The 68,985-nt window shown below is 58.2% G+C and overlaps 2 protein-coding genes across 2 annotated transcripts; one reads left to right on the forward strand and one right to left on the reverse strand.

Annotated features, from left to right (window-relative positions):
- The first annotated feature begins 19,201 nt into the window (after positions 1 to 19,201).
- Positions 19,202 to 34,465, forward strand: TNS4 (tensin 4). Its single transcript, XM_062175035.1, has 12 exons — positions 19,202 to 19,634; positions 24,860 to 25,283; positions 26,336 to 26,733; positions 29,175 to 29,261; positions 29,530 to 29,655; positions 30,658 to 30,750; positions 30,844 to 30,921; positions 32,090 to 32,161; positions 32,940 to 33,108; positions 33,633 to 33,701; positions 33,904 to 33,930; positions 34,324 to 34,465. Exons 1-12 carry the CDS (start codon positions 19,202 to 19,204, stop codon positions 34,463 to 34,465), a joined length of 2,118 nt encoding a protein of 705 aa, XP_062031019.1.
- Positions 34,466 to 48,878: 14,413 nt separating this feature from the next.
- IGFBP4 (insulin like growth factor binding protein 4) lies at positions 48,879 to 59,975 on the reverse strand. The gene is made up of 4 exons (XM_062175601.1): positions 59,353 to 59,975; positions 52,721 to 52,878; positions 52,040 to 52,174; positions 48,879 to 50,087 (listed from the first exon to the last, which is right to left on the reverse strand). The coding sequence occupies exons 1-4, from the start codon at positions 59,699 to 59,701 to the stop codon at positions 49,953 to 49,955; spliced, it is 777 nt and encodes a 258-aa protein (XP_062031585.1). The 5' UTR covers positions 59,702 to 59,975; the 3' UTR covers positions 48,879 to 49,952.
- Between the last annotated feature and the right edge of the window lie 9,010 nt (positions 59,976 to 68,985).

The raw sequence follows: 68,985 nt of genomic DNA on the forward strand, positions 1-68,985 counted from the left end.
GACAGCCCAGAGCCCAGAACTCCGCAGGGCCCCAGCAGCTCCATAAGCCCTGGCCCCATCCCCCACCACGGGGGGAGGGCCCTGGGGCTTTGTGGGTGCAGTGGGCAGGGTGGGCTCTGATGGGGACACAGCCTCAGGGGCTGCGTGTGCTCCCCCTGGCCAGGGCACACAGTCCCCTGGAGCCACGGGCCGTGCTTCACATCAGGAAGACACTGGGGAGCAGAGGCTGGAGCCCCACACACCCACCACCACCCAACACCACTCCCTGGCCACCAGGGGGCTCCCTCAGAACCTTGGGGAGGTTGCGAGGGGGTAGGAGGGCTGCTGGTGGCAAGGCTAGTGGCAGCGAAACAGTGCTCAGGTGGGAGCCCTGGTCCCCAAGCAAAGACAGCCCTGTGCTCAGGGAGCTCCCTGTGGGTGGCAGAGGGGGGGCTTCTGCACAACTCCCTCCCCCACTCCCGGGAAGGGCGAGGCAGGCATGAGTCAGCGGCTTACAGAGAAACACACTTCCAATAAAGGTGACTCACAGGTAGGAGGAGAGCAAGGGTCTAGGGGGCTCTGCCGCCCCAGGCACTAAAGGAACCCCTCGCCCGCCCCCACCCTCAGCCCCACTACTTCAGGAAGCAGGGCCTTTGCCAGGGACACAGGCCCCCTGTGGGGTGCCAAGGAAACCCTTGGAGCCAAGAGGCCATGAAGTACTCAGGAGGGGACCTTAATGAACTCTCCCAGGGCACCCCCTGCTCGTCTGCCTGGAGTGCCCCCCACCCCGTGGCAGGGGCTTCACCCCCAAAGGCAGATGTTGTGGGACCTGAGCCCCCTGAACCTCCTAGAGGGCAATGCACCCATCTGCCTCCAGATCGACTTCCCAGGGAGACTGACAAAACAGATTTGTGACAAGTGTTTAAAAGTGTTGATGAGGGGGCCAGCGCTGTAGAGCAGCAGGTAAAGCCGCCGCCTGCAGTGCCCGCATTCCATATGGGCACCAGTTCAAGTTCCGGCTGCTCCACTACTGATCCAGCTCTCTGCAATGGCCTGGGAAGGCAGTAGAAGATGGCCCAAGTCCTTGGGCCCCTGCACCCGCATGGGAGACCCAGAAGAAACTCCTGGCTCCTGGCTTCAGATCGGCCCAGCTCCAGCCATTGCGGCCATTTGGGGAGTGAACCAGCAGATGGAAGACCTCTCTCTCTCTCTCTCTCTCTCTCTCTCTCTCTCTGTTTGCCTCTACCTCTGCTCTGTGACTCTGCCTTTCAAGTAAATAAATAAATTTTCATTTAAAAAAAAAAGTATTGATGGGGCAGGCATTGGGTACCGATAGCTAAGATGCCGCTCGGGACCACCGCAGTGTGTACCGGAGAGCCTGGGTTCAAGCCCCAGCTGCCTTTGCAGTTCCAGCTTCCTACGCATGCACACTCTGGGAGGCAGCAGGTGATGGCTCAAGTAGTTGGATCTCTGTTACTCCCGCGGGAAAACTGGATTGAGTTCTGGGCTCCTGGCTTCATCCTGGCCAAGGCCCAGCTGTTGCGTGCATTTAGGGAGTGAACCAGTGGATAAGATCTCTGTCTGTCTCTGTCTCTGCCTTGCTCTGTGTCTCTGCCATTCAAATAAAAATAATACTATTAGAAATAATTTTGAAAATATTTTAGTTCAAAAATAAAAGTGTTGAAGGAACAAATCGCCCAAGTCCAGTGCGTGCCTGCATCTCCACTGCCGCCACCCCAGAGCTGCCCCCTCCCAGGGGCCACAGGACCTTTCAAAACACAATGCCATGGCCTTTCTCCAAATGCCCTGTTGCTGCCCACTGCTCTTGGCATAAATCTCCAACCTGGTACACAAACGCCGGCCCCTATACGCTACCCACCAGCTGCACTGAGTTCCTTCAGCTCCTGAAGTGGACCCCCGCTGGTCCTACCTCAGGACCTTTGCACCTGCTTTTTCTTCCACCTGCAAGGTCTTTCTCCTGCTCCCTTTCTGCCTGGGCAGCTCCGTGGGCCTCCGGTGTCGGGTTTGTTGGGCAGCCCTCGCTGATCCAGCAGAGGCTGGTTCCCCGTTACACATTCTCAAGGCAACCTCGGTTTTCTCTTCATAGCAACAGCACCCCTCACAGCCTGGATTAGCCCTTTGCATGGTTCTGTCTCCAGTGTGTGCCCTCCAGCCCCATCCTCCCTGCCACCCCAAAGACCACCAGCAGGACGTGGACACCGGCAGCCCCAGGGCCAGCCCATCCCCTCCAGGAGGCTGGATTCCAATCTGGAAAAACCCTGCTCCCCCACCCAGGTCTGGGGAGTACTTGACCCAGGAGATCAGCCCCAGTCTTCCCCAAAGATGTGAGAGGAGGCGGTGGGGCCAGAGTCCCCTGGAAAGAGAAAGGTGAGGAATGTTTGGACAGAGAGCGATAAGAGGCCGGGGCAGGAAATGGCTCTGGCGGAGGCAAGGCAGTTTCACATTAAGGCAGCACATCAAAGCCACAGGAAGTGGGCTGGTTTTTCTCAGTAACGGAAGAATCTGATCAAAGCCACACTTTCCTGTCTGGGTGGGGCAGACCATTCATTCACGTATTTATCCTTGTTTGTAGGCAACATTCAGTCATTCAACAAATATGGACTGTGCCAAGCCCCATGCTGTGCCCTGAGGACAGGGCAGGCAACAAAGGGCTCCTCACCAGCGGCCAGGGCCAGGGAGTCACAGGCAGAAACACAGAATAGAACGGAACAGCACCGGTGCATCCTGTAGGGATGAGCGTTTGGGGACCTGGGCCCCTCAGACAAAGTCTTGTCTTGCTACGGGTCACTGCCAAAAATGTGTGAAAAACACCAGTCCCGGTATTATTTAAGTAATCCCGTAAGCCTAGAACTGAAGTCTCGCTAGGAGGCCTGAAGGGGGACCCAGAGTGCAATGGGAGGAGGGAGCAGCAGGACCCCGTCTGGGCTGGCCGGAGAGGGAGGCCAGGGCCATCGTTCCTGGGGAGGGGACGCTTGAGCAAAGAACGGGAGGGTGAGGTGGGGTTCACCGGGCCATCGGCCATCGAGGGAGCAACCCCACCCCCACCCCGTGCCATCAGAAAGGAAGCAGCCCTGGGTGTGGGTCAGGAGGAGAGGGAGAGGCTGGATCTGCAGCTGGAGAGGGAGGGGGAGCTCGCGGGGCTTGTTGGAGAACTCGGTCTTGATCCTGTTTTATTTTTTAATTTATTTGAAAGAGAGAGACGGGAGATTTTTCATCCCCTGATTCACTCCCCAACTGCCCCCAACAACTAAGCCTAGGTCCAGTCAAAGCCAGAAGCCCCAAATTCAATGCAGGTCTCCCACGTGGGTGGCAGGGAGCCAAGGACTTGAGCCTCCCAGGGTGTGCATTAACAGGAAGCTGGAGCCAGGAGCCAAATCAGGACGTGAACCCAGGCACTCCAATTCGGGATACGGGCGTCCCAGACATTGTGCTAACGCCCGCACCAAATGCCCACCAGGTCTTGATGTTAAATGCAATGAGCAACTGTGGACAGTTTCACTCATTCCCACGTCCAGCAACAGTCTGCCGAGCGACCCTCCCCCACCCGGCATCCTGGTGCTGCGGACACTGCTGCCTGCAGGCAGCTGGGAGCAACCAAGAGCCCTGTGCAAGGTGGAGGAGCAGTCAAGACAGGAAGCGGCAGGTGCAGACCCCCAGCCCACGGAGCCAGCCAGCGTCGTCGCCTGCAGTTCCCTTAGACCAGGACGAGTCACTGACTTGGGAGAGGGTCCCGGGAAGCACTGGGAAGACGGAAAAGGGACATGGAGCAGGGAGGAAGCCAAGGGAGGCACTGCTGGGCAAGAGCGCACCTTCCGGGGGAGGAGGGAGGCATGCTTTTTGTCCACGGGTTCTCATCCGTCCCCGACTGGAGGCTGCTTAAGGGGAGGTCACGTGTGCAGCCCTCCTGACCTGACCTGGGCCCTGGCTCCTGCGGCAGAGAATGACCCCCACCAGAGTGGAGGGGATGGGGAACGCCAAGAGGGTACGCACAGGGCAGAGCTGCCCAGAGCACCCTGTAGCCCCTTAACGCGCCCACGTCTCATTTAAAGCAGTGGCTCTCAGAGCTCGAAATCCAGCCTCCAGTCTCCCTTGGTCTCCACGTCATGTCAGTGTCACCCAGACCTCTCCCTCTGGGTGTCCCCTGAGCACCTCGAATCCTCAAGTCCCCAGACTAAGTGCACAGGAGTCCACTTCACGCCGCTGGGCAAATGGCACCCCAGTTACCCAGCCCCCCAAGTCTGAAGTCGACTTCCTCCCCTCACTGTACCCTCCACACCAGCTCATCACAGCCCCTCAATGTGCCACTTCCCTGACCTCTCTGTCACTGTCCAGCAGAGGGGTGCCTCCCACATCACTCAATCACTCCATCAGCTCCCTGGCCAGGCTCCCCACCCCCACCCCCAACCCCGTCAGGCTGTCCCACCTGCAGCCCAGGAACCCTCCCAGAGCACGGATGGGTTCTGTGGTTCCCTGGCTGAAGGCCCCGCTTCTGGGCATGCAGTCCGAACACCTGTGCGTGATATAGAGACTTTCACATCTGACGTCACCCTAAGCCACCCCAAACTCCCTGCCACTTGCTAAAGCTGCTTTCCAAACTCAATGACCTCTGCTTTTTTCATTTTTGGTTTAAGATTTATTTGTTATTGAAAGGCAGAGTGACAGAAAAAGAGGGGGAGGAAGAGACAGAGGTCTTCCATCCGCTGGTCCACTCCCCAGATGGCCATGGTGGCCAGGGCTGGGCCAGGCCAGAGTCGGGAGCTGGGTCTCCCACAAGGGTGGCAGGGCCCAAGCCATCTTCTGCTGCCTTCTCAGGTGTGTTACGTAGGCGGAGCAGCCAGGACTCAAATCAGTTGCATTCTGGTACCAGCATACCATTCCCAGATGCCAGCATCGTAAGTAGTGGCTTAACCCATTGCACCACAACACCAGCCCCTCAATGAGTTCCGCTTTTGTGCCTCCTCTGGAAAGCCCTCCCTGATTGCCCCATGCTCTCATGGACTGCCCTTCCCTCCTGTAGAGCAAGGATGTCATCGAGTGGTTGTTGTGTCCCTGCAGACCTGCCTCCCTCACCAAGGCACGAGCTCCGTCAGGACAGCGACATTTTCCCGTCTTGGTTTTCCCAGCACCTAAGCACATAGGCTGCTCCCAGGAAACCTTCCTCTGTGAAGCGACCAGGCTAAGGAGACAAGGCCCAGCGGCTGAGCCAAGATGGGGCTCTTTCCCGCCCTCTCTCCCTCTGCTGAATGGAGATGCCCAAGACACATGGCTGTTCAGACGGGAGCCAGAACACAGCACCCCATCACCCACCAGCGTGGTGCCCCTGAGCCCTGCCGAAGGACCTGGTGGTGGGACCCAGCCCGCCACGGAGCCCCAGGAGCAGACCCAGGGACAGGCTCTGAACCCAGGCACAGTGAGGAGATCCCGTCCCCGTGGGCACTGTTAAAACAGCTGTGACTTCAGGACCCCTGGGCTCTGCCCATGTGGGCTGCTGGCCAGGTGGCCCCAGGGGGCAGATTGCCGTCTGCCAGGGTGACTCAGGATGAGCTGCCCCTCTCCGAGACTCAGTTTCTCCAGGCATGAAGTGACAACTTGCATCAAGTCCATCCCAGCTCAAAAAACGAGCGTGGTTGCAACTATAAACCCGCCAAGAAGCTAGTCTGCGGGATGCGGAGGCCCAGGTAGAAAGCACCCAGTGAGAGGGCCGGTGCCCCCTGCCCAGCCTCTGCCCGCAAACCCTGTTACTCCACGTGAGTCCCACCACCTCCCTCGGTCCCCCACCATGGCCCGCTCCCCTCCTCCCTTCCCCTCCTCCCCGCCATCCCATCTGCTGCGCCCTTCCCTGCCCAGCTCAGCTCCTGGCCTGAATCTGGCCCAGAACCCAAGTGGCCAGGTGAGCGTGGTTAGCCACAGATGTGGCACCCAAGATCCCGCAACCAGCGCGGCGGAGCCAGGGTCCACGCCAGGCCTCGGGGCTCTGAGTCCAGCACTCTTAGGACAACACAGCCCCCTCCTCGGGCCCCCAGCCCACTCCCCCGGCCCCAGGTGGCCCCCTTGCATTCCTGTGGTGGCAGTGACTGAAGGCTTGGCACCGTCCCAGCAGCCAGAGGGGAGGGGGCTCCAGGCTCCAAATTCCTCTTCGGAGGAGGTGACCGAGGCTGGCTCCGCTCCGGCGTCTGCGGAGCGCAGAACAAACACGGCGGGACCATGTCTCTCTGGGAAACGGCTCTGGAGGCTGAGATCCAAACATCTCTCTGGGTGGGGAGCCCACTGTCCCCCACCCTCCCCCACGGCCTCCCAGTGCCTTCGAGGCTCAGCGGCGGAGCAATCTCAGCTTCCAAGGCCATGGCTTCCTTCTCCCCCACGCGAGCCTCCGCACCCTGTGTGGCCTCAGTCCCACCCCCAGAGAAGGGCTCAGGCTTTCCCTGAACTCGGCTGGGGCACCCTGACCAGAGACAGCTGGAGACCACCAAGGCAGGAGCACCCTCACGGGCAGGTCCATGCCAGCCAGCCAATGTCTGATGTTGCCACCACTGCTGGCTGGGCTTCAGGATCAGGTTGCAAAGACTGGAGGACGTGGTGAGACTGGCTGTCGCCCCGAGTCCCAAGCAGCAGGCTGTTGAGTGACAAACCTCCAGAGGCACAGAGGAGAAAAGGAAAAAGAAACAGAGCCCCACCCAAGCCCATGTCAGGTCCTGGGGGGAACGGAGTTACTGAGCCGTAACAAGGAAGGGAACACGGATCCATCCCACGACATGGGGAACCGAGAATCAGAAAGCCAGACACGAAAGACCACAAACGGTAGGATTCCATTTCTGTGAAATAGCCAGAATAGGGCAGGCTGTGAAAACACAACACAGAGCAGCTGGCGCTGTGGTGTAGTGGGCAAAACCGCCACCTGCGGCGCTGGCCTCCCGTATGGGCGCCGGTTCACGGCTGCTCCACTTCCGATCCAGCTCTCTGCTATGGCCTGGGAAAGCAGTGGAGGATGGCCCAAGTCCTTGGGCCCCTGTACCCTGCTCCTAGCTTCTTGCTTCAGATTGGCTCAGCTCTGGCCGTTGAAGCCATATGGGGAGTAAACTAGTGGACAGAAGACTTTCTCTCCACCCCCCCTCTAACTCTGCCTTTCAAATAAATAAATAAATCTTAAAAAAAAAAAAAAAACACGAAAGAAAACACAACACAGATCCCTAGATGTGAGGGGCCTGGGGCCAGGGCCAGGGAGAGGTGGACAGGGAGTGACGGCCTAGGTGGTACAGTTTCTTTCTTTTTTTAAAACTTTTTTTAAAAACTTTTATTTAATGAATATAAATTTCCAAAGTACAGTTTATGGATTACAATGGCTTCCCCCACCCCCCATAACTTCCCTCCCACCCGAGGTGGTACAGTTTCCTTTCCAGGTGGTAAAAACATCAGTGTATGAAACCCACTAAACGTCACTAATAGTAAGTGTTATGACATATGGATTTTTTTAAAGATTCATTTATTTATTTGAAAGTCAGAGTTACACAGAGAGAAGAGGAGAGGCAGAGAGAGAGGTCTTCCATCTGCTGGTTCACTCCCCAATTGGCTGCAATGGCCAGAGCTGCGCAAAATCCAAAGCCAGGAGCCAGGAGCTTCTTCTGGGTCTCCCACACAGATGCAGGGGTCCAAGAACTTGGGCCATCTTCCACTGCTTTCCCAAGCCACAGCAGAGAGCTGGATTGGAAGAAGAGCAGCCGGGACGCGAACCAGCGTCCATATGGGATGCCGGTGCCGCAGGTGGAGGATTAACCTACTGCGCCACAGCGCTGGCCCCGGGCAGGGGGTAGTCTAAAATCCTACCTCCTTCTGGAGGTTTTCTCCAGATCTTGGAAATCTCGGGGACACCTGCTCCAGGCAGCACAGCTGGCTCCCTCTACCGTCCCAGGACTTTACCTGACCCAGAGCAACCATCGCCTCCTCTACGGTCCCAATGCTACCCTTTCTCCTTCCAGCTTCTCTGGAATGCCACCTCCTCCAGGAAGCCTTCTGTCTGAGTCCCAGTCAGCATTCATCTCCCCCGGACAGTTCTTCACTGACCCCTCCTCACGCCCCAGCTTGCTGGGAGTCCTGTGTCTCTCCCTAGGATGGGCCAGGAGCAGCCTGGGGCAGGAGCCCCCCGGGATTCTGAGAGACAAGCCCAATGTGGTCCCAGCCTTCCCCTGCTCAGTCCAGCAGGAGCAGTGAGTCCAATAGGCAGGACCGTTTATTGACTGCTCAGCGTGTGTCAATCATCCCTCTTGGCTTCCAAACACCCGAGATGCACACACACACACCCAGGTGAGGGGACTGAGGCTCGGAGACACCAGTAGGCGGTCTTGGAGTCACGCCCTCAGCTCTGCGGGAAACTGGGAGTCCACACCCCGGGCTCGATGCTGTGTTAGCCAGGCCGTCATCGCTGCACCCGCTCCGACGACTCCACGGCTTCACGTAGAGATGTGGACTCCGCATCTCGCAGCCCTGCAGGGACCCCGGCCCCTCTCTCCCCAGCACAACACAAGCCTTGACAGCCTCTTCCAGGCCCTGCACACCCAGTCCTGGGACAAGAAAGTCAGCCAAGAACCAGACCAAGCGCCATGGCATCCCTTTGGCCACATCCCACGAGCACAAGGCACGACTCCATCTAACTGCAGAGGAGGCTGGGAAACGTCATCTCACCACGCAGTCGGCAGGAAAAGGAATGTTCCTTTTGATGGCGGCTCTGGGACCACGCCTTTTGGCCACAAGTGGCTCTGGGGACGCTCTGTGCAAAGCACTGCCGGGTGCGCTCGGCAGCAGGGCTGAAGGGAAGAGAAGATCACATCTTACTCCCCACCAGCGGGGGCCTTGCTCATCCGATGAGCTCACCAGGAGCCCAGGGCTATGCAGGATGGCACACGCGCTGGCCAGGGACTCTCTCCTCCTGGCAGCCCTGGGGCAGACAGGCCAGCAGCTTGGGTCACTGCCGATTCCGGTCAGGGGTAGGGCACAGACATCATGAGTGTCCCTACACCCCGCCCCGGCTTCCCCAGGGAGGGAGAGAGGTGCTAGCAGGGCCGGCCCCAGGGTGGCAGTGTCAAGCCCCCCGCTGGTCTGACTGTAGACACAAGTGGCTGATTTTCTGTGCAGTTCAGATGCTGTGGTGTAAGAATCAGCAGCGCAGGGCCCAAAGCCAAGCACAGATTCTTTGGACTAGAGAGGGTGGTGGTGATCTGGACCCGGACGCCTGACTGTGTCTGTAGAGAGCGGGCAGGGAGGGACATGGGCTTTGGGGTCCATCCCTGCTGCCCCCCGGGGAGCACAGAGCAGAGATAAGCAGAACACAGGTATTCCTGGGACCACGGGACCCTGCACAGCACGGATGGGTGAGGGGCACAAAGGGAACCCCCGCTCTGACCCCCCTGCACCACCTCCACACCCACCCCTGGAGGGCAAGGACTTCCTGCTGACCCTGTCACAGGCTGGCAATGGGTCCTTAAGCAGCTCCTGCCCTAAGCTTAGCTGACCCAGGAGTCGATTCAGCCGCCAAGTGAGGTCACACAGAACTTAGGAAGAAAATGTTAGAATTTAATACACACGTATTCTATCTGGAAGTAAGAAGGAGTGGCGGCTGCTTGGTCTAGCGATTAAGACGTGGTTTGAGACGCGTGCGTCCGGTACCAGAGTGTCTGGGTTCGAGTCTCAGCTCTGCCCCTGATTCCTGCTATGCACAGCCGGGGGCAGGGGGCAGCAGGTATAGTTGGGTCCCTCCCCATCATGTGGGAGACCTGGATTGAGCTCCCAGCTCTCAACAGCTTCAGGTATTTGGAAAGTGAATCGGTGGATAGGAGCACTCATTTTCTCTCTCTCTCTCTCTCTCTCTCTCTCTCTCTCTCACCTTCCTCCCCAAATAAATACAATAAATGGGTGATAATAATTCTTTTTTTTTTTTTGACAGGCAGAGTGGGCAGTGAGAGAGAGAGAGACAGAGAGAAAGGTCTTCCTTTTGCCGTTGGTTCACCCTCCATTGGCCGCTGTGGCCGGCGCATCATGCTGATCCGAAGCCAGGAGCCAGGTGCTTCTCCTGGTCTCCCATGCGGGTGCAGGGCCCAAGGACTTGGGCCATCCTCCACTGCCTTCCCGGGCCATAGCAGAGAGCTGGCCTGGAAGAGGGGCAACCGGGACAGAATCCGGCGCCCCAACCAGGACTAGAACCTGGTGTGCCAGCGCCGTAAGGTGGAGGATTAGCCTGTTAAGCCACGGCGCCGGCCGATAATAATTCTTTAAAAAAATTAAAGGGACCAGTGTTGTGTCGTAGCAGGTAAAGGTGCCACCTATAGTGCTGGTTTATGTCCCAGCTGCCCCACTTCCAATTCAGCTCCCTGCTAAAAGCCTGGGAAAATCAGCAGAAGATGGCCCAAGTCCTTGGGCCCCTGCCTCCCACATGGGAGACCCAGATGAAGCTCCTGGCTCCTGGCTTCTTCCTGGCCCTGTCCTGACCATTTCAGCCATCTGGGCAATGAACCAGTGGATGGAAGATCGATCTCTCTCTCTCTCTCTCTCTCTTTCTCTCTTCCCCTTTTCTCTCTGTAACTCTGACTTTCAAAATAAATAAAATTTTTAAAAGTCTACATTTAAAAAAATTAAAAATTCAATTACTAATTTTTAAAATTATTTATTTATTTGAAAGTCAGAGTTACACAGAGAGAGAAGAGGCAGAGAGAGCAAACGAAAGAGAGGTCTTCCATCTGCTGGTTCACTCTTCAACTGGCCCAACAGCCGGAGCTGAGCCGATCCGAAGCCAGGAGCCAGGAGCTTCCTCCGGGTCTCTCACACGGATGCAAGGGCCCAAGGACGTGGGCCATCTTCTACTGCCTTCCCAGGCCACAGCAAAGAGCTGGATCAGAAGTGGAGCAGCCAGGACTCGAACCAGCACCTATATGGGCACCCTCCCACAGTCCACCTGTTGGTGAATTGTGACCCTGGGGAGCAAGGGCCTGCAGGGGCAGGAGACTCCACCCAACAGAGAGCCTGAGGGTTGCTTCCTCACTCTGGGGCTCAACGTATGGTGACAGGTGGATGCCTACAGAGCCTCAGCTGTGTCAAACTTAGCGCTGATAATGTCGATTGGAGCTAAATGAACCCTCCTTGACAAAGAGGACGCGCAGCCTGAAAAACCCTACACAGAAACAAGACAATAGAGGTGCTCCTCCCGATGTGAAGACTGAGTTTCATCCACCATGGTGCAGAGGGAGAACGAGCGTCGCTGGTGGGCGCTGCTGCAGAGGTTGCCAAAAGTGAATCCTTGGGGCCGGCACTGTAGCATAGCTGGTAAAGCCACCAGCTGCAGTGCCAGCATCCCATATGGGCTCCGGTTCAAGTCCTGGCTGCTCCACTTCCAATCCAGCTCTCTGCTATGGCCTGGGAAAGCAGTGGAAGATGGCCCAAGTACTTGAGCCTCCACACCCACGTGGGAAACCTGGAAGAAGCTCCTAGCTCCTGGCTTCGGATTGGCTCAGCTCCGGCCATTTCGGCCATCTGGGGAGTGAATCAGCAGATGGAAGACCTCTCTCTCTCTCTCTCTCTCTCTCTGTGTGTGTGTGTGTGTGTGTAACTCTGACGTTCAAATCAATAAATAAATCTTTTTTTTTTTTAAATGAACTCTTTCTGCATTGGGGTCAAGGTGAAGTGTGGTCACCAGGGATGGAACTTTGGGGTGGGAACTTGATACCATAGAGCATTGGGAAACAGGTTCCATTGTCATACAAGTTCCTTGTTGGAAACCTCCGGTATTCCAGGATCTTTCAGAGCTACACTTCAGACAATGAACCAAAAAAGACCATTTTAACTTGTTTGAAAATCTCCTAAATGAAGAGTTTGAGTGGGTTTTAACTCCATTTGCTGAAAGTATTAAAATACAACATGTTCCAATTTCTCTGTAAGAACAGCTGATTGACATGAGAGAAGATGGAAATTCGCAAGCCAATTTTGAACAAACTCTTTGCATAATTGGTGGATGGAATTGAAAATTAATGTCACGATTTAACGAGCTGGGCCCACAATGCACCTCGGCCATTTGGATGTAGGTATCTTTGTGAATCTTTGTGAAGGCTCCTTCTTGGCTGTGACAGCCGTTCCAAATTGAAAATTGAAGTCAACCAGATTTAGCATAAGCCACTCAAATCTCTGTCCCACCAAGTGTTAAGACCAGGATTTTCAAAAATAAACAAGCATATTCAATCACATCGCTCTCACCGTGAGAGCAGAAAGGGGCTTTTATTAAATGAAATGCCACAAAAATTACGTCTGCATAGCATTCATTTTATACCTACTCTTTCGTTTCCATGGATGGTTTTATAATCCACATAATATATGGATTTATACATATAGGGATAAGGTGCATAGTCTGTTTCGTAATGAACATATATTTTTACATTGTAAGCACGAATGTATATTCACATATGTAGCTCCTGCGTGTAATTTATCTATGGAAGTGATTGATGGATAAACGGGCGTCAGGGTGCCCAGTCGATGTTTTCTGCCAATGATATGTGCGGACAACGAAGTCTGCGTCCGAGGCCGCGGTGGGGCGTGGTAGGCTCCCGGGGCCCCATCTCTGCTGGGTGTGGGCATTCATAGAAACACTACATTGGGCCTCACTGGCCCTGTGGGCGCAAGGGGTCAGCTAGCATTTTGGGCACGTGCATTTCATAGCTAGAGGGTCAGAAGTCAAAAGAAGGCGAACTAGGCCGGGAGAGCATTCCCATAATCTCGAGCCCTGGAATGATAAGGGGCCTCCTTCCGTGCCCCCTTGCTACTCCCTGCCAGCAGGAGCAAGCAGAGGGCTTCCCCTCGGCTCAGAGGGACCTCAGAGGGCGTCGGGAGGGTAGCTGTCTCCTGGCACGTACCTGCAGATGAGCAGGCGAGCTGGGAGTGTAAACTGGGACGTTCACAGCACCCACTCCGCCTTCCACCTGCTCTGCTCCCTCGACGCACAGCCTGGGTTTTGGTGACCAGAATTCCCTATTAGGAAGTCCTTCCTGCTATCCCCCACAGGTGTACATGCCGCAAATAAAGTCTAGAATGTTCCAGAAGCTGAACATCCAGCTCAGTGGCAAGAACGTCTCTCCCCAGAAGAGTCCCAGAGAGAGGTAGGGCTGCCCTCTGCTACCCTCTCAGGCACTGAGCATCCCTCCGATGTCACAGACGTGCTCTTGGCACTCCTTCCTACGGGCTTTCCCGTTATCTCCAGTGCCCAGGGCAGACACTCCAGGCTGCGTAGACCCAAACTCCATTTGGCCTTCGCCCAGCGGCCCAGCCCCTCCGCATCAGTCGCCTGTGGGCAGCTGAAGCTACTGGAGCAAACCTGGGCAGGAAGCAGTCTCACGCGGTGATTCCTCAGAAGGGCTCGAGAAGCCAGCTGCCCTGCAGAAATGGCTTCCAGGAAAATCGAGGCTCAAATGACCCACCACGGGGGCCCTGCCCCAAAGAGCTGCTGCAGCGACTGCCTTCGCTGCCAGCCCCAGAGGAGGAGGCCAGGGCCACTGCCGGAGCTGCTACAAGCCTGGCTTGACCTCACCTCTCTATGACCTGCACCTTGCCCCCCCCCCCCCGAGAACCTCAGCAGCCACCCCCAGCACCCACCGCCAGTCTCAGCTGCAGCCTAGGAGGAAACCGCCAGGTGTAGCCCCGCCCAGCTGCCAGCAGCGTCCACCTCAAAGGGGAGAGTCCGTTCTCTCTAGCCATCTGGACCCCCAGAGACGCCTCTCAAGGCCACCAGCAAGAAGGGACACCTGGCAGAATTCTGCAGATTCTGCGCACCCTCCCGCACAGCACTGCTTCTCATTCCCCGGGAAACCACAAGGCATCAAAACCCGAAGTCCGGGGTGGGCTTTGGTGCAGCAGCGAAGATGCCACTTGAAACAGCCGCGTCCTGTATCACAGTGCCTGGGTTCCAGTCCCGGCTCCACTTTCTACTGACATGCATCCTGGGAGACAGCAGGTGATGGCCCAGGTACCTGCGTCCCGGCCCACCCCCATGGGACACTCAGATGGCACTCCGGGCTCCTGGCTTGCGCCTTGCCTGGCCCCAGCTATTGAGGGCATTTGGGGAGTGAACCAGCAAATAGAGATGTCCTCTCTCTCCTTTTCAAATAAATAAAAATAAACAAATAAATGAAGCCCTAAGGCAACCCCCCACTGAGATGCACCTGCTGGGACTGGAGACTGTCAGCTGCCTCACTTCAGAAGAAGCTGCCCCGATGGGGCCCTGCCTCTGGTGCCATCCCCCCGCCTGGTCGTGGCTGGACATCTGGAAGCCCTCGTTCAGAAGAGGGAGGGAGTTGGAGCCTCCCCTCTCACACACCCAGCCTCCACGCTGGGACATAGAGGGGTGGTGGAGAGGGGCAGCCAGTGAGGGATCGAGGGAGGGAGGCGGGGCTGCAGCCCCTTCTCGAAGTCTCCTCCCTCCCAGCCAGGTGCCAAGGTGGAGATGTTTCTATACAGGAAGAAAAAAGCCAGCCTGGCTTCCCAGGGGCCCTACCCGTGCCTGCACAGTGTGACCTGGTCCACACACACAGGAGGGGTGGCGGGAGGGTCTCCTGTCCACTGGCTGCCTGCTTTGCCAACGCCAAGGTCCTCCCCTCTGTGCCAGCCCTGCCAAACCACAGCGAGACGCAGGCCCGAAGCACACCTTGGTCCAGCAATGCCCTGTCCAAGCCAGGGCCCCTGACCACGGGGTGCACTGGGAAGACCCAGCAGGGAGCGTGGGAGCCCCTATCGCATATCCGGCCCCAGCACCACCCAAAGCTGTCCCTGCCAGCCCCACCTGAGCGAGCCTGCACACAGCAGGGGCGGGGCCAGCCGCTGTCAAGGCCACGTGTTGGCCCTGAGGGGCGGGGGAGGGCGGGCTGCTCTTAAGGCAGGTCCGGGAGGTGAGCAGGCGCCTCCCCTTGCTTCTCACCTGGATCCCAGGAGCTGCCGGCTCACCGACCCGAGCACAGCAGGTAGGTGACCTTGCTCTTGAAGGGGAGCCCCTTTGCAACCCTGACTCGTGTAGCCTTCAGCGTCTCCACCTCGCCTCCTGGCTCAGGGACAAGGCACGGAGAAGCAGGAGGAAGCTGTGGAGGGGACAGGGAGTGGCTCAGGGGACAGGGTCACGGACACCGGAGCTCAACACTTTCAGGGAGCTAAATCTGCATCCCACGGTGTAGAAATGAAAGAACTCAGATCCAGGCAGGGGAAGAAGCTCGGCCAAGGTCATATGGACCTGGGAAGGGGCTGGACACAGAACCCAGGTCTCCCGGCCCTGCAGGTCCTGCCTCCCTGGGCTCAGGGCCCATCGGGAGCCAGGTGCCGGAGGCCACAGCAGAGGAAGGATTGGGCTGCCCAGACAGAGCGCTGTGGGGGAGACAGGGGCTGCCCCCTCCCTCCACTGGCCTGGCTTACAGCAGGGTAAAGAGTGGTGGAGCAGAGAGGGGGATCTGCCCCCGGAGTCCTGGAGATCAAAGACACAAACCTGAGTCTGAATTTAAATGGGGATGGGTGGGAGGACTCACAGACAGGGCTGAGCTGGCTGGAGCCCTCCTGAGACCCTCTCCATGCCCAGGGCACACTCTGAGGGCCACCTGCCCTTTGCTCCACTCCGGGGCCTTAAATCTGCCACAAGGCAGGGTGAGGTTAAAGTGTGGGGCCATGAGACCAAGACCACAGGGCTCGAACCCCAGTCCAAACCCACTTGCCGATCCACGAGTGGCCTGGGACGAATCCCCAAACCACTCAGCCGCAAGGTAATAACACTTGTTAATAGTTCCCTGCCACAGAACTGTTGAGAAAATGAGTTCACTCTTAGGTGTCTGTTATTATCAGATGCCCATTACACAGATGGGACAATGGAGGCCTGCCTGGAGAGGAAAGGACACTTGCCCAGAGTGACACAGGAGTGGTATCCGAGTCAGTAACTGGGCGTACGGGGTCCTGGGATTGGGTGGGGGAGGGCTCTCTCCCCCAGGTGCACTCTGCAGAGTTAGTAACCCCACTAACTCCTCTGTGAGCCCAGCCAGGAAACCCTGCGGGGTGAGCCCCGATCCTGTCCCAACAAACCCAGGACACTTGGAGCCCCGTATGGAAAAAGCCACGGCCCCAGCTTGTGTCCTCGCCTGCCCCCAGGAAGGAGCTCAGAGGCCAGCTCCTTCCACTGCCATTTATAGACACGCGTGCTGAGCCCGGGATGCACCGCCCCCTCCAGGACCCGGCCAGGGAGCAGCCTGGCTGCCGGCCCTACGGGAGCCCAGGGAGGGAAAGCAGGAAAGAGAGAGGGGACCTGGGTTTTCTCATGAACAGACTCTGCCATCTTGGACAGTCAGAAGCCCTTGTAGCAACAGGAGTTAAGATGCCAGGGTCCCCGGGCCAGGGTTTGAACCCCAGCTCCACCACGTCTCTGGATGTGCAGCCTATGCAGGCTTCTCCACCTTTCTCAGCCTCAGTATCTCCCTCTGTAAAATGGACTGATCCCAGGTTTCCGAATGTAGCTCGGATATCCACAGAGCGGCTCAAGGCCTGGCTTGTGCTCCCGCAGCGTTCAGGATTGTCCGACTGCTTCCCCACGCGGCACCCCAGCGGATCCACACTGTCCAGGACGGGACAGGCCAGGGTCTTGCTGCTGTCTCACAGATGAAGAACACAAGGGTCAGGGTCACCCAGTAAGGAGCTGTTCCCGCTGAGATTCAAACCTGAATCTTGGGCTTGCAGAGGCCACTGTCACTCCTCACGCCCCAGGCTGGTGTCCTACCCTAGGGTCTGACCCTGAAGCAGGCTGCAGGAGGACAAGGCTTGGAAGCAGGCAGAAGCAGAGAGCGAGCGGGGGAGGGACTGGTGGGAGCAGGTGGGCAGCAAGGCTCCGGGCCATGGGGCGGGGCCACCGGCAGGACCCAGCCATCCCAGCCCCAGGCGGGATGGGTCCCACAACCTCTCACCTCCGATCCAGCCCCACGTGTAAGAAACGAGCTGGTGGCGGCGCTAAGGTTAGACAACAGGAGGAACTTTCCATACTGAGGGAGATGAGGAAGTTGGGACACTGATTCCTGTGTAAGCCTCCAGGGAGTGAATACCATGTGCTGATGTCACCAACACTAAACCTCTCTGTGGCTCCCCACTGCCCTCAGGGGTGAGTGGCTTTGTGGGGTCTGCCCTCCCCTGCACTCCCTCCATCTGCCCAGGCACTCTGATGCCTCCTCTCTCCTCCTAACGTCCCGTCAGCCAGGCCTTCCCTTGCACACACGTGCCTTCTGCTTTAAACATGACCCTGTCTCCTCACCTCTCCCTGCCTTGCCCAGCAGGCTCCCGTGTTACCTTCTTATCTCCGTCTGCCTGTCCCTTCCTCCAGGAAGTCCTCCCTGACCTCCTCACCGGTGCCTATAGAGTCCCCACTACTTCTCCTCCCTGGTGACCCTGTTTATAGTTGCTTATTTGTCTGCCTCTCTGTAACTGGCTCAGATCATCAGGCACCCCGGGGTCCACTCTGCTCTGACACTTGCTGGCACCACGCCCCCGGCAGGTTACTGCCTTCTCTGTGTCTCAGTTCTCTCACTGTAAAAGGGAATCCTCACACCTGCTCCAGGCAGCTGTTTAGAGGTTAAAACGCCTTGAAGATGCTCACCTCCCACATCAGAGTACCTGGGTTCATACTTAGCCCTCACTCCGCCTCCCTGCTGGTGCCCGAGGTAGCCTTGAGGGCTCAAGTCGTTGGGCTCCTGCCAGCCATGGGGAGACCTGGATTGAGTTCCTGGCCCCCAGTTTGGGCCCCAGACTTTATGGGGATTTGGGGAGTGAACTAATAGACGATGTCTGTCTCTGTCTCTCTCATTTTCTCTGTCTCCCAAATAAGTGATTCTTTTACGTCTGAGGTTCACTTTGAAAAAAACAAACAATTAGAGGCAGGCATTTGGCTTAGTGGTTAAGCTGCTTGGAACACCCTTATCCCATATCAGAGTGCCTGGGTTCAAGTCCCGGCTGCGCCCTCCGTTCCAGCTTCCTACTAACGAGCACTTTGGGAGGGAGAAGTTCCAGCAATTGGCTGGAATTGGAGCAATTGGCTCCAGCAATTGGATCCCTGCCGCTCCCATGGGAGACTCCGAATGAGTTCCCAGCTCAGCATGAGCCTGGTGCTGCCCTGGTTACTGCGATCGTTTAAGGAATGAGTCAGTGGGTGGGAGATCGCGTTCTGTCTCTCTCTATACCCATCTATTTGCCTTTCAGATAAATAACATAATACATTAAATTTTAAAATAATACCTACCTCCTAGGGCTGCTTTGAGGACTTAGAAGATTTTATGAGGGGGTAGGCTTTGTGGTGCATCCCTTGGGATGCCCGCCTCCCTTATCAGAGCACCAGTTTGAATCCCAGCTGCTCTGCTTCTGATCCAGCTCCCTGCTAATGCGCCTGGGAGGGCCACAGAAGATGGCCCCAGTGCTTGGGCCCCTGCACCCGTGTGGGAGACACAGATGGAGTTCCAAGCTCTTGGTTTGGACCTGTCCCATCACCAGCTGTTGTGGGCATCTGGAGAGTGATCTAGGAGATGAAAGGTCTACCTCTCTTTGTCTTCCTCTTTCTCTCTCTCTCTGTCATTAAATAAATCAATCTTGTTTTAAAGCCTTTCTGTGTAAACCCCAGTGCCTATGTGCATAGTACTCACTCAATAAACATTCCCTAGTATTCATTTCATAAATACGGCTAGAACATAGCAGATTTCAATAAGTATCTATGGAAATTATGCAGTGCTTCTTAGGTACCCAGTACTGTGTATTATAAACATTAACTCATTTTATAGATCAGGAAACCGAAGCACAGAGAATTTAATTAACTTGCCCAAGGTTAAAGAGCTAGTAAGCGGTAGAGATGGGATGCAAACCCAGGCAGCCTGGTCCAGCAGCCACGCTTTTAAATGAATGGACAGAAGCGCCCATGTTTAGGGGGAGTGGGGTTTGGAACTTCATCTATGCCTCCCAGGTGGGTGTGGGAGCCCAAGTACTTGGGTCATCTTTGGCTGCCTTCCCAGGTGCATTAGCAGGGAGCTGGATCAGACTTTACCTACAGAAACCTCACGCCCCACTCCTGGCCTCTTTCAGGTCCTGGGGGCTGCTGGTGGCGCGTGACGACGACGCACCTAGGGATGTGAGCACGGTTCCTCGGAAACCAGAGCTGAACTTCGGGGATCCCGCCTGCACCATGTCCCAGATGCTGTCCAGCCCCCTGCTGGTGGGGGGCCGTGCAGTTGGCTTGGCCTCCTGTGAAGAACCCAGGAGGGCTGTAGCACCCAGCTCCAGCCTGCCACCCCAGTGTCCTTACTACACCACAGAAGGCTGGGGCGTCCCAGCCCTGATGGCCGCCAGGACAAGCAAGGGGGACTCCAGCAGGCTCCAGCAGACCCCGGAGGCTGAGGCCAACGCCCACTGCCGCCAGCAGTGCCCTGGCGAGCAGGCCTCCGAGCCTCCCGACGACCTTGACTCCTACATTGACTTCTCCCTGGAGAGCCTCAACCAGATGATCCTGGAACTGGACCCCAACTTCCAGCTGCTTCCCCCAGGACTTGGTGGCTCCCAGGCTGAGCCTGCACAGAACCCCGCCCCGAGGAGAAAGAAGGAGGAGCCTGAAGCCTTGGGTAAGGACTGGGGCCCGGTGCCAGGAGGGGGGCTTGGGACCAGTCTCATGAGAAACATGACTCCATTTCCGGTAGAACCAGAACTGTTTCCTGTCAGGAGGTGCTGCGCAGCCCTAGGGTGTATATAAGTTCCCCCTCATCATCCATTTCTATCTGGTTCCCGAGTTTGGAAAGTTTTACATGATTTTTTATGAGAATTTAAAAAAGCAAATAGGAGGTTGTTTCAAAAAGTTCATGGAAAATGGAAGTCAAAGTTAAGTTTATTTTGTTGCAAAAAAATCATTTGGAAACCTCATGTGCATTTCTTGGAAAATACACATTATCATAATGCAGATTTTGGTGCAAAAATGTTTTGAAATCCATGCATACTTTTTTGGAGTATCTATTTCCATAGCAGGCTTTTCCATGAACTTTCTGAAGACGTCCATGGAAGTTGTGTGTGCAGGACCACGGACACCAGTGAGAGTTCAGAACTGTGGCGTCTCCTCAGGCCCCATCCTGAGCCCCCACTGAGCTGGGTGTAGGATTGCCGCCTGGTGTCCCTGTGCCCCACGAAGGCAGGACCTCTCCTGGGAGGCCCCAGCTGGAACCGGTGGGGTTAACACACACAGGATTCAGTCCGTCTAGGGTGGGAGCCTGTTGTGTTCCCATATTGCTGTGTGGGTAAATATTTAACCACAGGCTCCCTTGCTGGAGGGAGGTGGGGACAGAGGGAACCCTGATTTGAAGCACCTGCCCGTTTCCATGACTTCTGCCACCCTGGCCGGTTTCCAGCCGCCCACGGGCTGTCACTGAGCACAGAGTCGGGAAGAGACGCACAGTGACAAGCTGTGGCCCGGTGCTCCCGCGACTGCAATAAAGACATGTAAAGCGCACGGATAGTAGAAAAACCGCTGGGAGGTGATGCCTTCGGAGTAGGCCTGGCCTTTGTTTTTAATCTAAGTTTCCTCACTCGAAGTTTATATGATGCAATTTTTAATAACAGCAGGGTTTAGCAACCCGCTGGATAAAATCCTAAACGCTGTGCAATCAGTTGCAGCCACCTCCAGTACAACACCACAGCCAAGGGAATATGTAAATCCCTCCACCCAGCCTCAGTTTCCTGAAGTACACTCTGGGGGAGACAAGCTAGGAGCAGCAGCCCCATTAGACAGGCAGCAAGACTGAGGCCTCCCGGGGTTTAAACAGCAGGGGGTGGAGGGGTGGTTAGGATTAGAGGTAGGACCCATGAGAATGGCACCCGCATGTTGAGCACTTAGCGTATACTAGGAACCTCCCACCCTCTCAGCCCACCCCCAAGAGGCGAGTATTTTGCCCTCTTTTACAGATGGAAACATGGAGGGGTTGAGTTGGGAGCCAGCCTGGAGTTGGGCCTTACACAAGCTGTTGACTTCACGTCTGCGTGTCTCAGGGCGCTTCCTCGCCTGTAAAACGCACACAGTCAGAGCCTTGCCTCCAAGGATGCTGGCACGCTCTAAGTCGTTCCGAACGGAGGCTGCTTTTATGGAGCGTTTGAGTTGCACGTAGGGCCAGCCCCAGGGTAGGTTTGGGCTCTGGGTGGAGGCCAGCTCAGTGCCCTGGGCTCCCGCTGTCCAACCGGCTCCCCTTCTGCCAGACCTGTTAGAGGTGCCGCCTGTGTCCTGTAGGAGCCTCCCTCCTCCTTCAAGCCGGTCAGGGGCGTGTCTCTGCACAGATGGCGGTGGGAGCCTAATTGTTGTTGGCAGGTGTGAGCCAGGGTTTTCCTGTCCGTGCCTCCAGGCACGGGCTCCACATGTTCAATGCCAGATGGGGCAGGAGCAGCCTCTGTGGAGCCTCCACATGGATAGGGCAGGGGGGTTGGTGCCCGCCAGGCCCTTGCTCCCAGGATGCCCTGCGCACAGCCTGCCACTGTGAGCAGTGCCCACCACGCTCTGGGAACAGGGAGCACCGCAGGAGCCAGTGGTGGCCAAGGGGTCCCAATGAAGCCAAGGGATGGCCAAGGGGTTCCAATGGAGACAAGAAGGTCCTCTACGCCATTCTTGGCCATGTCTCAGAGCCCACAGCCTCCCACGTCAGCCCTGCTGGAGCAGCTCCGCCTTGGGAGGGTCCCCCTGTCCTGTGGCTACTGGGAACGGGCCCTCAGGGGCCCCTGGCAATGTAAGAAGTTGCTGGCATGGCCATGAGCTCTCAGGGCTGGGTCTTCACCGCGGAGGACCACCACCCCACCCCGCCACCTTGCAGTCGACCCTCCCAGCTTGAGGGCGTTTGTCTCACCAGCTGCAGTGCCAGCAGGTGCTCACTGCTCCTCTGGTCCTAACTAGCCACACCTAGTGCAGGTCAGGCCTCCAACCCAGTGTTCTGGGCTCCCCAGTCCCGCGTCCTGCTCGCTGTCCCTGGGCCCCACCCCCTTCTCTATCCTCCCTTTGACCTCCACCCCACCTTGGAACAGGCGCCATTCCTGCCAGCCTAAGCTGTTTGCCAGTCCCCAGGGAAGGGGTTTAACACGGTCTCCGCCCCCCACCCACGCACCACTGTCCGCCCGCGTGGCCCGCTGCTGGCGCCAGCACCCAGCCCTGCTCTGACTTGCCCCACAGGCCTGCAAAAGGACTGCATCTGCCATGGGGCGGGGGCCGCCACCTCCCAGGGCCACATCCACCTCAGGACAGGGCCGGAGGTGACTCATATCATCTCCCCACACCTCCCCCACCCCCCAACACACACACCTCCTCCCTCCCTTCCTGCTGCTCCCTGAGCAAGATCTTTGGTGTGTGTTGGGATGACCCAGTGAGTAGGGAGCCCAGAGCTTGACTAGGCCAAGAGACCTTTCCCAAGGCAACCTGGCAGCTGCTCCCAGGGCCAGGCCTTGGAATGGGGTCCCAGGAAGCCCCTCCTCATCCTGGGAAAGGCCCCTAAAGAGAGTTCGGGAGGAGGAGTTGGGTTCCTCCACTCCCAGGCTGTGTGGCACTGGAGAATCCATCAGCCTCTCTGGGCCCGGGTTCCTCTTCTGTTGAATGGGAATTAGCAATGCTTCTTACTTGGTAGTGCTGCCAAATGAGCTGCTATGGTTAACATGGCTGGAGTGGAGCTGGTACAGGTACCCGGTAAATACCAGTCCTTTTTTTTTTTTTTTTTTTGTCTTCTTTTTAAGGTTGATTTATTTATTTTGAAAGTCAGAGTTACAGAGAGAGAGATCTTCCATCTGCTGGTTCACTCCCCAGATGGGCAACACTGGGCCAGGCAAAAACCGGGAGCCAGGAGCTTCATCTGGGTCTCCCACATAGGTGACAGGGACCCAGGCCATTAGCAGGGAGCTGGATAGGACGTAGAGTGTCCAAGACATGAAACAGCACCCCTACAGGATGCCAGCGTCACAGGTGGCGGCTTTACCCGCTATGCCACATCACCGGCCCCAGTACCAGTCTTTTCTTGAAGACTGGTGGGCAGTAAACGTTAGCTCCACCCCCACCCCCTTAGCCTCAGTCTCCTGTCTTGTAAAAACAATGCCTGCCCTGCCTCAGGGCTGTTACGAGGTTCAAAGGAGCGTCTGGGTGTGATGATGTCTATAAACTCTTACAAAAATAGAATTGTGCTCACCATCCTTCCAGAAGGATCCACCCCATTCCAAGACCTCTGCCGTCTCAGCCCTAAGTCCGTCTCCACTTGCCCACATCCTCCTGTCTAAGCAGGGGGACGCCCACCTTGGCTGGAGGGTGTGCACCGCGTGCCCAGTACCAGCCCCAGAAGCACGCGGGAAGGGAATGCTCTGTCTCGAGGCTCCCTGTGGGCCAGGCACCAGGCTCCAGGCTCCGTTCATCATGTGTTCCATCCTCGCCAAGACCTTGGGAGGTTGCGATTTGAGCCCCACTTCACAGTTAAGGGAACTGGGGCTCAGAGAGGTGTGCAAAGTCCCCCGGTACCCCTGGGCGAAGAGGGGCAAAGCCCAGCCTCGCACCCTGGTTTGTCCCACTGCAGACCCAGGCTGCTCCCCCATCCCCCAGGAGCTACGAACCTGGGTCAGCCCACCAGTCCTGCTCCTCTGACGTCATCCCCCAGCCTCAGCCCTGCCCGGGCAGGCTCAGACAGAAGCAGTAGCCACGAGCAAGACCAGAAGGTAGCCCTACCCAGGAGCAGGCCGGGGCAGGCTGGGGCTCCAAGTCAGGACAGAGATGGGGGTGCCTGTGCCAGAGCTCTCAGGGTGGGGGAAGCCATGGACAGGAGCTGAGGGTGCATGTTGTCACTGACGGCCCCAGCTTCTACCCTGGGAAGCCGGAAGCAGGACGCGCAGCCCCCATCTCCGCAGAGGGAGCCACCAGTTAGCACCCAGCTTCCCCCACCCAGGTGGAGAAGAGGCGTGTCCCTCCTCACCATGGGGAGGGTCACAGCACCCCCTCTCTCCAGGGAGGGTCTCAGGATTCCCTGGGGAATCCGGGAGCACTGGCTCGAATCGGCAGCCTGGGGCCGTCGGACACCCTGAGGGTGGCCCAGGCTGGCCCCGGCCTCGGGGAGCTCTCCCTCTAAAGCAGGTTGCTCAGCCTGCCCTGGGCTCCTGGATCCCTGCAGACTCAGATTCTGTAGGCCTGGGGCGGAACCTGAGAGTCACCAGCTCCCAGGTGACGTGGGCCGTAAATCATCCCGGTGAGGCTCGGCCCAACGTCAGATTCACCCAGGAAACCAAAAACATAAGCAGACAAACAGACCTGAGGCCTGGGGCCCCTCGGAGAGTCTGATTTAATTAGCATGGGTGCAGCCAGGCACTGGGACTGTTCAAAGCCCGGGGCTAGAGGTTTCCTGCCTTCATCATGTTACGCGTGGCTACTCACACACATCCTGAGTGACAGGCGTCCGTCACTGTGTGCCAGTTCGCCTCATCTCACCCTTACCATAGCACTGGTAGCTGGGAAGAGCTGCCCACTTCACAGACATGAAAACTCAAGCTGTGTGTGGGCAAGTCTGTTGGTTAAGCTCTCAGACAGAAACAGGTCTCAACCCCAAGTGTGTCTGATCCCCAGGACGCCACAGCCTCTCCCACCCGAGGGAAGACGTCACAGGCAGGGCGACTCTGGAACTGAGCCCTGAAGGTGGATTGGGTGCGAATCCTGACCACTAGGAGCTTCTCCTCTCCTGGCCTGTTTCCTCACCCGTGCAAAATAAAGAGGGGAGCAGGTGGTCCCCGAGGACCTGCACAGGTTCTGTCGTGGGAGTCCAGGCTCCTGGGTCTCACCAGCTCTCTGCCTCTCTCTCCAAAGATATAAAGTACATCGAGGTGACTTCCACCAGATCAAGGTGCCACAACGTTCCCCAGCGCTGCTCCAGCCCGTCCACCACCACGCCCTCTGGCTCCCCCCGCGCCGGCGGCCTCCTCCTCTCCAGAGAGCTCCCCCGGGAGACCCGCAGCAGCAGCGAGAGCCTCATCTTCTCTGGGAACCAGGGCAGGGGCCACACACACCCCCCTCCTCCCTCTGGGGGTCCCTCCGCTCATGTCCCAGCCTCCCCCAGCATCTCCATCCCTTGCACTGGGAGCAAGGCCTCAGGACCCCCTGGCTCTGGCTCCCCACTTACAGCTTCCCCAGGCCTGGAGAAGGGGCTGTGGGCCCCAGCCGTGCAGCGGGGCAGCAGGATCTCCGTGCTGTCGACCAGCCCAGCACCTGATGTCAGCTGTATATTTGGAAGGTAAGGTTCTAGAGCCTCCACCTGGCCTCCACACACACGCACACACACACATGCACACGCACACACACACGCATGCACACATCCTAAAACCAAAGAAGGGGGCCCTGGTGTGCCTGAGCAGAAGCTGGAAGCGCATCAGATAGAGAGGGAATGCCCTTTGACGCGGACACAGCCGTTGGCTCTCACGCTGTCCTCACGCATCTAGAGAACACTCCACACTCCCGGAGTCTCCACTGCACCTGCCTCTTGGAAGAGAGCCGCTGCCTCTGAGGCCGTCCTCCGTGCTCTCCAGCCCGGCCCGATCCCTCTCGTGGAAGGGTTTTCTGAAACCCAAAGCACAAGGATGCAGATAGAACAGGGTGGTGGGGGGGGGGGGGGTGTGCCCGAGACGAATCCTCTAGGAACGAAAAGCCTCCTTCCTCTTTGTCACTCGCAAAACCTAGCGGGAGGGAGGCCGGCCGGCCTGGGTGTTGTTCATGGCAACCCCAGCTCAGCGGGCGCAGGACTCTCCATGCTGCCCGGGAGGACCAAACCACCACTCCGACACCAAAGCCACGGGCCGAGGCAAGCCCTGGCACAGCTACCAAGGATTCCTCAGCCATGCCCACTGGCATGGGGCTCTGGGCTCGGGGGAAGGCTGGCTTGATGCAGAGCTGGCCGCCACCTCCTCCTCCAGCTGGGGGTTCCTGCAGCTTTAGCCGGGTCTTCAGGGCTCTTGGGGGTGATGGGCACTGGGGGTCCTGGTGGGACAGTCGTGTCAGCCCTGCCTGGCTGGAAAGGCAGAGGGAATTGGGCCAGGCCAAGCCCACGTGGCTGCAGGGGTCGGCCCATTGACTAGAGGCCCTGCAGTCCAGGGAGTCTGTCTCCCTCAGTAGCTCAGGGATCAAGTGAGCATGCCTGCCCTTTGTTCTGGCCTGGGACAGAGCTGATGCAGTGCTCCATTTGGCTAAAGCCATGGGCACCTAGGCCACTGTATTCCAGAACCTGACCCTGGCCCCTGCGTCTCCACCCCACTGCGCTAACACCCTGTCCGGGGCTCTCTTCCCCTGCAGCAGCCAGTCCCTCCTCCGCTCCAGCCTCTCCAGCCCTCAGTCACCCTCTAGATCTTGGGAGAGCCCAGCCAGCTCCTCCTCCAGCCTCCACAGCCTTGGCCCTGGGTCAAGTGACTCGCAGGGCACCGGCAACCCCTCCCTGAACATGGGCCAGCCCAGAGTAGCCCGCTCCCCACTTCTGGCCGAAGAGCACACCAGCAGCTGCCCCCCATCCACCACCAACTCCATGATGGACATACCCATCGTGCTCATCAACGGCTGCCCAGAACCAGGCTCTCCCCCACCTCAGCGGACACCAGGACACCAGCCCGGAGCTGCCCCTCCCAGCCACCCCTGCCAGGCCAGCAAGAGCCACAGCCAGACCCCGCCGGATGTCCCCGCCACCACGTCCCCAGAGGGTATGTTGTAGACCGATGCCTCCAGCTTTGCAAGGTTGGACCAGGGGGCAAATAGACAAAGCACCAGGCAGCACATGGACTGAGTCCCTGCAGTGGGCCTGGCCCAAGCCCTGTAGCAGACTGCATGGATACATCGATGGGTGTAGAAAGAGAGACAAAGCCAAGAATCCCACGGAGCAGGGAAGGACATGGGTCAAGCGGTGTCACAGGGCCACCGAGGAAGAGTGAGTCTTTGAGTCTGGAGAACAGAGGCAGTGACATTCAAGCTGGATCTGGAAAGCCGATGGGAAATGTGTGGGCAGAGAAGGGGAGCAAGGGCCTTGTCAGCAGAGGAGAGAGGGCGTTCCCAGGGGAAATGTGTGGAAGCCCATGGCACGCTTAGGAAAACCTGGGCTGCTGGGTGCAGGGTTGGGTCGCAGACCGTAATCAGGAGCCAGCCCGTGGAAGGCCTCGAATGCCGAGCTAAAAAGTGTTTGCCTTTTAGGCAACAGGGGCCATCGGTGAGTCTCAAACAGGGGCGAGGTGGGGTCAGAGGCGCTGCGGCAGATGGGTGTCAGGGGCATGCCCCAGGGCGCGGCAGTGGAGGTGGAGAGAGAGGACGGCACCAGGTGCCCCAGGGGTGTCAAAGCAGTGGGTCTCATGACTAACCCAAGCAGAGCCAGGGAGCGCGTCAGTCCTCACGCTGCCATCTGGGGCTGAGGAGAGCACAGAGGGGCAGACAGGGAAGAGAGACAATGCATTCCAACCCCCAGGGCTGAAAACCACAAAGCAGCCAACACCCTCCTCCCCAGCCTGTGACTACAGGCGTCCAGAAAGAACACCGTGCACCGGAACCACAGCAGTACACACTGGAGCCAAGCCTCCGCCCTCCCTGGGCGCACACCTCCCGGAGCGGAGCCCCACCCCCACCCCGGGATGTGGACCTGGCCCCTCGCTCTCTCGCTCTCTCGCTCTCTCAGCCTCTGTCTCATAACCAGGCTTTCCCAGGTGACTACTGGGATGTGGAATGCTCACTCTAGCCCATGCTCACCCCCACTCCCACATCAATGCAAGCGGAAGCATCTTTGAGCCTGCTCTGGTTGCCTTCCTAGGAGGACCAATCCTTGGCAGATTTCTTTTTTTTTTTTTTTTAAGATTTATTATTTATTTGAAAGGCAGAGGCAGAGAGAGAGAGAGAGAGAGAGAGAGTCTTCCATCTGCTGGTTCACTCCCCAAATGGTTGCAACAGCCTGAGCCCAGCTGATCCGAAGCTAGAAGCCAGGCGTTTCTTCCGGGTCTCCCAGTCGGGTGCAGGAGTCCAAGCATTTGGGCCATCTTTTACTACTTTCCCAGGCCATAAGCAGGGAGTCGGATTGGAAGTGGAGCAGCCGGGATATGAACCGGTGCCCATATAGGATGCTGGCGTTGCAGGCGCGGCTTAACCCAGAACGCCACAGTATTGGACCTCGCAGATAACAGTGCGATTCTTACAGTGAGTTACCCTGAACTGCTAAGATGCTGACACGAGGCCCGCCACACTTTATCCCAAGGACCCAGGAAAAGGAGCATTTTGTGGCAACATTCCCTTCGTGCTTTGGTGAGGCCCCAGTCGTCACTGTCATACCTGGCATCTTATCGTTCCTGCAGAGTATTTTCGAAGCAAGGTGTATTTTGATCTCATGGCCAGGCCACGGGGTCCCCTCAGGACTTCAGGAGCTAACACCTGTCCCAAAGTAGGTCCAGACCCTGAACAAGGCTTCCTTTCCTTCCCCTTTTCTTCTTTTCCCTTCCTTCCTTCCTTCCTTCCTTCTTTCCTTCCTTCCTCCCTTGCTCCCTTCCTTTCGTAGAGTTACAGACAGTGAGAGGGAGAGACAAATCTTCATCCGCTGGTTTACTCTCCAAGTAGCCACAACAGCTGGAGCTGCGTTGATCCGAAGCCAGAAGCCAGGAGCTTCTTCCTGGTCTCCCACGTGGGTGCAGGGGCCCAAGCACCTGGGCCATCTTCCACTGCTTTCCCAGGTCACAGCAGAGAGCTGGATGGGAAGAGGAGCAGCTGGGACTAGAACCGGCGCCCATAAAGGATGCCGGCACTGCAGACAGAGGATTAACCTCTTTTCCTTTTCTAAACCCAGTATGCCCCTGAGGGCCTCTCAGGATTCTGAAGGGGCAAGCAAATGTGAGGTCAAGCCCTGTGTCTGGAGAATCCCTTATTTATTCCTACTTCAGTCCCCACCGCTTCTCACTAAAAGGGGGTTTTATTTGTTTGCTTTTGGTTCATTTCTAAGGATACGAGGGGACTCCCAAGTCCCATATGCCCCAAGCCCTGGAATCCTTTTGTTTGGTTTTGCCTGTCTGCAGAGAGACGGGCTGGGGTGGGGAGGGCAGGTTGAATAGAACCTCAGGGCCGAGGAGCCGGAAGCCCTCTCTGATAGTCATCTCTGAGCAGCCCTGTCCGCCTCCAGGCCCCTCCAGGGACACACAGCCCACCATGAAATTCGTGATGGACACATCTAAATACTGGTTCAAGCCAAGCATCACCCGGGAGCAAGGTAAGGCCTGGGCTGTGCACTGTGCATCAGGCGGGCAGGGCCCTGGGTCACGAGAGAGGAGGCCCAGGAAGCGGGGTGTCCTGCTGACCTCATGGCACTTGAGACGGCAGGAACCATGGCAAGAACGGCGTGGCAGGGGTTAGGCCAAAGAAGGGACCTCCTGAGGGCAAAGGCTGACCTGAACACCTGCTCTCTGAAGACCCTGTGGGGCTGGGGACAGAGCGGTCCAGGTGGGCTGCACCTGCTTCTAACACCGGGTCTATTCCAGCCATCGAGCTGCTGAGGAGGGCGGAGCCAGGAGCTTTCGTCATAAGGGACAGCTCTTCATACCGCGGCTCCTTCGGCCTTGCCCTGAGGGTGCACGAGGTGCCCGCATCTGCCCAGAACCCATCAGGTACGCCGCCGGATCTGTGCTCAGCCTCAGATGGGGCGCCTTTGAGGCCTGGCTCTGATGCCATCTTTCAAGGTGACCTTGGACCAGCCCTGCTAAGACTTCTGGGAGGAGGGTCCACCTCCACGCTCTCCCAGCTGCCCTCCGGCACCAAGGCCACAGCAACCCTTAGCCACTGCTGCCTTCCAGGGTCCCCCAAACCCCTGCTCCACCCTCACGGTGGGAGGAGGAGGAGGATGGTCCCGGCCCCTCTCTGGGCTGCTCTCTCTGAGCACCCACTGCTGCCCAGACCAGATCTATCCCCAGGGATCTCAGTGTGGTAATAACTTATCAGCTGTGAGCAACAGCTTATCATATGTGTGATAGCGTGTCTGTGTGTGTGAGAGAGAGAGAGAAAGATCGAGAGAGTGTGATGGCTGATCACATGGTTTCCTGGGAGAGCACATGCTCATTCAGTAACTGCACGTGACTTGGGGCATCCCCGAGCACCTACCACACAGAGGAACCAGACACAGCTGCCCCTTGTCGGAGAGAGAGACAAAAACAGACAATTACAGTACAAGGTCCCTGGGTCCTGGCCCTGCACCTAAGCCCCAGGATTGCACCCTCACTGGGCAGAGCTGAGGCTCTGAGAGTTAATGATCCCAGAGCAATTAAGTGATAGAGCAAAGACAAGAAACCCCAAACTTGTGTCCTTTTAAAAAAAAAAAGTATTTGAAAGGCAGCAAGAGAGACAGAGCTTCCCTCCCCATAGGACTGCAACAGCTAGGGCTGGGCCAGGCCGGAGCCAGGAGCCAGGAGCTCTCTCCAGGTCCCCCATGGGATTGCTGGACTCAGAGCAGACGTGCTAGCCGCGTGTGTATGGGAGGCCTTGAAACAGGGGCCCGGCCTGAGGTTCCGCTCAGGGGTGGGGGAAGGGCAAGCTGACGCGTGGATGGCGCGTGCAGGGCAGTGGTCAGGGTCTGGAGCTCTCCTGCTGTGACCCTTCCTTCCTCTTCTGTCCAGGCGAGGACAGCAATGACCTTATCCGGCACTTCCTCATCGAGTCCTCCGCCAAAGGGGTGCATCTCAAAGGAGCGGACGAGGAGCCCTACTTCGGTGAGCCTCCCCAGGCCCCTGCCCAGGGGGGCCGAGGGCTGTGAGGCTGGGCCGGGGAGGCGGCACTCATACCGGGTTGCCCGTTCTCTGCAGGTAGCCTGTCGGCCTTCGTGTGCCAGCATTCCATCATGGCCCTGGCGCTGCCTTGCAGACTCGCCATCCCTCAGAAAGGTGGGCCTGGGCCCAGGGCGGCAACGCGGGGTTCTCACCAGGCAGTCTGCCCCTGGGTCACTTCTCCTTGCGTGCAGGTTGATTCAGGGTCAAGGTTAAAAGTGCCTCTCCACTTCCTTGCCGTGAGCATTTGAGAATGTTAAGCTTTCTGAGCCTCACTTTCCTCATCTGTGAAATGGGTGGGGTGCCGGTCACACCACCTTGGAGGATGAATGTGCAGATTAAGTGAGGCCTCTCAGGCCAGGCTCAGCCCAGTGCCTGGTGCAGAAGACATGTTTGGTAAACAGTAGCTTCCTTTTTTTTCTTTTTTGGATTTATTTACTTATTTGAAAGGTAGAGATACAGAGAAAATGAGAGAGAGATGGATCTTCCATCTGCTGGTTCACCCCCCAAATGGGCAAACCAGCTGAGGCTGGGCCAAGAGGAAGCCAGGAGCCTGGAGCCTCTTCTGGGTCTCCCACATGGGTGTTGGGGGTCCAAAGACTTGGGCCATTTTCCAGTGCTTTCCCAGGCACGTTAGCCAGGAGCTGGATTGGAAGTGGAGCAGCTGGGACTCGAACCCACGCCCACATGAAATGCTGGCACTGCAGGTGGCGGCTTAACCTACCACGCCACAGCACCGGCCCCAGCAGTAGCCTTGTTTGAGAGGACAAAAGAGCCCAAAGCACACAGCATGGAGAATGTCTCTCTCCGACATTCGTGGAGCACCCCCTCATTGTCCCCTCCCAGAGCTGGTGCCTGTGTGTTAAATAAGCTGCGCAGAAACCCGGGGCTCAGGCCTTGAACCCACAGCTAGGGGGGCCCATCCCAGCACTCAGCTGCCACACCCCAGATGGAGTCAGCCCAGGGGTGCACAGGAGAAGGGGCGTTTCCTGGGTAGCCATGGTGACAGCCTCCCCACCCTCTGTGAGGAAGAGGGGGTCAGGATGGGCTCCAAGAGAAGTAAGGAGCCTGTGAGGACAGGCCCTGGCAGCAGTGTGGGGCCGAGAGGTGCAGGGGGCACAGGCTTGCCAGAGGAGGTCCCCCTCCCCCACCTACTTCCGGCACTTCCCAGGGGAGGGGCTGGAGGTGGGAGTTGTTCAAAGGGATGTGTGAGGCCTGTTCCTCTGAGAAGGGGCCCTTCACTGAACCCCCTCCCCCTCGGGCATCTCTCTCTGCTTCTGCTCAGAGCTGGGAGGCACCGACGGGGGCTCGGACCCCTCCACGGACAGCCCGGCCTCCTGCCTGAAGAACTCTGCGGGTGAGTGGGACAGGGAAGGCGGGGGTGGGGGCTCGCCTGTGTCTGCCCCTCCCCCCAGGGCCTGCAGGTGACACTGGGGCCCCTCCCAGGCTGCCTTTCTGAGGCTTTAACAAGGCCCCTGCCCCCCTCGCAGCCTGGAGACCAGGAGATGAGAGGCTGCAGGCATGGGGCTAGCAGGGAAAGGGGGCAGAGGGGAGCAGGGGACGGCTGGTGGGGCTTGCACCCCATCCTGCACCTGCCTGGGCACACAGACACATGCTGGGGTCTCTCTGGGTCAGAGATGCTTGCCCTGGGGGAGGCCTCTGTGGGTGTTGGGTCTGAGTTGTAGATCTCAACAGAGAAAGGTCCCTCCCCTGCTTCCAGAGGGCGGGGGCAGATCAGCACTTGCCTAAGTGACAGTTCCCACTCCATGCCCCTGGGGACCCAGGCACCCCTCCCCCCTCTTCTCTTTCTGTCCGAAGCAAAGAACCAGGACCCATGGGAGGGGCTGTGGGGGAGGGGAAGGCAAAGGTCAGGACAGAAGACGGTTTCCTGGGTGCCCTTACACTCCGGATGGCACTCCCTCCCTACAACACCCTAGAAAACAAGGGACAACAGTCACTGCCCAAGTCCTGTGGGAGAGGCCGCAGACTGCGGTCACCTGTGTCCTTGCACCTGTCTGGTGGCTGGAAGAGGAGCCTGAGGAAGAGTCACCCATCCCCCCGGCTCTGGGCAGACCTGGGCCTGGGTGATCCCCAGGACCCTGGCAGCAGCCCAGCGCTATGTCTGTGCCCCACAGGCTGCCACGTCCTGTACCTGAGCTCAGTGAGCGTGGAGACCCTGAGCGGAGCCCTGGCCGTGCAGAAGGCCATCTCGACCACCTTGGAGAGGGACGTCCTGCCCACCCCCACTGTGGTCCACTTCAGAGTCACGGAACAGGGCATCACCCTGACGGACATCCAGAGGAAGTAAGGGCCTTCCCGTGCCCGGGGCTGGGGGCTGGGAGAGCAGGTCCGTGACGAAGGAGAGCGCCCAGCGCCCTGGACCTCAAGCCATGGCTCCAGCAAGGCCTCTGCCCTCTGGGGGCCTCACTCCAGTGACCCCCGGCCACAGCCGCCCTTCGTCACCACGGGTGAAGGTGGTCACTGGGGCCGCCCTAAGTCTGCAGTGTCCATGGGCGCTGGCTGGCCCCAGGACATGGAGTGGAAAGAGGCTGTTCCTTCCCCAGGCTCAGGGAGCCAGAGCCTGGGCAGGGCACTGCCTGGCCAAGATGGAGCTTCCATCCTCAGAATACACTCCAAGGGGAAATGGTGGGGATGCCCTCCCCGGGAGGAGTCAGGGGCCAGCCCTGGGGCCAGCGGGGGGAGAGGTCACCTGGAGACTCCCTGGGGACAGGGCATCTGGGCCACAGGGGGCCCGGAGATGCAGGAAGCAGGACAGGGCCCCGGCCCAGGCTCTCACCATCCTCCCCTGTCTGCCCGCCTCCCCCCAGGGTGTTTTTCCGACGCCACTACGCCCTCGGCACCCTCCGCTTCTGTGGCATGGACCCCGAGCAACGGAAGTAAGTTCAAGGCTGGGCCAGGGTAAGACGGCCACCCAGCTGCCCTGCCAACTCCTGGCCCGAGGTGGCAGGGACGGCCTGTGAACGGGCTCTGGGGTGGCTGAAGCAGGGTAGTGGGCCTGGCAGCAGTGGGGATGCCCATCCAGGGTCACGGGGATGGAGCAAAGCCCAGGACTCACACTGGCCCGTTCTGCCCGCACAGGTGGCAGAAGTACTGCAAGCCCTCCCGGTAAGGCTTCCCATCTGCTGAGGCCCACCGTAAGAGGGGTTCCTGGGGTGAGGCCCCAGCCCTCCCGAGCTCCCGGTCTGATGGGGGAGACCCTGCCCCTTCCCTCAGACAGCCTGCAGTCCCCAGTGTTCTGCAAGAGGCACAGGACGCCTGCCTCAGGTGGGGGTGACAACATCGTGCCCTCAGGGAGCCACCACCAGAAATGGAGCTTCGGGTCTCCCAGTCTGATGGGGGAGGCACCTCCTTCCCTAAGGGGAGCCCCCGAGACCCTGAGTCGGGGAGCCCGTTGGCTGCGGGAGACCAAGGAGGATTGTAGTGTGGGTTGCCCCGCCCCCACCTCATTACTGACACCTCCCAGGCTGCCCCCTCACGCAGACCACCCTCTGCCCCCAGGATGTTTGGATTTGTGGCCAAGAGCCAGACAGAGCTGCAGGAGAACGTGTGCCACCTCTTCGCGGAGTACGATGCGGCCCAGCCAGCCTCCCGGCTCATCAGCCTGGTGACTGATCTGCTGCAGGACACAGAACGGATGTAGGAGGCAGGGCTGCCTGTGCGCCTTCCCAGACATCCCAGCCCGTAGCCCGCCCCCACCCACACAGGGCCTTGTGGGCTCACAGGCAGGCCCAGCTTTTGGCTTCGGCTTTCGGCAGGGGGTTGAAAGCCTTGAACTTGCCACAGTCTTTCCCCAGATCCCTCCGGCCTTCAGTGTCCTCAACCACAAGAAGAGGCCAGTAGACAGCTGGGTTAGTGGTCTCCTCACCCCTCCAGGGTCCTGAAGCTCACACACAGCCGAGGACCTGCTGCTCCCTGCAGCCTGGGCACCAGTGACACAGCAGGCTGAGCTGGTTCCGTGACCCCCTGTGGCACCCAGCCGGAGCTGGCTCGGGACCCCGCAGGGAGGGTGGAGCACGGATTCTACTTCTCTCTGCAGCTCTTCCTCCCCCACTTGCCTGATGACTTGTTGAACCCACCTGCCCAGGATTCTGCAAGCCAGCATGGTCGCCCCATGGTCAGAGAAGATGCCACTATCCTCACATTCTTGGTGTCCAGTCCCGAGTCCCCTTGCAAATGAGTATCAGCCGTATCTTTTCTTTCACTTCTTCAGTAAACAGACATCCCATCGCTGGTGTCACAGCTGCCCAAGCGTGGCTTGGATAACTCTCATCTGAGGAATGAGGGCACAGAGGCCCCATCCCCTAAAGCAGATATAAGGTCCATCACTCTGTGGTTCTGCCTCAACCCCAGGCTTGCTGAGTCCCCAACCCCAAAACACAGAGAGAGAGAGAGAGAGAGAGAGAGAGAGTCCCCAACCCCAAAACACACACAGAGAGAGAGAGAGAGACCTTTTACAGCCATATGATGTCAGCTGTTCTCACAGCCACATGGGGGCAGCAGAGAGTCAAGAATACCAAAAGGCTTAGCGATTCTGGGCAGCGTTCCCTTCCCGCCTCCAGCCCAGCCCAGCCCCCAGAGGCTGGACTTTGTCTGGCAGGCCAGGGTCCCACGGAGGCCACGCCACGCTGGTGGATGGAGAGGCTAGGTGGAAAGACCCCTTAGCTGCTCTCTGAGGAGCGAGGGTCTGCCCAACCCAGCTGCCAGCCCTCAGAGCACCCAGGTCTTCAGCCAAGGCTGGGCCTGGCTGGTTATGATTTCAACCCAGGAAACCAAAGCCTACTGGAGCAGCCCTGGGCTGGCGGGAGGGACTCAAAGCAGCTGGCTCAGTCCTCCCCCAGAGGCCACAGAATGGCATGAGGTTCTCCAGGTCACGGTCACTGTCACAGCGTGCAGACCGCCGGGGTCGCCCACATAGTCCCGGGTGCCTGTGCCGCAGCCATCATGAAAAACAAAGTGTCTGGTTCCCAGGCTCTCGGAGCTGGCCCCTGGAATGGCTGCGTCTCAGAGAAAGGCCAGGGCGCCACCTTCCCTCCCACACCCTGGCCACCTCACAAGCCATCGCCACGCCCCTGTGTCCCCGCACACAGCCTGCACGCCCGTTTTCCTTTCTCTCACTATGCCAGAAAAACAGAAGGGTGGGGGTGTCCGTGTCCAGGCCTGGGGTGAGCATGCGTGGCACCCCCTGGTGGGTTCCAAGCTCTCGCCCAGCCTCGAACCCAGGGAAACATGAGCAGCCCAAGGAAGTCCTGCACCCAGGTGACCCCCGAGAGCCACCAGCTGCCACAATGGCCCCTTCATCCCAGCCTGGGCCTGGCAGGCTTCCTTGTCCCCTCTGGTCCCAGACTTGTCCCCACTGTCCCCTCCAGACAGCGCCCAGGGACGGCAGAGCCCCGAGGGCCTGTGAGGGCCCCTTCGAAGGCTCGACCCCCCGGGGGGCAGGCAGACCACGCGCTCAGGGTGATCATGTGGGCCGCCCTTGCCCCAGTTCCTCTCTCCCCTAGGAAGGTTGGCAGACTTGCCAGGCAGAGCCGAGCAGCCAGCCCAGCAGGGGACAGGAAGGAGGGCTGCAGGGCAGAGAGGGGGAGGGCACTACAGTCACCAGGCCAGGAACCAGGAAAAGGGAAAGGTCTTTGCACCCACACAGGGACACCCCAGATGTTTTCTCTCCAGAAGGTTCCAAGCCTTGATGCCCATGGTCCTTCCCACCCTCCCATTGCTGTCTTCCCCTTCACACAGGTGTACCACCCACCTGCCTGCCCCACTCCCCCCCACCCCCCCCCTCCCTCATTATCCTCTCCCCCCACCCCCCAAGCCCATCCTCTCCTCTTCACAGGAAAGCCTTCCCTTGCTCTTATTCCCTTTTAAAAAAAAAAAAAAGATTCATTTTATGTATTTGAAAGTCAGAGTTACACAGAGAGAGAAGAGGCAGAGAGAGAGAGAGGTCTTCCATCCGATGGTTCACTTCCCAGATGGCCGCAATGGCTGGAGCTGTGCCAATCCGAAGCCAGGAGCTTCTTCTGGGCCTCCCTCATGGGTGCAGGGGCCCAAGGACTTGGGCCATCTTCTACTGCTTTCCCAGGCCATAGTAGAGAGCTGGATCGGAAGTGGAGCAGCCGGGACTTGAACCGGCACCCATATGGGATGCTGGCGCTTCAGGCCAGGGCTTTACCCCACTTCGCCACAGCGCTGGCCCCTCTTATTCCCTTTCTAAAATTGTCTTGCATTGGATAAGTGGAGAGAGAGACAGCACTCGCATCTGCTGGTTCATTCCCCAAATGCCCCAGCTGGCCTGAACTGGGCTGAGACTGAAGCTGGGGACCAGGAACTCAATCCAGGTCTCCCACAGGGCTACTTGGGCCAGCCCCATCGCCTCCCAGAGGCCCATTGGCAGCACTCAGCAGCTGGGGGCGGTTACCCAGAGACCACAATAGGAGATGTGGGCATCTTGCCAGCTAGGCCCAACGCCCATCCACCGCTTGCTCTTTCCCCACTTAATCCCTTCACCTCTGTCCCTGGGGGCTGCATTCACAGCCATGTCCAGCAGTGGCCCCTGCACTGCCAGCCATTTTTCAAACCTGGGATTCCCACACCCCCTAAACCCCACCTCTCTCTGCTACAAAGCGACCTCCCTAGAAGCTGAAGCCTCCCAGTCCCCCCACCTGACCTGCCCCCCACACACACGTACACAGGGGCTCCGGGCCCCCCGGGGGCCAAGGCTGCTGACCTCTGCTGTTTCACCTTTGCCTCTGTGCCACGCAACAGCCAGGGCTGAGAACCCGGGCAGGGGTGAGGCTTCTGGCCCGGAGACTGACACCTGATTCACGCAACTCCTGTTTTCTGGCTGCGGGCTTTGCTCCTGGGAACAGGAAAACAGGTCGATCGGAGGGTTTGTAAGTGCCATGCAGGGCAGGGGGGAAGAGAAGACTGGGGAAGACAAACCTGACCCACGTGAAGGGGCGCGGGCGATGTGAGCCAGGCGTGGGCCTCAGTGTCAGCTCTTCCAGCATGAGGAGGAGCCCGGCAGGCAAGGGCGGGAGAAGCCGGCTTCCCTGGGGGAGGCACGTTAGCGCTTTGATGCCATTTGACAGTTTAGAAACGGAGGCTTGGGCCGGCGCCGCGGCTCACTAGGCTAATCCTCCGCCTTGCGGCGCCGGCACACCGGGTCCTAGTCCCGGTCGGGGCGCCGATCCTGTCCCGGTTGCCCCTCTTCCAGGCCAGCTCTCTGCTGTGGCCTGGGAGTGCAGTGGAGGATGGCCCAAGTGCTTGGGCCCTGCACCCGCATGGGAGACCAGGAGAAGCACCTGGCTCCTGCCATCGGATCAGCGTGGTGCGCCGGCCGCAGTGCACCAGCCACGGCGGCCATTGGAGGGTGAACCAACGGCAAAAGGAAGACCTTTCTCTCTGTCTCTCTCTCACTGTCCACTCTGCCTGTCAAAAATTAAAAAAAAAAAAAAAAAAAAAAAAAAAAACACGGAGGCTTGGAGGGCTGATTTGCCCACACGCACCACGCCAATAAGTGGCAGAGAAACAGGAATTCAAATCCATGCCCGCCCCCCTGTCCCAACTTTCCCAGACAAGCACACGGACATGACGAGGTGCAGCACGATCCGTGTGGCTAAAGTATAGGGCACCAGGGGAGCGGGTGAGGGAGGAGGCAGAGAGAGGTGAGGAGCCCCGAGGATCCTCTGGAGACTTGGGGTAGGAAGGGGAGTGGATTCAGCCTGGTGTTAAGACACTCCCATCCCACAGAGGTGAGTGCCTAGGTTCAGTACCTGGCTTTGGCTGACTCCAGCTTCCTGCTAATGTGGACCATGGGAGGCAGGGATGATGGCTCCAATAATAGGGCTCCTGCATCCCCCATGGGAGACCTGGGTTGATGCTCCCGGCTTCAACATCCCTGGTCATTGTGGGAATTTGCAGTGTGAACCAGCAGATGGAAGCACTCATGCTCGCTCGCTTTCTCTCATTCTGTCTCTCCCTCTCATAAATGAATTAATTAAAATGTTAAAAAAAATAATAAACAGAGTGTGAGGTGCCAAGCTGAGACCCTCTAGGGAGTAAATAATTGAATGATTCAGTGACCGAATGAAGGAGGTTGGACACAGGACCACTGTGTACAGTTGCGCAGGATGTGTGTTGCACAATTGTATATTGCACTCTGCTTTGGCTTCACCCCGTAAGTAGTGGGGCGACACAGGGGGTCTGAAGAGTACGTGGCCAGATCTGTGCTGTAGAAACCTGGCTGTGGGGGCAGGCAGGACGTGGGACGGGGGCCGGGGCTGGGGAGAGATGAGGAAGTGTGATGACTTGGGGTTCAGGTCAGTAAAGGGGTAAGAGCCTACGGAAAGGGGCTTGCACCCCAAGTCAGGCTGGGGCAGGGGCCTGGGGAGCTGGGCCTGGGCCCCTGGTCCTCCCTGACCTTTGTTGCCCCCGCCTTCTCAGCACCGTACAGCGGGCGGCTTAGACAGGCTCGTAGCTCTTAGCGGTCAGTTAGTTCTGCTGAGTTCTCTCTTTTGACACCAGCTTTAACTCTCTCCACAATGCTCTGCCTCACAGCAATCGGAGGGGGCGCTTCAGCCCACAGCCCCCTTCCCCACCCCACCCACAGCCAGGCTGGCGCCCCCAGCCCCCAGAAGAAACCCTCGCCCTGGACTCTGCCCTCCCAGAGACAGCTGGGGCTTGTTTTGTAACTCTCTTTCCTGGAAGGCACCTCAGCCGTTCACCTCCCCCCAGCCGGATCCAGCCAAGAGGGGTGAGTGGAGCTTGGCTTGGAGCAGCCCTGGGAGCAGGCAGACAAAGCAGCGGAGGGAGCCAGAGCGGAACGAGAGGTGGGAGGAGGGAGAACCACACGCACTTGCTGGTTCACGCAGTCAACAACTGTGTGCGAAGCTCTCCTGTGATCCGTGCAGAATTAGGCAGACAGGGGTTGGGGAGGAAGTGGGGGGGGGGGGGCGGGGTCCACATGTGCCCCCCGGGAAGGGATGTTGTCTCCTCCCCAGCATTCAGATTTGACACCCTGTGAACACGAAAATGGGCCACGTCCTTAGCTCACCCCACTGCCACCCACGCACGCGCACACACACGCACACACACACTTCCTTCTTCTGCCTCAGGAATCAGACGTCTGGGCAGTCAGGCAGATGTGGGGGCAGGGTCCCCTGCCACTGCCCGTGCCCGTGGTTTGGGGCATGTCGCCTCTGTGGGCATTGAGACACCGACCGCACAAAGCTGAGGCTGTGCAAAGCCCACAACGCGGACTAGACACGAGTGCCCTTCCTCGGCCACCCAGTGCCACGCACACGTTCCTTAGGAGAAGGCCAGCGCTCCAGCCGCTGTGTCACTGAGCAATGAGCAGCTCCCTGAGCAAAGGGCTCGCCCAGCTGGAGGCGCAGCCTGCAGCCAGGAGCATGGCCGTGTGATCCCATCCAAGCTGGACAGCAGCTCTACCTAAGTACTATCATTCGTCTCATTGGACGGAGAGGGGACAGTGGATGAGAAGTAGGTAGAGCCGGTTAACCTGCCGCCTGCAACTCCAGCATCTCATATCAGAGCACCAGAGTAAGTCCAGGCAGCTCTGTTTCCAGTCCAGCTCCCTGCTGATGTACCTGGGAAAGCAGCAGAAGATGGCCCAAGTAGCTGGGCCCCTCCTACCCACATAGGAGACCTGGAAGGACTTCCTGGCTCCTGGAACCATCACCTGTTGCCTTTTAGGGTGCACATTAGCTGGAGCCAGAAGCAAAGTAGCCAGGAGCCAGGCACTCCCATATGGGATGCCAGCGTCCCAAGTGGCGGCTGAACTTGCTTCGCCACAGCGCCTGCCCCACCCCCATGTCTTTCTGCCAGGGGGCTGGCACCTCTCCCCTGTAAGCTCCCACTCAGAATCTTCCACCAGGGCTGAGAACCCAAAGCCAACTCTCTGAGCTAATCTCCCCTCTCCTGCAGTGCCCACGACCCCCCGGTGCCCGGGCGAGCCTCCTTCACAGAGGGCCAATACTGGACCCAGAAACCTTCTCGGGAAAGACAGGGACCCCAGGAACACTCCCCACCCCGGTGCTTGTGGGCAGATGAAATGGGGAGAAGGAAAGGCAGAGAAAGAGAGAAAGAGAGGAAGGAAGGAAGGAAGGAAGGAAGGAAGGAAGGAAGGAAGGAAGGAAGGAGAAGCAAGGGCCAAAGAAGAGGGGGCCCCAAGGACAGCACAGGGCTGGGGGTGGTGCCCAGGCTACAGAGCCCAGGAGGAGGCACCAGGGCGGGGGGGGCACAGGGGCAAGGGCAGAAAGTGTCTTTCTGTGTCTGCTCACTCAGTCGTTCCATGTCTGCGGGAGACCTGCTGTGGCTCTGCCACTGTGCTGGGCCTTGGAGGTCAGCTGGGGACTTGGGCTACAAAAGTGATTTGCTGTGTAGCTGAAGTTCATGTGTCACTGGATGGCTGTGTTTTCATTCACTGACTCTGGCAACCCTGCCTGGAGCTCTGGCAGAGCGTAAAACGTAAAACAGACATGGCTCCTGACCCTGAGGAGCTGATAGAAGTGAACAAAGATACAGAGTAACAAGCCTGGGAGGCCTCACTGAGCATGCTTAGGCTGGAAAATCCATAACGCGCTCTGATATGATTCCTAGCAAGAATGACCTAGGCGGGGAAATCAGGGAGGGCTTCTCCAAGGTGACTGCTGAGATGAGAACTGAAGGAGAATTAGTTGTCAGGGGCATGTGGGTGGAAGAGGGATGTTCATAGTACTGAAGGCAGAGGAAACAGCAGGTGCAAAGGCCCTGTGGTGGATGGGAGCACAGTGTACAGCCAGTGTGGCTAGCAGTCCCAGACAGCAAGGGGTTGTTAGGGGCAGGGAGGCTACTGGGGTTGGCTGGGGGTGGGCTGAGCAAGACCTTCAGCCCACATTGACGAATTTAGTCTTATCTCTCAGAACAGCTGGGAAGAGTTGCTGACAATGAAAATGCACAGGATTTGGAGGTGGAATGAGGCTAAGCAGTGGGGAAGAGGGGTGACCCAGAAGCTCCCAGCGCCTGCTGCAGGAATGATGGGAATGAGGGTGGAGCCCTTCCTGAAAGGGGACTGGCCAGGGGGCAGCACTGGAACACAGCAGGTGAAGCCACCACCTGTGACGCCAGCATCCCATATGGGCACCAGTTCAAGTCCCAGCTGCTGCGCTTCCAATCCAGCTCCCTGCTAATGGCTGGGAAAGCAGCAGAGGATGGCATAAGTCTCTGGGCTCTTCCACTCATGTGGGAGACCGGGAAGAAGCTCCTGGCTCCTGACTTCAACCTGGCCCAGCCCTAGCCATTGTGGCCATTTGGGGAGTAAACCAGAGAATGGAAGAGCTCTGCCTTTCAATGTAATTAATTAATTAATTAGTTTAAAATAACTAAGGGGGTGAGGACAACCACATGGTTCTGGGTCCAGCCCCTGCCTCCTTGTCCCTCCCAGCGTCACCCCTCCATCAACAAGGCAGGGCTCCCCAGGATACCCTTATAAGGACCACGGCACAGCAACCAAGTGCTCCCCCAGATTGCCAGGCTAGAAACCACCACAGTGGAAGAGAAAAGAAAACTAGGGGCCAGTGCTATGGCGCAGCAGCTTAAGGTCCCGGCCTGTAGCGCCAGCATCCCATATGGGCACCAGTTCAAGTCCCAGCTGCTGCGCTTCCAATCCAGCTTCCTGCTAATGTGCCTGGGAAAGCAGCAGAAAAGTACCCCAGTGCTTGGACCCCTGCCACCCACATGCGAACCCCTGGCTCCTGGCTTCAGATCGGCTCAGTTCTGGCTGTTGCAGCCGTCTGGGGAGTGAACCAGAGGATGGAAGACCTCTCTGTGTCTCTCCTTCTCTCTGTACAAATCAATAAAATAAATCTTTTAAAAAGAAGAAGAAGAAAAGAAAGCTGAACAGGAAGTCACGTGCCTCCGCGGTCCTTGGAGGGGAGACGGGGACCTGAACCCCTAGGGAATCTGCTTAGGAACACGGTGGGTGGTGAGATCCCTGGTGCTTCCATCCCCTGACTCCCAGAAGCTGGGAAGTCTTGGATTTAGGACAGAACCAGGCAGAGGATCAGGGGCTCTGAGCGGACGGTGCAGTGGTGTGGGGGAGGGGCATACAGGGAGCTGGGGTTGTGAGGTCAGTTTCAGAGGGGTAGGAGGCAAAGGTGATTCCAGCGGAGGAAGCAGAAAGTTCGAAGGCCCAGTGGCTGTCGGCTGTCCCGAGCCATAACAAAGGGGTTGGCACTGGGCATAGCAGGAAAGCCAGTGCTTACGGTGCATCCCTTATGGGTGCTGGTTCGAGTCTGGGCTGCTTTGCTTCGGGTCTAGCTCCCAGCTAATGCAACTGGGAAAGCAGCAGAGGATGGCCCAAGTCCTTGGGCCCCTGCACCCATGTGGGAGACCCAGAAGAAGCTCCGAGCTCCCAGCTTCAGCCCGGCACACCCGCAGCCATTGCAGTCATTTGGGGAGTGAACCAGCAGATGGAAGATCTCTCTCTCTCTCTCTCTCTCTCTTTCTCTCTGTAACTCTGCCTTTCAAATAAATAAAATAAATCTTAAAAAAAAATAAGATAAAATAAAGGGGCTGGAGAAGAGTAGTTAACTGAGAACCTGAAGGGCAAAGGTCAGGCAGTTGCCAGGAGGATGTTGGGCGGGGGTGTGGGGAAAGTCATGTCCTCTGAGGTTCACAGCCCCCTGGCTGCCTAGGCCCAGGGTCGTGGCCCCCAGCAGGCCCCTGGTGCTCACACACCCTCATTGCCCTCACGCAGGGTCCCAGCTCTTCAGGGCAGGCGTTCACCCCCCCTTCCTTCCTCCCAAGTGACAGCCCCCATCTGGGGCCTGAAGTGTTGGGGAACAGACACCTGTCCCGAGTTCTAAGGTACTCTTGCCGCCAACTCACTGATGCCTCAGACAAGCAAGGCACACGTCCACTTAGGCCTTGCTTTCCCGCTGTGAAACGGGTCTGCTGGACGAGAAGACCCTAGAGACTGCTTCCAGCTCTGTTCTCCGGAAACGACCCTTCTTGGCCCCCAGGCTGGGGTCATCTCCTCGTTCCCTGCCCCCTCCCCACGCATCCACCCCACACACACACACCCCCAGAGGTCTCGTCTGCAGCCCTCCCCCACTGCCTCCTCTCCCTTCTCCCTCCCACCCTGGCTCCTCCAGATCTGGCTCCCGGCAGCCTCTGCGCTTCCGCCCACCCTCTACCTAGGATGTGCCAAGTGTCCCTGCCTCTGCCTGTCGCCTGGAGTTTAGGAGACCCCGACCCTATTGTTGCCCGGTCTGTCGGAAGTGGGCTGCTTTGGCTTTGACCCACAGCCTCTCCCCTTGTTCTGCATGGAGGCTTGGGGCTGCCTCCAGAGAGCCCTGCAGGCCGCGCCTGCCTCCAGGACAGGCCCCAGGGGGCTTCGGGGAATGGGGGTGGTCAGTCTGCCCTGGCCCGGTCTGACCCCTTGCACGCCAGCAGAGCAGGCCAGGGTCACCGAGCAGTCACATGTCACTTTGAATAAGAAACCTTGAACTGCTGCTGAGACATGAAGTTGGGAAACAGCTCAGCCAAGGGCAATTGGACTTTTTTTTTCTTTTTTAATGTTGTTTTTTTGGGGGGAGGGGGGCTGGGGGGAGAGCTTTATTGTCCCACTAACCTTCCATGATGCTGGAAAATTGAATTTATCTTCTGAGCAGCCTGGTCTGATTTCCCCTGGGTCGGGACAGAGCTCTGCTCCCCTCCTGCTGCTGCTGCAACTTGGAAGCTTCTGGCTCTGCTGAGAGACCAGGAGCGAGGAGAGAGAGACCCAAGGCCTGGCTCTTGCCAGGCAGCACCCAGCCCCACTCCAGTCCCTGCAAGCTGGGGAAGCCTTTGCTGGCTTCCCAAGTTTTCTTGTCATCCTCCTTCTCTCAGCAGCTGTCCTGGGCTGTGCCCCACAGCCTCCACCCTGGCCCTCGGTGCGGGCCCCGCTGTGACTCCCGCCTCTGTCTCAAAGCTCCCGGGCAAGTTGTAGAGATACAGCTGGGAAGCGTTTGTGCTGGCCGCCAGGCTGGCGGGGGAGCCATCTGCAGCCGGATGCCTGCCAGGCCTGCAATGACAGGAAGCCTGGGCCCCAGCCCCCCCCCCCCCGCCCCCCCAGCGCCCAGTGCCGACAACCCTGCATCTGCCAAAGGTCCAGCAGGCCGGGATGAGGGCAATGACCTTGAGGCCACACTAGGAGACCAGGACACAGGTGTGCTCAGCCCCTGGTTGGCAACTTGCTGCTGAGATGGGGAACAGAATGGAGATGTGGGGGCGGGCGGTGGGTGGGTGCCCTAAGGCAGAAGACTGCCCACCCAAGCTGGGCGGGAACTTGTCCTCAGCTGGCTGCCTCCTGTGGCCACCCTCCGTGTGCTAGTGGATGGATTTCCAGGCCACAAGCCTGGGGAGTGGGGAGGAGAAGGGGAGGAGGGCTCTCCCTCCCAGCCCCCAGAAATAAGAGACCCCCCCCAGACCTCTCCATTCCCCCCAGCCCATCCCCCGCCCCTCCCGGAGGAGTACACGGAGTCAGTAGACTGCTCAGGCCTCTGGCCTCGGCACCCATCTGGTTCCAATCAGATAGCAGAGGATGTGTGGCAAGGGGGGCCACAGTGAGCCCCCTGACCTCACAGTCACCCTCCCCCCCAGGGCAGTCCCCTCCCACTTGCATCCTTTTACTCCCGGGCAGGCCGCACACAGAGCGACTGAAAGGTGGGGCGGTGGTCCAGGAGCAGGCAGCAGGGGGCGCGGGCCTCCCTTCCCCTCCCCAGTGGTCGGATCCCAGACCTGCAGACCACGGAGGAAAAAAGAAGGAAACTGATGAAAAGGACTGGAGGGAGGAAGAAGGGCTGCAAACAGAGAACCAGAAGGCTCTAGAAACCTTCAGATCTCAGCTGGGTCTGATCACAAACAGGGAAACTGAACCCAGGGAAGGGAATCCATTGGAGTTGGCAGAACTCTGCTGCAGCCCTGAGCCGCTGGTCTTCCCAAGAAAGCCCTAGATAGGAATCACGTCCCTGTCTGACGCGTGGGGAAGGTGAGGCCCTTGAAGAACTAGGTCTGTCTGATTCGAGTCTGGGCACCAGGGAAAAGCCAGGCCCCCTCTCGTCCCCGCTGTCTCCGGGGTTTCACTAGGTGGGGACCAAGTTCTGGAGAAGTTCTGGGTCGGCTCCGGTCCCCAGCCCTTCACCTGCCCAGCCCCAGCCCCTGTGTCCAGGCCCAGAGCCAAGGACACAGCCCGAATGACACAGCCTCTGGTCGCAGCTTGCTCTCTCTGGACGACCCCAGCAGCTGGGCCTCCACTTCCCCATCCATAAAGTGGGCTGGGTTGGCTAAAACCAGATGGGACAGTGATTCGGTGCTCCCCAACCCTTCATTCCATCCAAGCAAACCTAGACACTTCCCCCCGGCTTGGGGGGTCTTCAGGAAGACGGTTCTGACTCGGCTTTCAGAGTTTAGAGTGGCAAGGGGGCCAAGAGAAGGAGGGGACCCAGCCAGCCATGGAGGCCACCAAGCTCCATCTTTCCCCTGGGGACTGCCTGCCGCCTCCACTGAAAGCAATTTGTCATGCCCTGAATTGAGAGGTTCCAACAAGGGTTTAATTTCAGTTTAATGGCTCTGTTTTTATGTGTAATTAAATACCATCGCATGGTGAAAATATGTTGTTTGCACTTTAGAGTCCGTGTAAGGGCCTGGGAAGCTGATCCCCAGGAGTTTCTACTCCCAGGCTCTGCCAGCCCTTCTCTCAGCCGTGCTGGTGGGACTGGGCTCCAGGTGGAGGAGGAGGGTTTGGGAAGGGGAGGCCAGAGGAGGTCGCCTTGGCGCCTGCTCACACAGCACAGCATGTTTCTAATTAGCTAAGGCACGGGGCTCCCCACAGCTGCTCCCTGACCCCAGCCCTCCCCACCTTCCGGGGCCCCAGGGGGACAGGTCACTCTGACAGTGAGGCTCCCATTAGCCCCTTGATTGGCAGGAGCGTGCCTGTCCCAATAAGACCGAGCCCAGAGGCAGACTCCATTGTCCCGCCTCCACATAACCCCCTGCCCCCACTCTTGAATATGCTTAAATATGCTCTGCCTGGTCCCCACTCTCCTGGCTGACAAGCTGGCCCCCTTTCCTCCCTCTCCCCTCGACCACCCAGGGTGCCAGCAGCCAGCAGCCAGCCAGCCCCCCAGCTCTGTCCACCCCCAACGTCTTCACTTTCTCTAGGTCAGAGGTGACATTGCCTCGGAGCCTGGAATGCAGGGGGTCTCCTCTGGCTGGGAATGCTTTCAGGGTCAGTTGCCACACATCCCCCCAGGAGGGGACGCTGGGCAGGAGCCCTCCCGCAGCACCTTGCTGGCAGCCTGGCCCCAAGGAGCAGAGACAAGAGGAGCTGAAGGTATGGCAGTGACTGGAACCTCAGAGCCTGGACGGGGAGGGAAGGGGCCTCTGGCCATCTATCCAGAGATTACCCCCACCGGAATCCGTCGCAGGAGTCAGTCCAAGGCTCCACTTTCTTCTCCCTGCCCCCAGCCTGCCCTCTTGCCAGCGAAAAGCCCAGCCCCCAGCCCTCAGCCCCAGCAGCGCTGGATCTGCGCTGCGAAGCTGGAAACGGAAACCAAATGTTTGATGTAGCTCAGCTCCAGCGGGCGAGGGGATCCAGGCAGGGGCTGCGGAGGACCGTTGGGGTGGGGAGGCAGGGCAGAGCACGCAACAAAGGGATAAGCCCAAGTTCACACGGTGTGGGGGTCCCCGAGTTTGGGCCCTACCCGAGGGGCTGGTACCGTGTGTGGCAACCACAGGGACCACGTCATGGTATTTGGAGGCCAAGTGGGAAGGGGGGCCCAGGGCCAAACACAGAGCTGCTTCCATTTCCTTTCTGAAACGGAGGCCCTGGTTCCAGGGTCGTGGGGACACTGTTCTTGTGGAATTCTCCCAAATGCACGTTCCACGGCTCCCTGGGGCCACACAGTCCCCTGCAACGCCCCACAGGGGCCCCGCACTCAGAGCCCGCAGGGAAGTGTGCGCTCTGCGGATGTCATTCCCAGCTCAGAGACCCAGCACACAAGTGGCCGTCTCACAGAAGCACATCACGCGGGCACACACGCGTGTGTGGAAGGGCCCAGACGCTTGCTCCCGTGCCACCTTCACACGCACCCCCACAGCCACCTCCAAGCCGACTGCTTCCTCAGGAGACCTCCTACCACCGGCTGCCCAGGGTGCAGACCCCCAGCCTTGGGAAGGGGCTGGAAAGAGCTGCATTAGGGAGAGACTTCCCCTCAGACTGAATCTTCAGCCTGCATGCCCTCCCCCTCCAGCACGCCCTGGGCCGGCCCTGGAAGGAGTGGGCTCTAGGCAGGGAGGCAGGGAACTCAAGGTAGCTTTGTTGTTGGTCTCCTGCTGCTAGCCGCAGCATGGTACCTCGGTGAAGGTGAAACCAGATAGCTACAAGAGGCTGCGACTTCAGCCCCAGACCCAAGGTGCAGACAGCACAGGTGCCATCGAAGTAGGGGCCAGGGGAACCGGAACTCTGGGAGCACTTCTAGAACTGGGGAGGGGACAGAGCCAGGCTGGAGGGAATGTTCCAGAAGGCAGTGGCCTCCCTCACTGCCCTGGACTCTGAGGAGTCCACGTTCCTCTGCAGAAGACGCCCCCTGGGGCTGGCGCTGAACATCCACAGCAAAGTCAAAGCTGCCCCCACCCCGCTCCCAGCCCCTCAGAATCCCATCTCAGCACAGCCCCCAGGCAGGAATCTGGGCGGTCAGAGCTGTAGAGCGTGTGGCAGGCAGGACCCCCTAGTCCCTAGCTAAACTAAAAAACCCACATGCAAGCGCTGACCCAACAGGGCTATCCTTGGTCACTCCTTCCTCCAGAAGCCACTGCTGCACCCCAGGAGTCCAAGCCAGACAGCCCCTACTCCGTGGACAGGGGTACCCCCAGGAAGAGGCTTCAGGGAAGAGGTAGGTGGGCTGACTTCACCACATAGGCAAGTCTGGGCACCCACCTCCCAAAATCTGTCCCTTCACCAGCCCTGGGACCTCCCCAATTCCCAACAGTAAATCAAGCAACCACACACAATATTCTAGAGATTTTGTTTTGTTTTGTTTTGTTAAAAAAAAAAGAAGAAGAAAAAGAAGAAAAGACTTGATGGCCAACTGGAAGGTTCTTAAGTCTCCTTCCATTCAATCAAGCCAGAAAACGCCCAGGGGCCTCGGGAGGAGCAGGGGAGGAGGTGAAGGGGAAGGAGTAAAGGGGAGAGCCACAGTGGCGAGCCACCGGAAGCATGGGGTCAGGTCATCCCTTGACGGCCTGGCTGCAGGGAGCCGGACCCCAGCAGGCAGGTCCTCTTCGGCACGAGGCACATTCAGTCCAAGGTTGCACTCTTTCTTCCCACTCTGACCGCTCCAAGAGATGCCCCAAGCGCCCAACCCTCTGTTCAGCAGACTTTCTTCCAATCCCTCCTCTCCCATCTAGCAGGGACTTGGTTGCTAGGAAACCAAGCCAAAGGATACCTGGACCCCAAAGTGGGCTTGTCCCTGCAGGCCCCTGCCCCTGAGGGACCTGGGGAAGAGAGGAAGGGGAGCCTTGGGAGTGGGTCCAAGCCACACCATCATTGAGCCATCCACACCCCTCGCCTTCCCTGTGCTCTCCCCTCCCCCGCTACTGGGCGGTGGGCGGGACAACGGTCAAGGAACATATATCTCTCTTCTCCTCCGACTCTGGGAATGAGACTTCTCTTCTCTCACAGGCTTGTGCTCACCTGAAGGAGGGATCCCATATGCCCAAATCAGAAGAAGTCGGAATAAGAGCTGGAACATAGTATGTGGTCAATACATGTTTTCAGATGGGGTGGGTGGGTGGGTGGGTAGATAAAGGAATGAATTCAGAATCAAGTTGGAAACGCGCCAGGGCTCCCCATCACCACTCTGCGACCTCTTGGGCTCTCTAAGCCCAAAGAGGACACTCTAGGCTCTGGCTCACCCAACGGCACATCCATGCCCATCAAGACACACACATACACGCACACACCCCAAGGGAAATTTCTGGGCCACAGGCAGAGCCAGGACTCAGATCCAGACTCCACTCTGGGTCAGCTCTGCACTCTCAGAGCAGGGGGGAGCAGGGGGCAATGAGCCCCCTGCCAGAGGCAGGGCTCACTCTCGGAAGCTGTCGGCCAGTTGGTGGCAGTCCAGCTCCCCCTTGGGCTCCAGGCCGCCTGGAAGCTTCACCCCCGTCTTCCGGTCCACACACCAGCACTTGCCGCGCTGCCCATCCAGGGCTGGGTGACACTGCCAAGACAGGGGCATGAGGAGTCAGCTGGCAGACAGGGACAGAAAAGCCCCAGCGTCCCGTCTCAACCGTAGTTCAGCCCCCAAGTCAGACTGGGAGGATGCTCATCTCTGAGCGTGGGTCCCCTGAGCTCACTCCGGTAGGGAGCACTTGGCCAGGAAGGCGAGGTCCAGAGAGTCTGGGGAGCTAGGACCCTGCAAAGGCCTGGGTTGGAAAGGTTGGTTCAAGTTGGAGATGCTTCAGGGATGTGCTTGGTGGAGTCAATGGCAGGATCCAAATTGGGATTAAGGTAAGACCAGGATAAGGGCTGCAGTTGAATTAGGAATTATGAGTAAAACTTGAGTCTGGTAAGGGTTACAGCCCAGGTCAGAAACAGAACTGGGGGGCCCGCGCCGTGGCTCGCTTGGTTAATCCTCCGCCTGCGGAGCCGGCATCCCATATGGGTATCGGGCTCTAGTCCTGGTTGCTCCTCTTCCAGTCCAGCTCTCTGCTGTGGCCCAGGAATGCAGTGGAGAATGGCCCAAGTCCTTGGGCCCTGCACCCGCATGGGAGACCAGGAGAAGCACCTGGCTCCTGGCTTCAGGTTGGCGCAGCGCCGGCCGTGGTGGCCATCTGGGGAGTGAACCAACGGAAGGAAGACCTTTCTCTCTGTCTCTCTCTCATGGTCTATAACTCTACATGTCAAGTAAATAAAAAAAAAAAAAAAAAGAAAGAAAGAAAAGAAAAGAAATAGAACTGGGCTATGGGCAGAGGTCTAGGTCAGAGCACCTAAGGTCAGGCTGAAGTTTGGATTAGGATTAGACAGTAGAGGGCATGAGAGCAAGAGCATATTTCAGGGTAGAATTAGAGTTACAGTGAAGGTTAGTTCAAGGGCCAAGGGCCAGAATTTGTCTGGGGATAAAGAGTCAAGTGTCCCAGCTTTCACTGGGATAAAAACTGGAGGAAGAAAACATACATGGAATTAGGCAACACAAGAAGTGGAACCTAGTTATGGACCCTGTTAACAATCATATAGCAATGCTGGTCCATCAGCTGCAAGGAGTAAGCCACTCTAATGTAAGACATTAAACGCAAGGGAAACTGGCCAGGGGGAGAAAGGCAGTACAGGGGAGCTGTATACTTCCTGTCCAGTTTTTCTATAAACCTAGAACTGCCCTAATAAAATAACATCTATTAATTGTTTTAAAAATCAGAGGGGAAAAGTCTAGAGAATTGGGAACAGGATAAAATCGGTGTTGGGATAAAGGTTGGAGATAGGCGGGCACTGACTTCAGGGAACTCTCTCTGGGCCTTCCGGCATTACACAAGACCTCACACCCTCCTGAAGCCTCCTGGGGTGTCCAGAGCACGAGAACTTCTGTGCTCCCAGCCAGACCTCTGCTGGCTCGCTGGATGTGTCCACAGCCCAGAAAGCTGGAGCCGAGGACCCAGGCCAAGGCCCCCCAGGCTGTATCCAGCACAAGGCACCCTGGGACCCACCCTGATGGGCCAATCCCACCCAAACATCCCAGCCTCCTGCGAGACCGGAGGAGACCCCAAGTTCCAAGGGCAGGAAGGAATACGGAGGCGACCACCTCTATGTCTTCTCTCCTGCCCCCCTTCCTCTGCTTCCACACCAAATCCCATTCCTCAGGTGGTTCTGCTGCACAGGCTGGGGTAAGGGATGGGCTGAGCTTCCTCCCTGCCTCAGGCCCTTCCACTGCTCCTGGGAAGGAAGTGCCGCGAAGGGAGAGCTCTGGGAGCCCAAGGATGGTGGTGACTCCAGGGATGGGAGGCAGGGCCCCCCCACCCCCATCTCTCTCTCTCTGTGACTCTGGGCCAGCCTGGGCCCTGTTTACACCTCTCTGCACCTCAGACTCCTTATCTCCAAAATGAGGGAGGCACTGACACGGGGTGGGATTTGGGAAGGGCCCAAGGGGCCAGGTTGGAGAGATGCCCCTTCCATCCGCACCTGCTTGGGGTGGAAGTTGCCGTTGCGGTCGCAGTTGGGGATGGGGATGATGAAGAGGTCCTCGTGGGTGCGGCTCTGCGAGGCGGCCAGCCGCTCAAGGGCCCGGTGCAGCTCACTCTGGCAGGAACCCTGGGGCTGGAGGAGAGGAGGACGAAACCGCTCAGCAGAAGGGAGAGAGGTAGCAGGACCAGACAGGACTCAGCTCCCTGGGAGAGGCCAGGGAGGGAGCCACGAAGTCATGTCAGTGACAACTTGTAGGACCCAAGCACCCCTCAGAGCCGCCCATCAGAAAGCACAGGAGCCAGACCCTGAGCAGGGTGGCAAGGGTTACGGCAGTGACCAGCATGAACCCCCTTGTTACTGGGAAGGGCCAAGAAATACCCGGGGCAAGGGGGGAGGAAGGCTTGGGGTAGCTGCTTTTTTCCCAGCCAGTACAGAAGCAGTTCAGTATTGAACAATCGCTTCCACTGTACCGATGTATACAACTGATGAGCAGGAAAATCACTCCAAGGAAAGATGACACACACTAGGTGTATCTGGCACACAGTAGGTGCCCACAGATTGTCTGCCGAATGAACAGAGCCCAGACCGGGGTGGGGGGTGGGGGGTGGAGCATGTGTGCATATGTGTGCATGTGTGTGTGTCTAGGCACATGCACGTGTGTGAGTCAGAGCTCCTCACCACAGGCCGGACGTCTTCGCGGGGCGCCCCAATAATCTTCATCTTGCCCCCACTGGAGCTCCGGTCTCGCATCTTGGCGAAATGCTTCTGCAGGCACCTGCGGTCATGGGCGCTGCAGGGGCTGAAGCTGTTGTTGGGGTGATCACCCTCATCCTTGTCTGCAGTCCAGACAAGACGGGGAGAGTCAGCACCGGAAAAGGACATCACACCAGCCCCCTCCCCCGTTTTCTCCCCCTTGGAGACTCTCCAGCCTGGCAATGGAGCCTGGAGGACAGCAAGAAACCAAAGCAGCACCCCCATCTCCTCCCCGCTCCCCTGGATCTCCTAGAAGATCATTGCTCTTAAAGTCCTTGACTTGTCCCTCACCCCGCCCAGTCCAGCCCTCCAATGAGTCACCAGCTGCAGCTGCCCAGATGGCAGCAGAATCCCTTGGGCCCTGCAGGGAGGTCTGCAGCAGGCAGGGAGCCCCCTCCTCCCCACTACTGCCCCCCCCCCGTGCCATTCAGTTCCCCACCATCCCCCTCTCCGTCTGCTTTCTTCTTCTGTCTCCCTGCTCTTTCCAGTGTCTGGCTGGGCTAGCCAAGGGATCCCCAGGCGCTTGCTCTGCTGACACTCTACCCAATAGCCAGAATCAAAGTTTCCATGAGTGATGAAAAATCTGGCCACAGACGCTCCCCATTGGCTGGGTGGGAGCGCAAAAGCCAGAGTGAGTGAGTGAGTGAGTGTGTGTGCGCGTGTGGGTGTGTGTGTATGTGACTCCCTGTGTGGCCCCAGGACCAAGAACACCCTCCCTCATTCCTCAGCCCCTGTCTCAAAGTTTCTCATCCCTAGGCTTCAGATCCCATCCAAAATCCACGTCTGTTGCCCTGAGCCAAGGCACCGAGCACCTGGAGATGGGAGCAAAGAGACTGGCCTCTCACCCCACCTATGAGATCTGCAGACTCTCTGAGCTCAACAAGAACCCCATCCAGAAGTCCCAGGATCGGAGCCGCGGCTCCTCCCTCCAGGCAGCCAAAGCCAGAATGCAGGGCTGAGCTGGAGAGAGAGAGAGAGAGAGTGGGAGATCTTTCTCTGCAGATCTGAGCCCCTCTGCAAGGCTGGGGCTTGGCAGCTCACTGCAGGCTGAGCACAAGGCCTCTGCCAGCATTCCAGATGTTGGCAGCCGGACAGGAGGTTACATCTGGTTTGCGTCAGGATTTTTTTTTCCTGAGGAGTTAGCAGGTTCCTCCATGCGTGGCAGCGGTCCCAGAGCTGCCTCTGGGTCAAATGGTATTTTTCCGCCTAGCCAAAGCTGGGGGTTGCTTCCCTTTCTCTATTCTCCTACTTAGAGTGTTGGGGGTTGGGGGAAGCACGCAGATAAAGGGAATCCAGGCAAGAAGCAATCTAGACGCCCAGAAAGTCTTTGTCAAGGTTCCACACCAAGGGTCACCAATAAAATGGAGTCATCAAGGGGAAGAGGATTTTGTCATGGGCGGAGGGCTGCCTGAGAGGCATCATTGGGGCAGAGACATGACCCACCCTTCTGCATGTGTGCCATCCAGAGGACAACGCAGAGGGAACTCCTGTCACTCATCAAGTTCCTGAGGGTCAACCACAGCCAAGACACCAAGCAAGCCCTCCTAGCCAGTGCAGGCAGGCAGCAAAAGAGGTGGACAAGGATCGTGCCAAGGAGACCACAGGAGAATGGACCCTGAACCTCCTTTAGGAACCAGAGGAAGTCTGGGATCAGGCCTTCTTCAGAGACCCTCCCAGGGAACCTTCCTGGTCCAGAAGACCCAGGTTGGCCCAGGACTCCCTCCCTCGCTGGCCCACCCTGCACAAAGTCATGAGGCTTGTGGGTGGGACTGTGGTGTTTCAGGGGTGTAGGCTGGAGCTGAGGTGTAGACAGAAAGAGGAAACACAAGACCCAAAAGAATGAGAACCAAACCTTGGAAGGACAGAAGCTGCACTAAGCTACGACCCAAGGCCCTGGGAAAGGCTGGAGGACATCACCAGGCCTTGTCCACCACAGCCCAGGCCACCGGGTCGAGGGCGTCCCCTCCCAAACTGGACAGCCTTTATTTTTCCTGAGTTTGCTTTCTTTGCACAACCATAGAGAAAGCACAGCTTTGCACGGCAACTCCTGTTCCTCTTGGTAGGGAACAACTTCCTCTGGGGAAGAAAGTTCTGAGGCTCCAGGAGTTCAAAGAGTAAGGACAAGCTTTCTCGGCAAAGGGTGCCCGGGAGGCGCCAGCTGCCCACCATGGGGGTATAGGGCAGTAGAGGCCTCAAGGGTCCTACTAGAAGATGGAGTGCAGGTTCCGTAACAACTGCTTTCCCATGTGGAGTGTCTGTGAGCAGAAAATCACAAACGATTACCCCTCAGGGGACTGCTAGCTGACATTTGGGGTGTTAACCATTAGGAAGGGCAACTGAGCGCGCTCACTGAAACCTTGGGCTGCGGAGAGCACAGGGCGAGCCTGGATGTGGAGTTCCCGTGCTGGAGTTGGTCTGGCCTGAGTCACCTAGAGAGGGTTCCCAGCAGCCTGCCTGGCCTCCCCCTGGTTGGGCTCCCCAAGGCCAAACCCACCGAGCCCTAGTTCCTACCCAAGCTTATACTAGAGCCCTCCAGAGAGGGACAACAGCTCCTTACTCTCACCAGGACAGGGAGCCACCGAGGAGTCCCGTCCTCCCACTCACACACAAAAGGGTGGACACCCAAGAATCACAAACAAACACATAATCACATGACCACGCACACCATGCGTTCACAAGAGCACACCCACGGGCACTCAGGCACTCGGACCCGGCCCCAGTCAGAGACAGACCTTGGACAGGGCACTCGGGTTTCCCCAGTCTCTGTACCCTAGGCTGTTGACTTTCCATTTAATCTCTAACTTTGCCTTGCCCAGGCTTGCTTGCCTGGCACACTGAGGACCCACCCCAGGATCCGCCCCTAGGCACTGGGCTTTGGGGGGTAGAGGCTACAGCACTGGGTCTCCCAGCTCCCAGAACTGCTTGCATACTTGCTACTTCTGCTAACACGAGAGTCCCAGCTGCCTGGTGCTGCTCATTCCCATGGTGCCCTCTGGAAAAATGCCATGCCCACGCCCGTGGGCTCCCCACTAAGCAGAGGCTGGAGTCAGACGTAGCCCCCCGAAAGGTCTCACCTCCGAAAAGCCTGTGTGGGAGAATGGGGCTTCCAAGGCAGGCTGGGGCTCCTCCTCAGCCGCCCGTGGGTGCTAGCTAACGGACACCCACACGTGGCAGCTGTGGTCTCTGCTGAGCAAGGCAAGGAGCCCAGAGCAAGGAGAGGCTGACAGTGTGTGGTGGAAGATGGAGGAGTTCTTCCTCCTTGCTGTGTGATCTCCCCCACCACGGGACCCCCCCCCCTCTCCAGCCCCTCCCATGAGCCGGCCAGCCTGGGAGCCGGGCAGGCCCAGTCACTCAGACACAAAGCTCCAGCTGCAATCTGGGGACTCACTCACCTGCTCAGCCAGGAAGACATTTCCTTTACCCCCAGGCCCTGAGAAGGACAAGCCAGGACCACCTGTGTGGAGCCCAGGCCCCTTCTTTGAGGGCTGACTCGGGAAGCCCCTCACCTTTGTGCTGTACTACTGGCCTGGGCCTGAAGAGCCCACTAACGTAGTGGGGCTCTCCTCGTGCACACAGCAGCAAGATGCCCCAAAGTCCACCCACCCCTTAGTTCCTCTGAATGTCCCCCCAACTCTGCTCCCTGTCCTACTGGTCTCCGAGTCCCAGAAGCAACCCTCTCTTCACCGCCATCCTCATTAACGTCAGCTTACTGAGCCTTGCTCCTTGCCAGACGCTCCAACCCTGCAGGTCCTGTCACCATCCCCATTTCACAGATGAGCAAACTGGAAGGGCAGACTTAACTCGGCAGCTCCTATGTCTTTAAATGGAAAAGATTCTTGATCGCCGAGGAACCAACTGGCAATATCGCTTTGCCAATACAGGAAAAATGCCAAGCAGCCTTGCTCCTCCGGCCCCCCTCCCCCAAGGCATAGAATTTCTGGGAAGGCCGGCTCCCATGTCATGCCTGGATTCCCAGTACTGAAGTACGGAGGACAATATTTGCTGCGTTGACTAAAAATTAACCCAGCCTCCCTGTTCCCTAACCCTGTCCCGGAGGGACCCAGGGCCCAGTTTAGGAACTCCCTGTCCAGGGCTGATCTCCCCACTGAACACTCCCCCAGATTCCACGAGTGGAGGGTCAGGACCCCGAGGCAGAATTGTGGACTTGTGACGCACTCGTCCCGCTCCACCTCTGGCGGCCACAGCCGTGTTAATCCACAACCTGGCTGCCTGGAGCTGGCTGGAGACGGGTGGGGGAGGGTGGGGAGATGGGGAAGACCTGCCCCCGGTGCACAGCAGAGGCAGCTGAACCATAGCTGGCCGAGGAGGAGGCAAACCAAGGGGCTGCCTGTCCCCAACCACCTGCTGGAGCTCGGCCCCAAGAGGAAGACGCAGAGAACCCAGAGAACCGCCTGATGCCCTCCACCCAGCATTCCTGGGCTGCAGGGGGCAGATGGGGTTGGGCTGGGGGAGGGGACCCCAAGGAGGGACAATGCCCTATTGACAGTGTAAGGCTAAAGAGGGTAGCAGGATAAGGTCTGAGCCCTGGTCACCTTCTCTCACCAAAGACCCTGCAGAGCAGCTGCACAACTCTAGGGGGCATCCTTCCCCTGGTGCAGCGTGGCCCAGGCCGTGGTAGGGGAGGACTTCTCTGATGACCAGGAGGTGACAGCGCATGGACCCTGCCTACCAAGCAGGTACCTAGCTTCCCCGACCCTCCTGACTCCCCCTTCACCCTCTCCAGCTGCCTGCATCTTCAGCATGGGTGGAGGACAAGGGAAGGGGGAGACGCATTAGCCACCTGGGCCCTGAAATCCAACAGGGACCTGAAGCCAGCCCACTCCTAGTCACCTCTGCAGGCCAGTTTGCCTTGTGTCCACAGGGCAGCCACCAGCTGTCCGTGCCAAGCTGTGCGACAGGGTCAGACTATCCTCCACCAAAGGATGGGGTCTTCCTACCTAAGCAAAGCAGAAGACCCTCTGAGGGCTCCTCTGTTCCAGTGGGCAAGAGAGGAGGCGGCGGCCATCTTTATCAGGTGCCAGACACCCGCCAGCCAGCAGAGGGTGAAGAATTCAAAAGGAAAGTGGCCCCTGTTGTACCCGAGGAGCCCAAGGGCTCAGCCATCGCTCCCAGCCTCACTGGTGCTGGCATCTGTGCCCCAAGATCAGCAACTTACTCCCCAGGACCCCTCCTCCCGACATGCTGGGTGCCAGGCTGTTTTCTGCTGACCCATCTCTCCCTGCCCAGGGGCAGGAAGGGCAGTGAGGCCAGAGGCCCGGACCCCTGGGGTCCACCTCCTTCCTGTTTTTCCTGCATCCTGCTCTCCTCCAGCTAACAGGAGGCAGAAGAGTGAGGAAGTGGAGCGGTCTGGGACCCAGGGCAGGAAGCTCGGGGCCAGAGTCCCAGCATCCGGACTGCAACAATGGAAGCTTGAAGCACCAGGAAGAGAGACAGACACAGACACAGAGGCACAGGGAGAGCGAAACAGACGGAGCGGGAACAAGAAACGGAGGCAGAGATACAGACAGGCAGAGAGAGTCCAAGGGGAGCAGAAAGATAAAAACAGTGATGGAGAGACGAGGCAGCAGAAAAATGGAAAGCGAGATGAAAGTGAGAGAGGCCGTGCAACAGAAACAGAAGCACGGAATAAGCTGGCGAGAGCGAGCGAGCGAGAGAGAGAGAGAGAAACTGAGAAAGAGAACTCAGGACATCGTTAGTGAAACTGGCTGCTGAGAGACAAAGCAGGAAAGAACAAAAGAACACAAGGCCGAAAGAGACTGGAGAGAAGCTGAGACCGGCTCACTGAGGAATGGAAACAGAGAAAGTGTAAGAATGAGGTTAGGGCTAAAAGGTCTCTCTCCCGCCCTCCCTGCCTCCCTCCCCATCACTATCCCCTATCCCACACCCACGAGGTTTCCGCAGCTCTGGGCTGGGAGCCAAGACTTCTCTTCTGCCAGCTCACGTGGCACCTGCCAGGAAGAGGGAGCAGGGGAGCTTGGAGACCAGGCCGGGCAGAGACCCCCGTCTTTGCGTAGCCCTCCAACAGCAAGGTGAGCTGCCTACGGCTTTGGGGGCGGGCAGCCTGGCAGCCTGGCAGCCCTCATCACCAAAGGCCGCCTCCTTTGTATTTCCCACTCCACCACGTGAGGATGTCCAACTCTGGCTCCTCAGCCCCGCGTCCAGGGTGAGGGGCAGGCCCTGGTTCAGGCCCCCACCCCCATTCCACCCCCATGCTCCAGTTCTCTGGCCGTGGACAGCTCTCTTGACCAGACCTGGTCACTACATTTGCCACTCTGCCACCAGCAGCCAGACCTCTTCCCAGATAGCACCGGTGGGAGATTTGAGACATAGGGATGGGACACAGTCCCCTTAGCCGTGGCAACAGGCTGTTAGGAACTGGGGAGCAGTTTCTTTGGCTGAGCCTGTCCCATGCCAGTCGGGCCCTGCCACGTCCCTGCCTTCGCCTCAGCTCACGGGGGATTTTTCCAGGGCCTTCCAGGTCAGCCGGAGGAGGGAAGAGCGCACCAGAGAGGTCCAGCGAGGGCAGGGTGTCTTACCAGAGGGCTGCATGCTTGCCTGGATGGCCTCGATCTCCGCCAGCTCCATGCACACGCCTTGCCCTTGCATCAGCGTGTGCAGGGGTTTCTCCACCCCCCGGGGCGGGTAGCAGCGCAGGCCCGAGCCGCAGCGCTGGGTGTACACCCCGCAAGGCATCCCCAAGCCCAGGGCGCAAGTGGCGCAACAGCCGCAGCCCGGCTCCCGCACCAGCTCCTCGCAGCCCACGGGGGGGCGGCAGCGCGCCAGCTTCTCCTCGGAGCAGGGCGGGCAGTGGATGGCTTCGTCGCCCAGGCTCGGCCGGGGCCCGGAGGCCAGCAGCAGGGCGACCACGAGGCAGAGGGACAGCATGGTCGGGCGAGGACGGGGCGGGGAGCGCGGGCACGCAGGCGGGCAGCTGGGGGCACTTGGCGGCAGCGCCCGGCGCGCCTGGAGGACCCGACCCGGAGGGCGCTGGGAGACGGGGCGGCCGGGCTGGAGGACCGGGACGGATTCGGGGAAGTTAGCAAGCGCGCCGGAGCGGAGCGAGCCTGGCCGCGCGGGCGCCGCGCCGCATCCTCAGCCTGGCCTAGGCGGGCGGCGGACGGCGGGGGCTGGGGGCTGAGCGGCTGCCCGGGACCGGCTCCCCCCGCGGACTTTATACCGGCCCCTGGCCACACCCCCAGCGCCTTCCCAGAGGTGGGGGAGCCCGGGCGGGCGAGGGGGAGAGGGAGAGGCGGCCGTTAGGGGGAGGGGGCGCTGTCCTGAGTCGCCGCCGCCGCTCCAACATCTGAAAGTCCTTTGCTGCCGAAGAAGGAAGCGGCGCGGTTGGGAAGCTTTGCAGGCGCCCAGGGCGCCTCTGAACCCGAGCCGGGAGGGGAGAGCGGGAGAGGCGAAGCGAAGGGGCTGGGTTTGGCCCCCTCCCCACCCCACCCCCCATCTCGGAGGATTCTGCCCCACCCCCACCGACGCTGCCCTCAGTCCCCACTAAGAACAGAACCTTCCCGCCAGGACTTCCTGATCTGCGGATTCAATGTCCCTGGCCGGAGTCCTTCCCACCCCACCCCAAGGCTTCCAGGCTTCTGCTGGAGATCGGGCCGTGTGGGGTGGAGAAGGAGGCACAAGCACCCAACGAGGGGTCAGGAAGGCCTGGCGGCCCAAGACTCTCTTCCCGCTGAACCCTTGCAACCTCCCCTTCCCCCAAGGCTCATCCGGACCCTGGTCCACTCTGCCTTCTCTGGCGTGGAATCGACTGAAGGCCGGGGAGGGAGGAGAGGTGCCAAGCCTGTTCTTTCCTGGGTGTTTGGTTCAACTGCCCCAGCGCACTCCTGGAAGGGAGATTGGCCTGCGGGATTGCCCACTCACAACACTCGGGTTGCGTCCTGGACAACTTCGGGGGCACTGCTCTTGCAGCCATTGTGTATTTGTGTAGTTGTGACGGTTTCCCAGCAGGTGGCAGTCAAGGGTTTGAGGAAGGGGGTGCCTTTTTCCAACTGAGCCTGTGTCCCCACTTGGGCTAGCATGGGGCTGTTCTTCCATTCTGTGATGTCCTATATCCCCAGCCCTTGCCCCAGTCCTGCTGGGATTGAGAGGAGCCAGAGAATAGCATTTGGTGCAGAGACCCATCTCCTAAGGTCTTTCTCGGATACCCTAATCCCCGCCAGTCCGCCCGCACAGAGGTTTCTGCCATCTTGCAGCTTGTTTGAGGCTAAGGGCACCTGTCCAGGCATGATCAGTGGCCCACAGTGCACCGATTGGTTTTTTGCTTGGCCTGCAAAGCCGTGGGGCAACCAAGCTGCAGTGCAGCTCGGAGACTCCCTTTCGTACTTCGTCTCGTAGGCCAGGAGTCTTTCGGCCTCGCGGGGCTGAGCCACCTCTAGCTTTCTGCAAGTGCAGGCTGCCGGAGCGCTTGCAGGGAGCCGGGGCTGGAAGCCGGACCACGGGACAGACCGAAAAGTTGCACACTGGCGGCACCTACTGGCAACTATCAAGACTGCAGAGGGCTGGAGCGATGGCCCAGGACAAGGCTCCTGGATTCTCTCCATCCCCTCAGGGATGAAGTGGGGTCCCTTCTGCCCCCTCTGCCTTGGATTAAAAAAAAAAAAAGGACAGACAGAGCCAGGTTCCTCGGGTCCCTGAGAAGAGCCCAGCCTGGCCTGATTCAGAGAAGTGCCCCCTCAGCCCCGTCCCTCTACTTTGCAATACCTTTAGACCCAACCTGTCCTCTGACCTTAGAGCTTAACAGTTCCTAACTCCATCATCTCTACTCATCCTACCTGTCGAAGCTCTTGTGAGAATACCATGGTACCAAGAAGGACAGTTCTGATGCCAGTGCCAGGCTATTCCCTATACGGCAAACCGGGAAGGCGTAAAGGTACTGCTGGGTCCTGGAGGTAGAGGGGGCAGGAGAGGCTGGACAGGGCCAAGAGGCATACCTGGACAAGCATGAGTGCAGGTATGTGTGGGAAGTCCAGAGAGGTTTCCAGGTGAGACAGAGGTCCACTCTGATCCCAGGACCTCCCCCAGCCCCCAGTCCTCAGACACCTTCCCCACCCCACCCCTATTTCTGTCACAGAAGCAGGAGAATGTACTCCTAGGAGCAGGCCCTCCGAGTCCCTCCCCACCGTTCATGCAACACACGTCTGAGCACCAAATATGCACAGGCTTTGTGCTACATTCTGGGGGCCTGTGTTCCCCACTATGGAACTGGCAGGTTTTGTCCCTCCCCCCCCCCCCCCCGCACCTCAGCTTGTAGTGTCTGGGAGAGGCTGTAGATCAAAGGCTTGGGATGTGGAGTCAGAGGACCTGGCTTCAAAGCTGCAGGACAGCCACTTCCGAGCTGTGTGATCCAGGACCTGCCACTTCATATCTTCGAGGGTCATTTTCTGCCTCTGTGAAATAAGGGAGCTACCCCCCCACAGAAGAGCTGGGAGAGAGGATGAAGTAGTGAAGCCGAGGCGCGGAGTCAAGCACGGTGCTGGTCACGGGCATTCTCCACCTGACTGCTGCCTCCTTACAGACTCACAGCTCCAACCAGGAGCCTTCCAAGCAAAGGATCCTGGCCCTCCTTCCCTGCCATCTTTCCCCGCCCAGGGCTCCACAGCCTCCCGGGTCCCCTGAGGGCTGGGAAGATGCCCCTCCCAGTGGGCGAGGAAGAGCCCCACTTCCTCCCTGCCTCTTCCAACCCCACGCCTTCACTGCTTCTGGTTTAGAGCCTCTCCAGCACCCTTGTTCCTACAGCTCCAGGCCTCAGCTGGCCTCCTTAGGAAATAGACAGGAAGAAGAGCTCCCTCTCCAGGGGGAAAGATGCTGGCCTGATAGCAGCACTTGTCTGGTAGCTCCCGTTAGTATGAGCGTTAACCCTTAATGTGCGAAGCAAGCCCACAGTGCTTACGCTGGAACCTGGCTCTTTACAGCAACCTCGTGGAATGAGTACTCTCATTAACCCCTTTTTAATACAGGGAGAGTGAGGCACAGAGCGGTATATAACTTACTCAAAGTCACACAGCAAGTAAGTGCAAGGACAGGGAAATGAACCAAGGTAATCTGATTTGAGTCTGCAATGAACCCCTATACTCTGCTGTCTTGCAAAACAGCTGTCAGAGCATTCTAAAGGAAGGCCAACAAGAACAAAAGACATACAAAGTGACAGCCGGGTGAGGGGGATAGGAACAGGTGGGCCTCAGGCTTGTGATGCCTTAGACTGTCCAGCCTCTCTGCCGACTTCCCTGGACTCCAACTGTGTACACAGTGAGTGGTGGGGCTCAGATCTCTTCCTCGATGGCTGACATCCAGGCCCCAGGTAGGGCACCGCAGTGGTCTCCCCAGACGTGGGCAGAATAATGGTACATCAGTACAGCTGCCTGCCTGCCCCCCAGGGTCCCATCCTTGGAGAGGTCAGGACAGCCAGGATCTGCCCAGACCCCACAGTGCAGAGAACAGCCTGGTCCAGTCCACTTCCGGCGCCTACGTCCTTCCTGCAGGACACGTGGCTCCAGAAGTGAACCTGCGGGCCACGGTGACACTGAGAGGACAGGAGCCCATCTGTAGTTGGGCCGCCACGATCCAGTTCCTTGTCCCCAGACAAGCCAGCTCTTCTGCTCGTCAGCTTTGTGACCACGTCCCCTTACTCAGCTTGTTTCGCCATCTGTTAAATAAGCCATGAATATTCACTGAATTGTGAAGCCGCTTCCAGCTCTGGCCGCCTAGGAATCTAGGACTCGCGCCCTTTTGCATGGTCCAAGGCCGCACACTGGCCTGGCTCCCGGCCCTCCCAGCTCTGCACCATTTCCAGGCTGACTGGCACCAGTGAAATCGTTCTCACTGGCATCACAATGCCCGCGTAAGAGACAAGTGAATGATGTTGGACACTGTGAGAGCTTCATCTCCACCCAGAGAGGGGACCAGGCTCACCCAAGAGCACACAGCAAGCAAGTAATCAAGCCAAGACTTGTGCCAGATACATCCACTGCCTGCTACGGACTGAGCCCTTCGTGCCGTTGCCAGCCAGCTAGGAGCTCAGGACTCGAGAAGGGGAGGGTGGGAGGAAGAAGAAGAAACTGCAACCTGGGAGAATCTATGCAAAGGACGCTGTGAAAGTGGAAATACACAGGGGATCCTGAGCCAGGGGCCACATACTGAAGTAGGAGTCACTGACCCTGCCTCTGCTACATTTGCTGAGTCCAAGAGCAGGCTGTCCGCTTGCCAGGGTGTCCCTTGGCATGACAGATGAGAAGCCCAGGGTCACAGCAGGCTCCTCGTCCTTGCCCACACCTCCTGGAGGGCCTCCAGGCCCTGCCTCCTGCTCCCATCCGCTCCTTAGGAGACCCCAGAGATTCCCCACTAAAAGTCCTCTGAACACAGAGAAACCCCAAAAGGGCTCTGGGCTCAGAGAGACCCTACAGAGGGGTCTTTGGACTCAGTAGCCCTCCAGAGAAAGGGCCCAGGACCCAGAGAGGTCCCTGGCCTCCACACACACAGGCTGTACCCTTCACCCCCGGCCGCATGCCTCCTCCCCGCCCCCCAGCACTAGGAGTTCACACAGAGCACCAGTCCCACACCTGCTTATCCCCAGACCTCTCTTCTGGCCCATCATTCCACAGCAAAGTCAGGGCCTCTGCTCCCTCATGCCAGCCTTTGTGCCTAAGCCTTTCTTTCCTTCCCCTCCTGTGCACTTCACCCCAACCTTCTGCCTCACCTTACCCAGAACATCCCGGCCTTAGTGGCCTTAGAGCTTGGTGGTAAGCAGATGTCCAAATCCCACTGGGAAAAGTGGAGGGGTCCCCGGGAGAGGTGAATGGATTTCAAGAGAAGAAGGAGAAAGGAGGGACCAGGTCTTCGACGTCCTCATCTACAAACCACCTGGCTTGTAGGATCATTGTGAGAAGCAGTACAGAGTGCTTCCTGCCACGTATGCCTCATTGAATAAACACATATGGCAGGGGCCGGCGCCGTGGCGCAGTGGATTAATGCCCTGGCCTGAAGCGCCAGCATCCCACAAGGGCGCTGGTTCTAGTCCAGGCTGCTCCACTTCCCATCCAGCTCTCTGCTATGGCCTGGGAAAGCAGTGGAAGATGGCCCAACTGCTTGGGCCCCTGCACCCATGTGGGAGACCTGGAAGAAGCTCCTGGCTTCTGGCTCCTGGCTTCGGATCGGCGAAGCTCCAGCCGTTGCAGCCAATTGGGGAGTGAACCATCGGATGGAAGACCTCGCTCGCTCTCTCTCTCTCTCTCTCTCTCTGCCTCTCCTTCTCTCTGTGTAACTCTGACTTTCAAATAAATAAATCTTTAAAATAAATACATACATATGGCAAACCCCATGGGATCCAGTACATACCCACCAGATTGGCAAAAGATTAAAAATATTGAACGTGCCAGCATGTGGGGAAAAGGTCCTCTCATCTAACGCGGGTAAGAAAGCAGAAGTGGAGCTGGTGCTGCGGAGCAGTGGGTTAAGCCACTGCTTGTGCACCTCCTCAATGGAACGCCACTGAGTCCTGGCTGATCTGCTTCGGGGCCCTGCTGATGCACCTGGGAAAGCGGCACAGAAAGGCCCCGGCGCTTGGACTCCTGCTGCCCTCAGGGGACACCCGGCTGGAGTTCTGGGCTCCTGGTTTTGGCTTGACCCAACCCAGGCCATTGCAGCCATTTGGGGAGTAAACCAATAGACAGAAGATCTCTCTCTCTCTCTCTCTCTTTCTCTCTCTTCTCTGTCGCTCTGCCTTTCAAATAAAAAAAAAAAAATCTTAAAAAAAAGAAATGAGGCCGGCACCGTGGCTCACTAGGCTAATCCTCCGCCTTGCGGCGCCGGCACACCGGGTTCTAGTCCCGGTCGGGCACCGGTCCTGTCCCGGATGCCCCTCTTCCAGGCCAGCTCTCTGCTGTGGCCAGGGAGTGCAGTGGAGGATGGCCCAAGTGCTTGGGCCCTGCACCCCATGGGAGACCAGGAGAAGCACCTGGCTCCTGCCATCGGAACAGCGCGGTGCGCCGGCCGCAGCGCGCCAACCGCGGCGGCCATTGGAGGGTGAACCAACGGCAAAAGGAAGACCTTTCTCTCTGTCTCTCTCTCTCACTGTCCACTCTGCCTGTCAAAAAAAGAAAAAAAAAAAAAGAAATGAGGATAAAGGTGACTTTGGAAGCAGAAGGGTGAGAGTAGTTTTATGGAGTATGGGAGATATTTTTTTTTAATATTTTATTTATTTGACAGGTAGAGTTACAGACAGTGAGAGAGAGAGAGACAGAGAGAAAGGTCTTCCTTTTCCGTTGGTTCACTCCCCAAATGGCCGCCACGGCCGAACTATGCCGATCCGAAGCCAGGAGCCAGGTGCCTCCTCCTGGTCTCCCATGTGGGTGCAGGGGCCAAGCACTTGGGCTATCCTCCACTGCCTTCCCGGGCCACAGCAGAGAGCTGGACTGGAAGAGGAGCAGCCGGGACTAGAACCCGGCGCCCATATGGGATGCTGGCGCCACAGGCAGAGGATTAACCAAGTGAACCATGGAGCCAGCCCCATATGGGAGATATTTATTAGTTACATGGTTTATTCCCGATGCCGTCGGTGAGCTGAGCATTTCTTATTTCTACACCTCTCTCTGTTTATGTGTAACTGAAATGGTTTTCATGAAAGACGCATTTTTGCAGAGTTTTTGAACGAGTGCTGGCTTTCCAGTTATCCTGCCCGGGCTGGACTCCTGGCAGTGGATTCAGTGCAAGCTGTCTATGCCTCAGTGTCCTCATCTTTAAGTGAGCACCTACAAGGTGGCTATGATGACTAAGAATAAATCTTATGAAGTGCTCAAGATGGTGCCTGCCACATAGGAAGTGTGTAATGAGTGTTAGTTATTAGCCATAACCAGCCCAGTGAGTGAGCCTAAGAGCCCAGAGCCAACGCCTGCACTGGATCCCGGGTTTGCCATTTACCAGCTGTGTGACTTTGGCAGAGTGACATCCTCCCTCTTATCCTCAGAAGCCCTCGGTTATAACAGGGAGGACGCCAGCCCAGGCTGGGAGGGGCTGTGCAAAACCAACCCAGACGATGCATGTAAAGCCCTTAACACAGTGCCTGGGGTGGAGTAGGGCTCAATATATGTTAGCCATTGTGATCCCTGATCGCCATGGTAATCCTATAAACCCACTTAATAAATGGGGCTGCAAGCAGTGAAAAGACCCGGCCTAAGGTCACATGCTACTGAGTGCATTTAAACCTACTTGTGAGACAATAGAGCCGGTGCTCCATTCAGGCCCAGCATTCTCCAACTGGCAGCCCTGCCACACACACGGAGGTTCCATGGCCTTGGAGAGTTTCCCCAAACCCAGGCAGCATCTCTTTCTCTTGCCAAGCAGCCCTGCTGCCGGAGGCGTCGGGTTCCACGTGCCTGGAAGCTGTTGAGTCTTCCCTGCCAGCCCCACACTAGCATCAGCCTGACAGCTCTGGGACCCTGTATCCAGCTACTGGGCATGCACGGCTAAGCCCCAGCCCCAGTTGTGGGAAGAGGGGTCTCTGGGGCAGAGTCTCCTCTAGGACAACCTAGCCAGTGGGTCCACAGATAAGAAGTCACCTACCGGGGCCCGTGTTGTGGTGTAATGGCTAAAGCCATCGCCTGCAATGCCAGCATCCCCTATAGGTGCCCGTTCGTGTCTCAGCTACACCACTTCTGATCCAGCTCTCTGCAAATGCGCCTGGGAAAGCAGCAGAGGATGACCCACTGCTTGGGCCCCGCTACCCATGTGGGAGACCCCAAGGAAGCTCCTGGCTCCTGGCTTCAGCATAGCACAGCCCTGGCCATTGCAGCATCTGGGGAGTGAACCAGTGGATGGAAGCTCGCTCTCTCTCTCTCTCTCTCTCTCTCTTCCTCTGAAACTCTGACTTTCAAATAAATAAATCTTAAAAACAACAACAACGAATTCACCTACCATGTCAGTCCACTTCTCTGTCCCAAGCCCTCCTGAATCCTTCCTCGGCACCCCCTCTTGGCTTCTCTCTGGGGACCGCTCACTTATCCCTGGAATTTTTAGCTATCGTTTCTCGAGTTGTCCAGTTGCCACAGCTAGAACATCAACAACTATACCTTTAGTTCCTCCTCTTCCCTTTATGTCTTCAGTTTCTTTCTTCTCTCTCCCTCCTCCTCCCTCTCCCTCTCCCTCTCCCTCTCCCTCCCCTTCCCCCTTCCCCTTCCCTCCCTCTCTCCCTCTCCCTCATCCTTCCCTACATCCTTTGCTACAACACTGCTCCCGTGTGAGCCGCTGCATGCTAACACCCCCGTGTGGCTGGAGACTGGCATTGAATACATTTTCCGCAATCCCTCTTGGCTCGCCAACCCCCTATAGCACCTCCCCTTGGATCTCCTCCTTGGACTCGTCCCTCAGGGCTGGAAAGCTCATCTCCTTCTGTCCCTCTACCCCTCTTCCCAACATAGGCTTGTATGGTGGGAGACGCTTGCAGGGGCCTCCTGGGCCCCCCAGACCATGGGAAAGATCATCTCTGCTCTGCTGTCTCCCTGAGAGAACAGATGTGGTTCTTGTCCTCGGGCCAGAGCTCCCTTCCTTTCTGGCTGCCCCCAACTCTTTTTCTTTCACCTCCTCTTTCTCCCCGAAGCAGCATCCTCCAAAATGCCTCTCAGGTCTCCCTGCAGCATTCAAGGTTACTTCCCTTGGCCTTGAGAAGGCAGTGTGTACAGGAGAACACCCCATAGACCGGGAACTGTAATCTTGGACTTGTCACTTCTTATATATGTCACTTCAGTGAGGCCTGCAAGAATGCCTCTCTCCTCGAGATAAATAATTCCAGATGCCTCCCAGCCCTTTCTGCTCTCATCTGTGTACTCCAAACTAAGCCATCGGCAACGCCCTGCCGTTCCCCCGGTTCCGTCATTGGCTCTGCTCTTCTGAAAGCTCTCTGCCACAAGTGGATGCTCACAACCCCCACACCTTCTGCCTCCAGGTAGCCCCCCCCACCCCGAAAACCAAAGTAGGCAGGCAACTTCAGGGACACCCAGTGACTACCGTGGCTCCACTTCCAGAGGACAGACTTATTAACCTGGTTCCCACCTCTCCACAGAGCTAAAGGGGATATAATAGCACCTCACCCACCCCCATGCCCACATTGCCCCATCCTTAGAAGTGATCTGGGAGTCACAGAACAGGTTGGAGAAAGGCAGGAG

This window comes from Lepus europaeus, chromosome 18 (genome assembly GCF_033115175.1).
Source record: "Lepus europaeus isolate LE1 chromosome 18, mLepTim1.pri, whole genome shotgun sequence".
NCBI lineage: Eukaryota > Metazoa > Chordata > Mammalia > Lagomorpha > Leporidae > Lepus > Lepus europaeus.

Coding starts and splice junctions, on each gene's coding strand:
- IGFBP4 (XM_062175601.1), bottom strand. CDS start 59,701: ATGCTGTCCCTCTGCCTCGTGGTCGCCCTGCTGCTGGCCTCCGGGCCC. Junction 52,175..52,720: donor GCGAAGACGTCCGGCCTGTG/GTGAGGAGCTCT, acceptor CCTCTCCTCCAG/CCCCAGGGTTCCTGCCAGAG. Junction 50,088..52,039: donor GCAACTTCCACCCCAAGCAG/GTGCGGATGGAA, acceptor CTGTCTTGGCAG/TGTCACCCAGCCCTGGATGG.
- TNS4 (XM_062175035.1), top strand. CDS start 19,202: ATGTCCCAGATGCTGTCCAGCCCCCTGCTGGTGGGGGGCCGTGCAGTT. Junction 33,109..33,632: donor CTGACGGACATCCAGAGGAA/GTAAGGGCCTTC, acceptor GCCTCCCCCCAG/GGTGTTTTTCCGACGCCACT. Junction 33,702..33,903: donor ATGGACCCCGAGCAACGGAA/GTAAGTTCAAGG, acceptor CTGCCCGCACAG/GTGGCAGAAGTACTGCAAGC.